Genomic DNA, 51,361 nt, shown 5'->3' on the forward strand with positions numbered 1-51,361 from the left:
TCCCTCGCTAGCCGCTCTAGCACCGACAGCCTTCTTCCCCATAAATCAAGCCCCCCAAAACCCCACCTTCCAAACTCCACCATGGTCGAACGCGAACCGCGCAGGATCCATATGAGTCGCGATTGGAGCAATCTCCCCAGTGACGTCCTCGACCTCTGTTGTTCGTGTATGGATATGTTGAGCGTCCTGCGGCTGGCTGCATGCTCGAGGGGCATGCACACGGCCATCATCGAAGCGAGGCCAAAGCTTTTCAAGACACCCTGTTTGCTGCTATCTGGTCTTGCGAGATTGGCTCACCATGATACAGAGGCGTACATGATGCCCCTCGACTTCAATCTGATCTCCATTAGCCAAAACTTCTTTGCAGGTATGTAGTGGGCCGTCGTACATCATTTCCCTCGACTTCGATCCGATCACCATCGCCCGAAACTTCTTGGCAGGTATGTACTGGGTCGGCATGAACTCCCACTGGATGGCCGCCTTCAGAGAAGACGGTAAAAAGTTGGTGCTCGTGAACTTCCAGACCTCCCATGAGATTATCCTTCCTCCGTTGGATTGTATAGAGTTTTACCATCGCGGTCCTAGTCATCTAGATTACCATGTCAGTTGGACGGACCTTGTTTCGCAGAAGATTGTAATCTGCCAAGTGCCCACACGACATGCAAATTACACAGACTTCAAGTTAATTGCCTTGTTCGACCGCGGACTCGCATATATTTACGCCGATGCCTTCTTTAGCTAGAGACAACTCAGCTCGCAGTGGATCATCGTCAAAGCTGATACACACTTCTGTGATGCTATTGAACACAATGGCATCATCTACGTGATCGACAAAGCAGATGACACCACGTATTGCTGGGACGGCGTGTGTAAGTTGTTTCCTTCTCATGTTAATGATGACGCCATGACACTGTTTGAACTTTTTGTGATGATTGGCATAGCCCTGTTTGAGCAGAATTTGAGTAGAACTATGGCAATGTATTAGAGACGCCGTAAATCAGCTATATTTGGAATGAGTTAATTCATGCGATTGTGATCATGTCATTACAGCCAATCTGTACCCCTGAATAATCAAACGGTTAGGAATATATGGATATTCTCCTTATTTTACAGTAATCTATATACTACTACTAAATATGAGTGTGTATCAATGGCCATGTTAGTTTACTCATTTTCATGATGTAGAAACATTCACCACACTGTTGGTTTCATCTAACCATACATTAGGGAAGTAAATGTGCATATGGAGAACTCTATATTTGGAAGTAGTGAAATCCTGTAATGCTTACCATGTGTACATACCTATATTCGCCCTTCAGCAGTCAATGGCTAGAATAATATCCTCACAAAAAAATTGCCCACAGAACACGAGTATATAACAATGCATGGTCTGTTAGTTACCTTGAAGAATTCGTTTGTGAGGACAGAACATGATTCCATAACATGCATGACATGGTAGTTTCCTGTGAAGAATCGATTGCGAGATAACATGAGTATAACCATGCATGGCACTTCTATATTTTCGAAACCAGTATACATTTCCCTGTATTTTCCTCCGAGTTCCAACAGGGACATATCAATGCTGATCTTACATTAACAATGATGTTTCTTGCATTATCCTACTCATACTCTGAACAATGCTGGTCTTACATTAACAATGCCTGTCCATTTTGATATGATGCAGTGTCCCTATAGTTACTGCCCTTTGTAATCACACCACCTTTGCCAAAAACAGGGAAGCACAACTGGTTCCTCGCTCGATCAGACGATGGAAAAAGACTGATGATCATTCGGACACATGAGCCGGAAAAGTTATATTGCAAAAAACCTGTATACAAGCACCGTGAAATACATGAGTATCTGGACAGTGGCTGTTACGTCTATGAGCAGGATACCAGCTTGTTGGGGCCTTCAGGATTTTTTAGTTGGAGGCGGGTAAACAGCCTTGGTTCACACTCTCTGTTTCTCGGACTCAATTATCCGATTAACCAGGAGATCACCGTTGGCAAGGACCTTGATGGCAGAGAGGCTCTGTTTGCTATGGAAAATTGTGTCTACATGGCGAGCCCTAGGAGTTCGGGAGCAAACTCCCCTGATTGTCAATGATACAGCCTGTAGCCAAAAGAAGGTGAGAATGACAAAGGCATCCGGATTAACTTTGATCCTTGGATGTCTCAATTACGACAGGCAGTGATGTGGTTCAAGCCTTCATGTTGATAGGTAATTGGGCTATTGCGTCGAAAGGGTGGAGTACTGGTGTCTTCGGATCATTGGTCACTGAAGCGGGGCTGCAAATTATGATGGTGTTGGATCATCTCTTTGAATGACTTTGTTGTCTTTGCTGCTTGTTCTGGATGGGTAGTTCTTTCTTTTGTTATGCATATTCCTTGTCATTTGGTCATCCTCGTCTATGTCACTCTTGCTATGTAATAGTTGGCTCTGTTTAGAATGTCATTCTCATCTGGATCACGAGAGTCTGAGCGCTGCAGATGGGTGCGTTTTGGTGGTGTAGCAAGACTTCTTATGAACTATCATGTCTTGTTGTTTATGTCAGTAGTAGTCACTAGTCAGTGTTTAAATGTTGTATATATCGTTGTTTCGAACTGTTTATTGTCTCAAACTACTGGTGGGATAAATGAGGGCATCACCATTCTCCAGTGTTCAGAGTGTATCTCCTTTTTTCAAGTTATATAATTTGAGCTCAGTGTCTTTTCGATGATGTACACTTGTTTGGGCCAGTGAGGTGCCGTTGAATATGGGTCGAGTAGTAACGCAATGCCAAACAGGTCAATTATGACTCTCAGGCCGGGCTCTCAAAAGATCCTCAAAAAAAGGCCGGGCTCTCCAAAAAAGAAAGAATAAGGACTCCTAGGCCGAAATGTGGGCGCCACCGGTGTTTTCATGCGCTTGCGCGCCGAGAGCATATTGGCGCGTGTTCAAAATTCAAGCTACCTTTTCATCCCCAATCTCCCGCCCCTCCCCCACCTCTGCAATCTCGATTCCTAATCTACTTCCCCCAAATCCCCCTCCTGTACTCCCTGTACTCAAGCTCACTATCATGCCGCCGGTCAACGTGGATCTCCGAGTCAGAGATCCTGAGGTCCGTTCTGCCTTCGGTCGTTGCGTGCTGTCGCTCAATAGTGGCATGGCGGCGCTTGACGACTAGTTTGCCAGCAAAGTGCTGATGGTAACCATCAACGGCGACCGGTCTCCCGTCTTGCCGGACGACCTTGTGAAAGCTCTTGGCATTACGCATGGCATCTAAATAAGTGACTTGCTCGTCGAAGTCTGTCCGCCATCGGCTGATTTCTTCGTCAGGTTCTGGACAACTTTCGACTGCAGTCGTGTGTTCAAATCTTCCCGGCGTTTGTTCTGCGATGGCGCGTTGGTGAGCTTTGATTGGTGGCACCCAGGATGGGGCTCGATGCCCTCTGATCTTGAGTTTTTAACAAAACTTACCTTCCAAGGCATGCCTTGACGTGCTTGGAACAACAATTCCATGAATGAGCTTATCAACGACCTTGGAGGCGAGCTCGTAAGTATGTTTGTTCGTCCAGACAGCCGGGCTCTGACGGTTATGGCATGGATGAAGAAGTCGTTCACCATACCGAAGGTGATTGGTGTTGAGATATCGGTGTAGGAACCGGGGTTGTACTATTCGTCGCCACCAAGGCCGTCGCAGACCACGTTAGGGATGTACCTATATCGAGTGTTTGTGCATGTCGAAGAAGTGGTCAATCCATCAATCGAAGTCCTGCCGCCGCCACTGGTGCCAGGGTCCGTCGACGACGTCCATTACAGGAGTCAACGTCAGACTTTCCTCGTGTTGCTCGGAACGATAGATGGCACAGGGCCTACTCCATCGCGCGGCGGAGGCCACTGCTTCTTTGGGAGAAGAGGCAGGGCTGGCTGCCTGGATGTGCTCTAATTTGAGGTAACAACTGAATTTTGTCAGATACTAGTTAAATCCGAGCTATGGGTGTGAAGCACTGATGTGCCAGTACATTTGATTGTGACCTGTTCTAATTTTGTACCTGAACTTTTTTTAGAAAGGGTTGTACGTCAACTTAATGTGCTAGCAGAACTTATTGTGTTGTCTGTCTGTTTTCTTTGCACAGCATTCAAGATATTTTCCTGTCATTGATAAAGACGATGAACCGTTATGTACGAGTTCGTTGGTTTCAACATAGCCCTACCCGTATCGATCCACTACTTCCATCCTGATTGTGCCGCCTGCGTGAAATTTTTGTATGCAAGTTCAGTGTGCCATGATGTTCTATATGATTGTGTCAACTATATAAGTTTTTACTGAGCATCGGCAATGCATATGGCTGAAAGATGTATTTACGAGCATCGTCCGATGGGTCTCTCTCTCTCTCTCTCACACACACACACACACACACACATGCACAAGTGGGACCCGTTGAATTATTTCTTTGCTCGTGATAGCTTTTAATTAGGTTCCACTGTAATCTAACTTTTTTCTTAAGTTATTACTTGAGCTCAATGACTTCAAAAAGTTGTGCATAAGCCTTGTTTGGGCCTTTCCGGCGTCGCTGAATGCGGGCTGCATAGCCATGTTAGGTTGTACTGTACTACACAGGCCTTTTTTTCAACATCAGCAATGCAACTGGGCCGACAGTTGTACACAATATCCGGGTCAACTTTTTATTCTCAGCCCCGCTGGGTTGCAAACTTTCCTAGGAGGTATGCATTAGGCTTAACAAGAAAATGGACTTTAAGAAATAATAAATGGGATGTAATTATAATAACTAGGCAGTAACTATAAAAAAATGCACCAAACGCGTAATTAGTTTAAAAAATATTATTTTCAGAATTTGAAAATTTTAATTTCATTACTTATTGCGCGCGCAATATTTTGTTGGATTTTAACGTAATATAACTTTATTTTGATATTATATTTAATCTAACTAGAAATTTCGGATAAAAATATTTCGGATCCCATAAAAATGTGGGATTTTTTTTGAATTCTGTTTTGAGCGGTTGGTTGAAATTATTAATCGTTGTCCTAGCTAGAAAATGGGTTGTACTTTTAACAAACTGTAAATGGGTTGTAGTAAATTCCATTAGAATAAAAAAATGGGTTGTACATTCTTACAAATCGCAAATGGGCTATATGTTCTCTACCACACACTTGTGGGTCTTCTAAGTTGACGTGTCCCTTAAAAAAACTATGTTGACGCGTATGTGAGGCTTTGTCAATAACACACGGTTCTGGCAGCTGTGCTCGTTGGATGTCCATCCAACGGATGTCGTGCTTCTTCTTCAATCTCAGATATTCTTGCTTCAGCCGCCCAAAAAATGATTCCTCCCCCTGACATCTGGGGCGCACATTTTTGAAGGCTAGCATGTGGGCCTACTAAGTTGATGCATACCAAGGGCTTTGTCAACTTAGTCAATATAAACGATTCTAGCTGCAGTGACCGTACGATGTCTATCCAACGGCCATAGTGCTTCTTCAACCTCTGGTGTTCTTGCTCCAGCCGCCCAAAGCAGCGTCGGTCGTGTCGCGTGCTCCTGCCTCCCGTGGCCGGTTGTGATGCGGCGGAGGCTTCACCGCCCCCTACTACTCCCACCGCTGGCCAGGCCATCTCTCTACTCACCCACACCCCTTGTTATTCCGCGGCAACGGCAGCATCACACCGCAGCCGAACCAGTGAACCCTCGTACTCCTCTCTGTGCGGGCTTCCACTTCCGTGTCTTCCCCGGCTCCGCATCGTCCCCTTCCTAGGCCTCACTGTCATCCACCGCCCTGGTGCTCTCGGCGCGGCGTGGTCAACGTGGTCAAGGAACGGCTTCCATCGGACGTGGACTGTATGTGGAGAGGCTGACAGCTGGGTCCACGATGGTAGCAAGGAAGTGCCTCCTTATTACGCGGAAAATAATGATTCCTCCACCTAACAACAGGGACCCACCGGACAGGCCACCGTATTTCACGAAAAAAATGTTCCCCCCTGACTGTTGGGACCCACCAGACGGGCCACCGTATTGCGTGAAAAAACGCCCCCCCCCATTGTCAGCTCGAACCCACCGGAAATGCCTCCTTATTACGCACAAAAAAATGAATACTCCCCTGCTGGTTGGGATCCACCTTGGTGGGAGGCTGACTTGTGGGCCTACTAAGTTGACGGGGATGGAGTGCTTTGTCAACTTAGTCAATATGAACGATTCTAGCTCCAGTGACCGTACGATGTCCACCCAACGGCCGTAGTGCTTCTTCAACCTCTGGTCTTGTTGCTCCAGCCGCCCAAAGCAGCGCCGATCGTGCTGCATGCTCCTGCCTCCCGTGGCCGCCTGTGCTGCCACGGAGGCCTAACCGCCCCTACTATTCCCACCGCTGGCCAGGCCATCCTCTACTCACCCACACCCCTTGTTATTCTGCGCCAGCCTCACACCGCAGTGAACCAGTGAACCCTCGTACTCCTCTACGCGTGCGCATCGTCCCCTTCCTAGGCCTCGCCGTCGTCCACCGCCCTGGTGCTCTCGGCGCGGCATGGTCAATGTGGTCAATGAACGGCTTCCATCGGACATGGACTGTACGTGGAGAGGCTGACAGCTGGGTCCACTGCCGCACCAAGGAAGTGCCTCCTTATTACGCGCAAAATAATTATTCCTCCACCTGACAGCGGGGACCCACCGGACGCGCCATCGTATTTTGCAAAAAAAAACGTTTCCCCCTGACTACTGGGACCCACCAGCTACATCTTCGCACGTAAGGAAGTGCGTCCGGGCAAAAACAAAAAAACGATTCACCCCCTCTGATTGCTGGGACCCACCAGCTACATCTTCGCACGCAAGGAAGTGCCTGACAGTCAGGACCCACCTGGTCGAAGCGTACGTAGCGTTGTCATTCTGGTCGCGAACGTGTACGTACATACTGGTCGATGTAGAGGCGCGCACGTAGCATGTACACGTACGTACAACGGCCATGGTGCAAGAAAGTAAATACGGCCATGTACGTACATACAGGCGGGGTCTCGAACGCCTACTCGCGCGTACATGCGGCCAGGTCTCGTGTACATGGCTGGGTCGGAACGGAGAAACAGTGTCGTCGTTGTGTTCATGGGAAGCCAATCGGCTGGGTCAGAACAGAATGCGTTGTCGTGTTCATCGGGAGGGCTTGGACGGAACAGCCGATGGAAACGAGGCCTGGCGTACCGCAGAACGAAGGAAACAGCCTTGTGTTCGACCGGGCACGTTCGAAACGGGATCCTGTTCATCGGGAGGGGTCTGGCGTACCGCAAAACGGATGAAACTGACCTCCTACGGTCGAGACGGGGGTCCTGTTGATCGGGAGGGGTGTGGCGTACCGCAAAACGGAGGAAATGGACTTGTGTTGGAGCGCTACGGTCGAAACAGGGGTCCTGTTCATCAGGAGGGGTGTGGCGTACCACAAAACGGGACTCCACGAGATACTGTTCCTCTCCACCATTGACCCCCTCCAGCCTCCATGGGCTACTGTTCATCCACCGCCGACCTCCTCCAGCCTCCACCTACGACTGTTCATCCACGGGCTCCTGTTCATCCAGCCTCCACCGCGTGCTACTCCACCGGCTACTATTCAACCAGCCCTCTCCACGGGCTCCTGTTCAACCACCCCTCCACGGGCTACTGTTCATCCAGCCCTCCACCGTCTACTATTCATCCGGCCCTCCACGGGGTGGTCCTGTTCATCCTGCCCGCCACGGGGTCCTGTTCATCCAGCCCCAACCGGCTCGATCGATCGGGGTCCTGTTCATCCAGAGGCAACACCACGGGGTCCTGTTCATCCACCCCCACCGGGAACTGTTCATCCAAACCCCCCCCAGCAATGCTCACTATTCATCCAGAGGCAGCATCGACCGGCTTCAGTTAGCAGCAGTAGCGAAGGAATCGCTCGATCGGGTTCAGTTAACAGCCATCGATTGATCGCTCGGGTTCAGTAATGCGTAGCCTGCAGTGCAATCGCTCGGGTTCAGTTAGAGCCCAACGCCTCGCTCGGGTTCAGTAGTGCGTAGCCTGTAGTGCAGTCGCCCGGGTTCAGTTAGAGCCCAACGCCTCGCTTGGGTTCAGTTAGAGCCCAACGCCTCGCACCCACGCGCGTGCGTGTATGAGAGAAACGTGCATCGCTTAGCCCCGACCACCCACCGTAACCGGGAACACCCCGACATTTTCCTCGCCCTTGCTTCTACCACGGTTTTTTCCATCATGGACGGCCCAAAGAATGTCATGCAGTTGCGTCTCCGCCCTGCCCAGGACGAAAAGCCCATTTTATGTCATGATTTTTTGTCATAGAAGTAGGACCCCACCACATCTATGATGATACAGGGTTTTGTCACAATTATCGTCATAGAAGTGTCATAGGTATGACAAAAAAAATCCGTTCGGCCCAAAATGTCATGGATGTGTCTTTTCTCGTAGTGGAGTGAAGGAAGAAGTAGTTTCTCCTCATGTGTACTGTCATGTATTAGCATCCTTATTTGAGACCTTGTTTGACTATAGTAGTAATGCAATCATAACCTTGTTTGAATTGTGTGTAATGCAATGATAAACATGTGACATGGTTGATGATTTTGTGATGGCAACAAAGAGAGTATTGACACTGCTATTAATCGGGTTGTTTACTGTCAGAACAGTATAATCACCACTTAAACCTATTCTACAGAAAAACAGAGGATGTTCTCGTCATTTTAGCATGTTTCAGCAACAGCTGCAGCTGCTACATCACAACCACCAAACGACTACACCTTAGCTCCAACCTTCCAGCTACAGCTAGCAGCTACAACTGCTCCTTCCAGCCGGAGCCGTTGCAGCTGCAGCCCAAACAAACACACCCTAAGTTTTTTTTGAGACAATTTACAAAGCTTTATTACATCGTCACCAGTTGAATTGGGACAAAAGAGAGGTTCCCTGGATGGACTAACTAAAAGTGCGTTATATCGACTAGAGAGGGGTGAATAGGCGATTTTTATGAAATTCTTCACTGAGGAATTTGCCGGTGAGGAAATTCCTTGGCGAATAACTACTAGCAGCGGAATAAGTACTCAAAAGTAAACATAACAGAACACACACATAGTCATCATGATGAAATGAAGATAGGCACAGAGTACAGGAAGCGTAAGCACATGATAACACAGGATGAAGACAAACAAACTGAAGAGATTGAACTGAGGAAATTGAGAAAATCTTCAGTCAAAGTCTTCAAGCACAGATATGAACAAGCACACAACACAGTTATGAGGAATTGAAAGAGTTGAGGAAATAGAACCAGTAAGCTTGGTGAAGACAATGATTTGGTAGACCAGGTCCAACTGTTGTCTCAGTTGTACGTCTGGTTGGAGCGGCTGAGTATTTAAACTCGAGGACACACAGTCCCGGACACCCAGTCCTGAACACGCAGCTCAGGACACCAAGTCCTCACCATATTCTCCTTGATCTAAGGTCACACAGACCTCACCCAATCACTCATGGTAAGTCTTCAGGCGACTTCCAAACCTTCACAAACTTGGTCACTCGGCAATTCACAATTCCTCTTGGATGCTCTAGACCATGATGCCTAACCGTCTGGAAGAAGCACGGTCTTCAAAGGTAACAAGCGTCGGATCCACACAGGATCAGTCTCTTCAGTGATGCTCAATCACTTGGGGTTTGTAGGTGTTTGGGTTTGGGTTTTTCCTCACTTGATGATTTTCGCTCAAAGTCCTCGGAGGATGGGTTGCTCTCAAATGACAAGTGTCAGTTTCTCTTGGAGCAGCCAACCAGCTAGTGGTTGTAGGGGGCGGCTATTTCTAGCCTAGGGAGCAGCCCGACATGATAAGACATAAATGCCCTTCAATGATATGACTGTTAGGTGGATAGATATTTTGGGACAGCTGGCACATAGCACAGCAATGGTCGGAATTTTGAGTAGCAAAATCCTCAGGGCTATCATGTTCCTCACTGTGTAGGCAATCCGCACTGGCGAATTCCTAACTCCTCAGTCAGAACAAATTCCTCAGAGACCAGAAGAACTTCGTCTCTGTCACTGAAGAATATGACTGGACTGTATGAGATTTCCAATGGCTTCATTCGAAGGGATTGGTAGGTGTAGGATTTTGAGTTGAGCGTCACATGGAAATTTTTCCTTAGTATTTCCTCGACCCCCTTTAACAGTACGGTGTTTCCTATGACTCAAGAAAGAGAAAATGAAACTACAAAAACAAAAGTGTTCACGCTTCATGTTCCTCGAATGAATACCAAGTCTTCAAGGTCACACCAATTTCTTCACTTTCAAAGTCTTCAGAAAGTCTTCAGAAATCCAAAGTCTTCAGTCGAAGAACTTCATTTTTAGGGGTCGACTTTCAAAGTCTTCAGTCTTCAGTCGAAGAACTTCAGTCGAAGAACTTTCAAAGTCTTCAGAAAGTCTTCAGAAATCCAAAGTCTTCAGTCGAAGTATCATTTCCTTAGACCATGAGATTGTGCAACTCCCGGATACCGTAGGAGTGCCTTGGGTGTGCCAAACGTCACAATGTAACTGGGTGACTATAAAGGTACATTACAGGTATCTCCGAAAGTGTCTGTTGGGTTGGCACGAATCAAGACTGGGATTTGTCACTCCGTATGACGGAGAGGTATCTCTGGGCCCACTCGGTAATGCATCATCATAATGAGCTCAATGTGACCAAGTGGTTGATCACGGGTCATGCATTACGATACGAGTAAAGTGACTTGCCGCTAACGAGACTGAACAAGGTATTGGGATACCGATGATCGAGTCTCGGGCAAGTAACGTACCGATTGACAAAGGGAATTGTATACGGATTGATTGAATCCTCGACATCGTGGTTCATCCGATGAGATCATCGTGGAGCTTGTGAGAGCCAACATGGGTATCAAGATCCCGCTGTTGGTTATTGACCAGAGAGGCTTCTCGGTCATGTCTGCATGTCTCCCGAACCCGTAGGGTCTACACACTTAAGGTTCGATGATGCTAGGGTTGTAGAGATATTAGCACATGGTAACCCAAAAGTTGTTCGGAGTACCAGATGAGATCCCGGACGTCACAAGGAGTTCCGGAATGGTCCGGAGGTAAAGATTTATATATAGGAAGTCCAGTTTCGGCCATCAGGAAGGTTTCGGGGTCACCGGTATTGTACCGGGACCACCGGAAGGGTCCCGGGGGTCCACCGGGTGGGGCCACCTATCCCGGAGGGCCCCATGGGCTGAAGTGGGAGGGGAACCAGCCCCTAGTGGGCTGGTGCGCCCCCCTTGGGCCTCCCCTTGCGCCTAGAGTTAGAAACCCTAGGGGTGGGGGCGCCACCCTTGCCTTGGGGGGCAAGGCCCCCCCTTGGCCGCCGCCCCCCCTAGGAGATTTGATCTCCTAGGGCCGGTGCCCCCCTAGGCACCCTATATATAGTGGGGGAGGGAGGGCTGCGCACCCAAGCCCCTGGCCTCTCCCTCTCCCTCCCATGACACTCCTCCGTCTCCCAGCGCTTGGCGAAGCCCTGCCGAGATCACCGTTGCTTCCAGCACCACGCCGTCATGCTGCTGGATCTTCATCAACCTCTCCTTCCCCCTTGCTGGATCAAGAAGGAGGAGACGTCTCCCAACCGCATGTGTGTTTAACGCGGAGGTGCCGTCCGTTCGGCACTAGGTCATCGGTGATTTGAATCACGTCGAGTATGACTCCATCAACCCCGTTCTCTTGAACGCTTCCGCTCGTGATCTACAAGGGTATGTAGATGCACTCCTCTCTCCCTCGTTGCTAGATGACTCCATAGATTGATCTTGGTGATGCGTAGAAAATTTTAATATTCTGCTACATTCCCCAACAGTGGCATCATGAGCTAGGTCTATGCGTAGTTACTATGCACGAGTAGAACACAAAGTAGTTGTGGGCGTCGATATTGTCAATTTGCTTGCCGTTACTAGTCTTATCTTGATTCGGCGGCATCATGGGATGAAGCGGCCTGGACCAACCTTACACGTACGCTTACGTGAGACCGGTTCCACCGACTGACATGCACTAGTTGCATAAGGTGGCTGGCGGGTGTCTGTCTCTCCCACTTTAGTCGGATCGGATTCGATGAACAGGGTCCTTATGAAGGGTAAATATAAATTGGCAATTCACGTTGTGGTTTTGGCATAGGTAAGAAACGTTCTTGCTAGAAACCTATAGCAGCCACGTAAAAACTTGCAACAACAATTAGAGGACGTCTAACTTGTTTTTGTAGCAAGTGTTTTGTGATGTGATATGGCCAAAGGTTGTGATGAATGATGAATGATATATGTGATGTATGAGATTGATCATGTTCTTGTAATAGGAATCACGACTTGCATGTCGATGAGTATGACAACCGGCAGGAGCCATAGGAGTTGTCTTTATTTATTTATGACCTGCGTGTCAACATAAACATCATGTAATTACTTTACTTTATTGCTAAAGCGTTAGCCATAGTAGTAGAAGTAATAGATGACGAGACAACTTCAAGAAGACACGATGATGGAGATCATGATGATGGAGATCATGGTGTCATGCCAGTGACAACGATGATCATGGAGCCCCGAAGATGGAGATCAAAGGAGCAAATGATATTGGCCATATCATGTCACTATTTGATTGCATGTGATGTTTATCATGTTTTACATCTTATTTGCTTAGAACGACGGTAGCTTAAATAAGATGATCCCTCATAATAATTTCAAGAAAGTGTTCCCCCTAACTGTGCACCGTTGCGAAGGTTCGTTGTTTTGAAGCACCATGTGATGATCGGGTGTGATAGATTCTAACATTCGAATACAACGGGTGTAAGACAGATTTACACACGCAATACACTTAGGTTGACTTGACGAGCCTAGCATGTACAGACATGGCCTCGGAACACAGAAGACCGAAAGGTCGAGCATGAGTCGTATAGAAGATACGATCAACATGAAGATGTTCACCGATGTTGACTAGTCCGTCTCACGTGATGATCGGACATGGCCTAGTTAACTCGGATCATGTTATACACTGGAGGGATGTCTATCTGAGTGGGAGTTCATTTAATAATTTGATTAGATGAACTTAATTATCATGAACTTAGTCTAAAATCTTTACAATATGTCTTGTAGATCAAATGGCCCACGTTGTCCTCAACTTCAACGCGTTCCTAGAGAAAACCAAGCTGAAAGACGATAGCAGCAACTATACGGACTGGGTCCGGAACCTGAGGATCATCCTCATAGCTGCCAAGAAAGATTATGTCCTAGAAGCACCGCTAGGTGACGCACCCGTCCCACAGAACCAAGACGTTATGAACGCTTGGCAGACATGTGCTGATGATTACTCCCTCGTTTAGTGCGGCATGCTTTACAGCTTAGAACCGGGGCTCCAAAAGCATTTTGAGAGACACGGAGCATATGAGATGTTCGAAGAGCCGGAAATGGTTTTTCAAGCTCATGCCCGGGTCGAGAGATATGAAGTCTCCGACAAGTTCTTCAGCTGTAAGATGGAGGAAAATAGTTATGTCAGCGAGCACATACTCAAAATGTCTGGGTTGCATAACCGCTTGACTCAGCTGGGAGTTAATCTCCCGGATGACGCGGTCACTGACAGAATCCTTCAATCGCTTCCACCGAGCTACAAGAGCTTTGTGATGAACTTCAATATGCAGGGGATGGAAAAGACCATTACTGAAGTATTTGCAATGCTGAAATCAGCAGAGGTAGAAGTCAAAAAGGAACATCAAGTGTTGATGGTGAAGAAAACCACTAAGTTCAAGAAAGGCAAGGGTAAGAAGAACTTCAAGAAGGACGGCAAGGGAGTTGCCGTGCCCGGTAAGCAAGCTGCCGGGAAGAAGCCAAAGAATGGACCCAAGCCCGAGACTGAGTGTTTTTATTGCAAGGGAAGTGGTCACTGGAAGCGGAACTGCCCCAAATACTTAGCGGGCAAGAAGGCCGGCATCACAAAAGGTATCTGTGATATACATTTAATTGATGTGTACCTTACCAGTACTCGTAGTAGCTCCTGGGTATTTGATACCGGTGCGGTTCCTCACATTTGTAACTCAAAGCAGGAGTTGCGGGATAAGCGGAGACTCGCGAAGGACGAGGTGACGATGCGCGTCGGGAATGGTTCCAAGGTCGATGTGATTGCCGTCGGCACGCTACCTCTACATTTACCTACGGGATTAGTTTTAAACCTCAATAATTGTTATTTAGTGCCAGCTTTGAGCATGAACATTGTATCAGGATCTCGTTTAATTCGAGATGGCTACTCATTTAAATCCGAGAATAATGGTTGTTCTATTTATATGAGAGATATGTTTTATGGTCATGCTCCGATGGTGAATGGTTTATTCTTAATGAATCTCGAGCGTAATGCTACACATATTCATAGTGTGAATACCAAAAGATGTAAGGTTGATAATGATAGTCCCACATACTTGTGTCAGTGCCGCCTTGGTCACATAGGTGTCAAACGCATGAAGAAGCTCCATGCAGATGGACTTTTAGAGTCTCTTGATTACGAATCATTTGACACGTGCGAACCATGCCTCATGGGTACCAAGACTCCGTTCTCAGGAACAATGGAGCGAGCAACCAACTTATTGGAAATCATACATACTGATGTGTGCGGTCCAATGAGTGTTGAGGCTCGCGGTGGCTATCGTTATGTTCTCACCCTCACTGATGACTTGAGTAGATATGGGTATGTCTACTTAATGAAACACAAGTCTGAGACCTTTGAAAAGTTCAAGGAATTTCAGAGTGAGGTTGAGAATCAACGTGACAGGAAAATCAAGTTCTTGCGATCAGATCGTGGGGGAGAATACTTGAGTCACGAATTTGGCACACACTTATGAAAATGTGGAATAGTTTCACAACTAACGCCGCCTGGAACACCTCAGCATAATGGTGTGTCCGAACGTCGTAATCACACTCTATTAGATCTGGTGCGATCTATGATGTCTCTTACCGATTTACCGCTATCATTTTGGGGCTATGCTTTAGAGACTGCCGCATTCACTTTAAATAGGGCTCCATCGAAATCCGTTGAGACGACACCGTATGAATTATGGTTTGGGAAGAAACCTAAGCTGTCGTTTCTAAAAGTTTGGGGATGCGATGCTTATGTCAAGAAACTTCAACCTGAAAAGCTCGAACCCAAGTCGGAAAAATGCGTCTTCATAGGATACCCTAAAGAAACTGTTGGGTATACCTTCTACCTCAGATCCGAAGGCAAGATCTTTGTTGCCAAGAATGGGTCCTTTCTATAGAAAGAGTTTCTCTCGAAAGAAATAAGTGGGAGGAAGGTAGAACTTGATGAACTATTACCTCTTGAACCGGTAAGTGGCGCAGCTCAAGAAAATGTTCCTGAGGTGCCTGCACCGACTAGAGAGGAAGTTGATGATGATGATCATGAAACTTCAGATCAAGTTGCTACCGAACTTCGTAGGTCCACAAGGACACGTTCCGCACCAGAGTGGTACGGCAACCCTGTCTTGGGAATCATGTTGTTAGACAACGGTGAACCTTCGAACTATGAAGAAGTGATGGCGGGCCCGAATTCCGACAAATGGCTGGAAGCCATGAAATCCGAGTTAGGATCCATGTATGAAAACAAAGTATGGACTTTGACTGACTTGCCCGTTGATCGGTGAGCCATAGAAAATAAATGGATCTTTAAGAAGAAGAAGACAGACGCGGATGGTAATGTGACCATCTATAAAGCTTAGCTTGTCGCTAAGGGTTATCGACAAGTTCAAGGGGTTGACTACGATGAGACTTTCTCACCCGTAGCGAAGCTGAAGTCCGTCCGAATCATGTTAGCAATTGCCGCATTCTATGATTATGAGATATGGCAAATGGACGTCAAAACGGCATTCCTTAATGGTTTCCTTAAGGAAGAATTGTATATGATGCAGCTGGAAGGTTTTGTCGATCCTAAGAATGCTGACAAGGTGTGCAAGCTCCAACGCTCGATTTATGGGCTGGTGCAAGCATCTCGGAGTTGGAACATTCGCTTTGATGAGATGATCAAAGCGTTTGGGTTTATGCAGACTTATGGAGAAGCCTGCATTTACAAGAAAGTGAGTGGGAGCTCTGTAGCATTTCTCATATTGTATGTGGATGACATACTGTTGATGGGAAATGATATAATTTTTTTGGAAAGCATAAAGGCCTACTTGAACAAGTGTTTTTCAATGAAGGACCTTGGAGAAGCTTCTTATATATTAGGCATCAAGATCTATAGAGATAGATCGAGACGCCTCATTGGTCTTTCACAGAGTACGTACCTTGACAAGATATTGAAGAAGTTCAAAATGGATCAGTCAAAGAAGGGGTTCTTGCCTGTATTGCAAGGTATGAGATTGAGCACGGCTCAATGCCCGACCACGACAGAAGATAGAGAAAAGATGAGTGTCGTCCCCTATGCCTCGGCCATAGGGTCTATCATGTATGCTATGCTGTGTACCAGACCTGATGTAAACCTTGTTGTAAGTTTGGTAGGAAGGTACCAAAGTAATCCCGACATGGAACACTGGACAGCGGTCAAGAATATCCTAAAGTACCTAAAAAGGACTAAGGAAATGTTTCTCGTTTATGGAGGTGATGAAGAGCTCATCGTAAAGGGTTACATCGATGCTAGCTTCGACACAGATCTGGATGACTCTAAGTCACAAACCGGATACGTGTATATTTTGAATGGTGGGGCAGTAAGCTGGTGCAGTTGCAAGCAAAGCGTTGTGGCGGGATCTACATGTGAAGCGGAGTACATGGCAGCCTCGGAGGCAGCACAAGAAGCAGTCTGGGTGAAGGAGTTCATTACCGACCTAGGAGTCATACCCAATGCGCCGGGCCCGATGACTCGCTTTTGTGACAACACTGGAGCTATTGCCCTTGCCAAGGAGCCCAGGTTTCATAGGAAGACCAGGCATATCAAGCGTCGCTTCAACTCCATTCGTGAAAGTGTTCAAAATGGAGACATAGGGATTTGTAAAGTACATACGGACCTGAATGTAGCAGATCCGTTGACTAAACCTCTCCCTAGAGAAAAACATGATCAACACCAGAACTGCACGGGTGTTCGATTCATCACAATGTAACTAGAATATTGACTCTAGTGCAAGTGGGAGACTGTTGGAAATATGCCCTAGAGGCAATAATAAAATGGTTATTATTATATTTCTTTGTTCATGATAATTGTCTATTGTTCATGCTATAATTGTGTTATCCGGAAATCGTAATACATGTGTGAATACATAGACCACAACACGTCCCTAGTGAGCCTCTAGTTGACTAGCTCGTTGATCAAAGGATAGTCATGGTTTCCTGACTATGGACATTAGATGTCATTGATAACGGGATCACATCATTAGGAGAATGATGTGATGGACAAGACCCAATCCTAAGCTTAGTTCAAAGATCGTGTAGTTCGTTTGCTGTAGCTTTTCTGAATGTCAAGTATCATTTCCTTAGACCATGAGATTGTGCAACTCCCGGATACCGTAGGAGTGCCTTGGGTGTGCCAAACGTCACAACGTAACTGGCTGACTATAAAGGTACATTACAGGTATCTCCGAAAGTGTCTGTTGGGTTGGCACGAATCGAGACTGGGATTTGTCACTCCGTATGACGGAGAGGTATCTCTGGGCCCACTCGGTAATGCATCATCATAATGAGCTCAAAGTGATCAAGTGATTGATCACGGGATCATGCATTACGGTACGAGTCAAGTGACTTGCCGGTAACGAGACTGAACAAGGTATTGGGATACCGACGATCGAGTCTCGGGCAAGTAACGTACCGATTGACAAAGGGAATTGTATACGGATTGATTGAATCCTCGACATCGTGGTTCATCCGATGAGATCATCGTGGAGCTTGTGGGAGCCAACATGGGTATCCAGATCCCGCTGTTGGTTATTGACCAGAGAGGCTTCTCAGTCATGTCTGCATGTCTCCCAAACCCGTAGGGTCTACACACTTAAGGTTCGATGACGCTAGGGTTGTAGAGATATTAGCACACGGTAACCCGAAAGTTGGTCGGAGTCCCGGATGAGATCCCGGACGTCACGAGGAGTTCCGGAATGGTCCGGAGGTAAAGATTCATATATAGGAAGTCCAGTTTCGGCCATCGGGAAGGTTTCGGGGTCACCGGTATTGTACCGGGACCACCGAAAGGGTCCCGGGGGTCCACCGGGTGGGGCCACCTATCCCGGAGGGCCCCATGGGCTGAAGTGGGAGGGGAACCAGCCCCTAGTGGGCTGGTGCGCCCCCCCTTGGGCCTCCCCCTATGCCTAGGGTTAGAAACCCTAGGGGTGGGGGCGCCACCCTTGCCTTGGGGGGCAAGGCACCCCCTTGGCCGCCCTCCCCTAGGAGATTGGATCTCCTAGGGCCGTCGCCCCCCTAGGCACCCTATATATAGTGGGGGGAGGGAGGGGTGCGCACCCAAGCCCCTGGCCTCTCCCTCTCCCTCCCGTGACACTCCTCCGTCTCCCAGCGCTTGGCGAAGCCCTGCCGAGATCACCGTTGCTTCCACCACCATGCCGTCGTGCTGCTGGATCTTCATCAACCTCTCCTTCCCCCTTGTTGGATCAACAAGGAGGAGACATCTCCCAACCGTACGTGTGTTGAACGCGGGGGTGCCGTCCGTTCAGCACTAGGTCATCGGTGATTTGAATCACGTCGAGTACGACTCCATCAACCCCGTTCTCTTGAACGCTTCCGCTCGTGATATACAAGGGTATGTAGATGCACTCCTCTCTCCCTCGTTGCTAGATGACTCCATAGATTGATCTTGGTGATGCTTAGAAAATTTTAAAATTCTGCTACGTTCCCCAACAGTCACCCGGTGTCCCTTTCTACCTCTTTTCGTGTACAGGTGTTAAACATTTTCGGATTGGACCGAGACTTGTCATGCGGCCTTGGTTTACTACCAGTAGACCGTCTGTCAAGTTTTGTGCCATTTGGACTTTGTTTGATACTCCAACGGTTAACCGAGGGACCGTAAAGGCCTCGTGTGTGTTTCAGCCCAACACCCCTCCAATTTGGCCCAAAACCCACCTAAACTCTGTCCATCATATCGGTCATTCGATCACGATCGCGTGGCCGAAAACCGCACCTCATTTGGACTCTCCTAGCTCCCTCTACCTATAAATATGCCCTCCCCGTCCATTTTTCGCGGACGAAACCCTAGATCTACTCCTCACCGCGCCGCTGGACATGTCCGCCGCCGTCCGGACATGTCCAGCCGCCGCGTCGGACCAACGGCGTCGCGCCACCTATCCCGCCGGCCCTCTCTCTCCTTGCACCATGCCCGGCCCGGGGAACCCGAATCAGGCCCCCGAGAGCCCATCGCCGCCCCGCAGTGCCCGAGCGCGCCCGCCGCCTTCCGCGCCGGCCACGGCCTCCGTCCGGCTCCGCCGCCCCGCCGCCTTGAGCTCACCGGCCGGTGCCGCCTCGCCTCTCCTTCGACTCCAGCGACCCGAGCTCCTCCGGTGAACAGGAACTCCGGCCATCCTCGTAATCCGCACCAATCCAGATCTGGATCCACTTCGACGGTTGACTTTCTTCCCGTAACCCTAATTATTTTGCATTTTTCATCACATCATAATTCTGCATCGTGCGTGTAGCATATCAAAATGTTCGTCTCGACGATTACATAATTTCATCTCATTGCATCATTTTCATTTGAGCTCATCTTGATGCCCGAAATGTTGTTGGAAGAGGGCTATGTGATGAATATGTCAGATCTGTTTCAGCAAATGGCCTTTTGTCATTTTTGTCATGATTAATGTGTGCATGCTATGATCCTGAGCTCTACATGTGTTTTGTAGAATGCCATGCCATCTTTACAGAGGTGCTTGCCATGTATTTTTTTTATCTATGTGGTGACTAGCACAAGCATGCAAAGTAGCTTACTCAATGATGCTGATTTCAGGGACTTAGAATTTCACCAAGTCTTTGTCCTGTTATTATTTTTATGCCATATGTTCATGTTGTTTCCTAGTGATCCGTGCCTCTTTTGAGGATGATCAGTAAGGATGTTTTGTAGATATTGTGGTGCTCTATCCATCCATGTCTTTGTTTGCATTTATGAAGGACCCTAGCTTGAGTCAATCGAGCTCTACTTCTGCTATAAAATGTTCCTGGAAGATTGTTGACATGTTTAGCAATTTTGCCGAGCTTATTGTTGTTTATCCGTGCATGCTATGTTGTTGTTCTTGCCATGTATAGCTTCTATGCCATGTCTATTTGCTGGGTGTATGCTTAGTTTGTCATGCCATGCTTTGTAGTGAGTGCATCGAGCTCGTAAACATGCCTACTTGTTAATCTGTTTTGCATGCTCCAGTTTTTCACTAAGTCTGAATCTGTTTATGTTTTTGCTATGTTCACATTCTTGCAATTGAATTCTCTGGTCCCTTTTGGCTCATGATCACTAAGGGACTTTTGTTACATGCTTTGAGTAGCTTCATGCCATGCCTTACTTTGCCAGCATGTAGTTTTCATGCTCTAAAGATTGCTTCCTGATGATAAATTCCAGACTTGTGTTAATTTCACTAAGTCTGAAACCTGTTATCATTTGCACTTTTGCCATGCTTGTTTGAACCTGTTAATGGATGAATTAGCCGTAGCTCAGTGTTCATCTTTTGTCAAGCATCATGATTGGATCCCTATCATGTATTTTGTTGCCATGTTTGAGTGCAGTAGCTTATTTATCTTGATGCATTTAGGAGGCTACTTCCTATTTATCGCAGACCGGTGCCATATTTGTTTTGCTTGCCATTTCCAAACCGTGCATCCGATTCCGGTGATCTTTATATTGATTTCGACCGAAATCAACTCCTCTTTCCAGTGGAACTCTTGGATTTCCATGTTGAGGCCAGGTTCAATCATTCATGTCCAAATCATGCATATGCATCGCATACCGCATCCCGCATATCATACCATGTTCGTGTGTTGGTTGTTTACTATGTTGTGTGCTTCTTTCCGGTGTTGCTTCTTCGGGTTGGTTCCGATAACGTCGCGTTTGTGAGGACCCATTCGACTACGTCCGTTTGTCTTCTTCATGGACTCGTTCTTCTTCCTTGCGGGATTTCAGGCAAGATGACCATACCCTCAAAATCACTTCTATCTTTGCTTGCTAGTTGCTCGCTCTTTTGCTATGCCTATGCTGCGATACCTACCACTTGCTTATCATGCCTCCCATATTGTTAAACCAAGCCTCTAACCACCTTGTCCTAGCAAACCGTTGTTTGGCTATGTTACCGCTTTGCTCAGCCCCTCTTATAGCATTGTTAGTTGCAGGTGAAGATTGGAGTTTGTTCCATGTTTGGAACATGGATATTTTGTTGGGATATCACAGTATCTCTTCTTTAATTAATGCATCTATATACTTGTTAAAGGGTGGAAGGCTCGGCCTTATGCCTGGTGTTTTGTTCCACTCTTGCCGCCCTAGTTTCCGTCATATCGGTGTTATGTTCCCGGATTTTGCGTTCCTTACACGGTTGGGTTATAATGGGAACCCCTTGATAGTTCGCCTTGAATAAAACTCCTCCAGCAAGGCCCACCATTGGTTTTACCATTTGCCACCTAGCCTTTTCTTTCCCTTGGGTCGGCCAGCCCAAGGGCCATCTTTATTTAAACCCCCGGACCAGTGCTTCTCTAAGTGTTGGTCCAACCCAGAGCACCGTGCAGGGCCGTCCCTTGGCAACTTGGGTTACGTTGGCTCTCGTACGCTTAGCTTATCCGGTGTGCCCTCAGAACGAGATATGAGCAGCTCCTATCGGGATTTGTCGGCATAGCGGGTGGTCTTGCTGGACTTGTTTTACCATTGTCGAGGATGTCTTGTAACCGGGGTGCCGAGTCTGATCGGATTGTCTTGGGAGAAGGAATATCCTTCGTTGACCATGAGATCTTGTGATGGGCTAAGTTGGGACACCCCTGCAGGGATTTGAACTTTCGAAAGGCGTGCCCGCGGTTATAGGCAAATGGGAATTTGTTAATATCCGGTTGTACAAAACCTAAAGTTGATCTTAATTAAAATGCATCAACCGCGTGTGTAACCGTGATCGTCTCTTCTCGGCGGAGTCCGAGAAGTGAACACGGTGTTGGAGTTATGCTTGACGTAGGTTGTTCTAGGATCACTTCTTGATCATAGTTGTTCGACCGTGCTTTTGCCTTCTCTTCTCGCTCTCATTTGCGTATGTTAGCCACCAAATATGTTAGTCGCTTGCTGCAGCTCCACTTCATACCTTTACCTTACCCATAAGCTTAAATAGACTTGATCGCAAGGGTGTGAGATTGTTGAGTCCCCGTGACTCACAGATACTTCCAGAACCAGTTTGCAGGTGCCGATGTTACCGAGCAGGTGAAGCAACCAAGCTCAAGGACGAACTCGACGAAGATCTTGTCCTTTGTGTTGTTCCATTTCCAGTTGATCAGTAGTGGAGCCCAGTTGGGACGATCGGGGATCTGTGTAGCATTTGGGGTAGTCTTCTTTTATTTTGGTTCCGTAGTCGGAACTTGATTGTATCTGGTTGATGTAATGCTTTGTTCATGTAATTGTGTGAAGTGGTGATTGTAAGCCAGCTATGTATCTCTTTCCCTTATGTATTACATGGGTTGTGTGAATATTACCTCACTTGCGACATTGCTTTCAATGCGGTTATGCCTCTAAGTCGTGCTACGACACGTGGGAGATATAGCCGCATCAAGGGCGTTACAAATCGCTAATATTTCTTATACAGAGTGGTATACTAAGAACTGCCTCCGCATCGATAGGTAAAAAGACAGACCGGACAAGTGCTTCATTTCATGTGGCAGTTGTTGTAGAGATCAGTTCAGACACCATGATCGGCGACGATGGGATCCTCGAGGAAATAGGCCTCATCATGCCATGTCTTGGTAACCAGTTATGGCTCCATATGCATGTAGATTGCCCATTACCAATTCTACGGATTATCCCCAATCTTAGCATATCCCGGCCGTCCAGGACCGCCCTCCAGATCTAAGACGGCCTCCCACCAAGTTCGGCATTCAGCAATGTGGTTTCCGGGAAGTAAGCCGCTTTCAGAATTCTCGCACTAAGAGAAGCAGGCTCAGTAAGTACTCTCCAGGCTTGTCTGGCAAGCAAAGCAAGGTTGAAAATCTCCATATCACGGAATCCCAGACTGCCCAAGTGTTTTGGTCTCATCATGATATCCCAGGCCACCCAGCTAGGTTTCCTCTTGCCCGCTTTGCTTCCCCACCAGAACTGGCAAAAAATAGATGTGATGTTCTCACATAGACCACGGGGAAGCCTAAAACAAGCCATAGAGTAGACCGGCAAAGCTTGGGCCGCCGCCTTTATGAGTACCTCCTTGCCCGCGGCTGATAACAAATTTTCCATCCAGCCTTTCACCTTCTCCCAGACTCTGTCTCGAAGATATCTGAAAGTACCCATCTTTGACTGCCCCACATCCGTTGGCATCCCCAAATATCGGTCACTCAAGGATTCATTCTGTACGTTGAGAGTGTTCTTGATATTATCCCTTAGAGGTTGCGGGCACCCCTTGCTGAAAAAGATAGAGGATTTGTCGTGATTTACCCTTTGTCCAGAAGCATTGCAATACAAATCCAGCAGGTTTGATACAGCTACCGCCCCCTCCACACTTAACTTGAACAACAACAGGCTATCATCGGCGAAGAGAAGGTGGTTAACAGCCGGAGCTGTGGGTGCCACCTTGATTCCACTGAGTGTTGATGATCAAGAACTAGATTTTAAAAGGCACGAAAGGCCCTCTGCTACGATTAAGAAGAGGTAGGGGGAGATCCGATCTCCCTGTCGGATGCCACGAGAAGGCAAAAAATTCTCAAGTCTCTCACCATTAAACTGATTTGAGAATGAAACAGAGCTGATCATCCCCATCACTATATCCACCCACTGTTGGTTGAAACCGAGCATGATCATAATTGCTTGGAGATAAGACCACTCCAACCTGTCGTATGCTTTCATCATGTCCAGCTTCAACGCACAACGGCTATTCGTCTTTGCCTTGCTTCGCTTCATAAAATGTAAACACACATATGCACATATGATGTTATCAGTTATGAGTCTACCTGGAACGAACGTAGATTGCTCCTTAGAAATAATGTCTGGTAGCACCCCTTTCAACCTGTTTGCAACCACCTTGGAGGCTATTTTGTAAATGACATTACACAAGCTAATAGGGCGGAACTGGGTTAGAAGAGTTGGATTGATCACCTTCGGAATGAGAACCAAGACCGTGTCATTCACACATGCTGCACTCTCCTCCCCTCGAACAATTCTCAATACCGCTTTAGTGACCTCCTCCCCACATAGATCCCAGTGCCATTGATAAAAGTGAGCGGGAAATCCATCCGGCCCTGGTGCCTTGGTGGGAAACATCTGGAAAAGCATTGTTTTCACTTCTTCATTTGTGTATGGTTGAAAGCACAAGTGCTCCCTAGGTGGTTTTGGTAATTAATGACAACATATCTCTTGTTGGACTAACACTTTTACCTAGTATGTTTCAGATAAGTTCAACAATGAAGTGGCATGGACTAGAGGATGTGGAACCCCTTCAAAATGCTAAGGACAAAGGATTGGCTCAAGCTCCAAGCTCAAGACTCCACATTTTCTATTTTAGCGATCCAAGATCACATCGAGTCTATAGGAAAGCCAATACTATTAAGAAGGGATGAGGTTTTGCTTAATGGCTTGCTTGCTCAAAGTGCTTAGTGATATGATCCAAAGCCCTCAACCACTTTCTCACTTCTAAATATGTCCTAAACCAAAAGTCAAACTCAGCCCCACCGATTCTTTCTATCCGGAGTCACCGAGTTCAGTTGACATAGCCACTGCCAGAAACCCTAATCAGTTCGGTCTCACCGATGGGATCTCGGTCTCACCGAGATGGGCTTGCAAACTCTCTGTTACCTGTTGCAATATTTTCGGTCCCACCGAGATATGCAATCGGCCCCACCGAGTTTGATTGGCCAACTCTCTGTTTCGCTTATTACCCAAATCGGTCCCACCAAGTTTGAGTAATCGGTCAAACCGAGTTTTGGTTTTACCCTAACCCTAGCACATCGGTTCCACCGAGTTGATCTAGTCGGTCCCATCAAAAACCCTAACGGTCACTAGGTTTGCTAAATCGGTCCGACCGAGTTTCTCAATTCGATCTCACCGAGATTGGTAAATTGTGTGTACTGGTTAGATTTTGTGTGGAGGCTATATATACCCCTCCACCCGCTCCTCATTCGTGGAGAGATCCATCAGAACATACCTACACTTCCAATACACATTTTCTGAGAGAGAACCACCTACTCATGTGTTGAGGCCAAGATATTCCATTCCCACCATATGAATCTTGATCTCTAGCCTTCCCCAAGTTGCTTTCCACTCAAATCTTCTTTCCACCAAATCCATATCCTGTGAGAGAGAGTTGAGTGTTGAGGAGACTATCATTTGAAGCACAAGAGCAAGGAGTTCATCATCAACACACCATTTGTTACTTCTTGGAGAGTGGTGTCTCCTAGATTAGCTAGGTGTCACTTGGGAGCCTCCGACAAAGATTGTGGAGTTGAACCAAGGAGTTTGTAAGGGCAAGGAGATTGCCTACTTCATGAAGATCTACCGCTAGTGAGGCAAGTCCTTCGTGGGCGATGGCCATGATGGGATAGACAAGGTTGCTTCTTCGTGGACCCTTCGTGGGTGGAGCCCTCCGTGGACTCGCGCAACCGTTACCCTTCGTGGGTGAAGTCTCCATCAACATGGATGTACGATAGCACCACCTATCGGAACCACAACAAAAACATCCGTGTCTCCAATTACGTTTGAATTATCCAAACCCTTCCCCTTACATTCTTGCAAGTTGCATGCTTTACTTTCCGCTGCTCATATACTCTTTGCATGCTTGCTTGATATGTATTGTGTTTGTTAAACTTGTGCCAGAACTCCACTTCAACTTAAAGAAGTTAAAAACTGCAACTTTTAGCACTTAGTGTCTAATCACCCCCCTCTAGACACCTCTTCTCGATCCTTTCAATTGGTATCAGAGCTTTGGTCTCCATTGCCTTGGTTTAAACACCATTGGAGGAAGATGGATGAGTCTACTTTGGGGAGTCTTAGACGTAGAGTGCCTATTCTTGATGGAGAATATTTTCATGAGTGGAAAAATGAAATGCTTGAGATTTTCAATGAATATCACTTGAACAAGTATATTGCTAGCCCTTGTGCACCTCATGTTGATCCCATGCATCCTACCCTTGATGAGTCAATTGACATGATTCGCAATCTTAGAACTGTTAATCTTATCACTAGAGGCTTGCCTAGAAACTTGATTGGATGTTTGCCGACTCTTAAGTGTGCCTACACCATATGGAAATTTCTTGAGGAACTCTTTCCAAATTATTCCTTGAAAGATCTAGATGAAATTCTCCATAAGTCTATTGCCTTGATTAAGATGAGTTCCAATGATCCCAAATTTGGTGACTGCTTATTTGAGCTTACTAATCTTACGAGTGCCAAAGGAGACGTTGGAATCATTAGCAATATCATTTCCAGAGCTATTAGAATTCATAAAGATAACTATAGAAATGATCATTTATCTAATGAATTACCCTCTCTAGGAATTGATCAACCACAAGATGATGTTGAACATGGATACTCTGATGAGGATGATGATGATAGTGACTATGATCTCGGTGATGCGATGAGACACTTTGGTCTTATGGCAAATCTTCGTGGCTACATGGCTGGAGGAAAGGAATGGGTCCTTGATAGTGGATGTACTGATCATATGACCGGAGATAAAGACATGTTCCGTGAGCTTGCTGAAAACGACGGCCCTCGAAAGTATGTCACTTTTGGTGATAATTCAAAGGGTAAGGTGGTTGGCCTTGGTAAGGTGGCCATCTCACATGATAGCTCCATACAAAATGTCATGCTCGTTGAATCTCTTGGCTACAACTTACTTTCAGTATCTAGACTTGCTGATTTCAGTTTCAATGTCCTATTTACTGAAGTAGACTGCCAAGTGTTTCGTAGAGATAATCATAAAATGGTCTTTACCGGTATACGTAGAGGAGATCTTTACATTGTTGATTTCACTAAAAAGGCTCAACCTAAAACTTGCTTAATTGCTAAACCTTCTAAAGGCTGGTTGTGGCATAGAAGGCTACACCATGTGGGCATGCGAAACCTTGACAAACTCATTAAAGGAAATCATATCCTTGGCGTTAACGATGTCATATTTGACAAGGATGGACTTTGTAGTGCTTGTCAAGCAGGGAAACAAGTTGGAGGAAGTCATCGCGCTAAGAACATCATGACCACAAGAAGACCACTAGAGCTACTTCACATGGATCTTTTTGGTCCAAATGCCTACAAGAGTCTCGGTGGTAACTCATTTGGTCTAGTCATAGTTGATGATTTTTCAAGATTTACGTGGGTGTTCTTTCTTGATGACAAATCGCAGGTCCAAAAGATCTTCAAAAACTTTGCTAGGAAGGCCCAAAATCAATTTGACGTGAAGATCAAGAAGGTTCAGAGCGACAACGGAATGGAGTTCAAGAACGCAAATGTGGACACCTTTCTTGATGAAGAAGGGGTCGCACATGAGTTCTCGGCTACGTACACACCTCAACAAAATGGAGTTGTTGAGAGGAAGAACCGGACTCTTATCGAGATGGCAAGAACGATGCTTGATGAGTACAAGACGCCAAAACACTTTTGGGCGGAAGCGGTAGAGACAGCTTGTCATGCAACAAATCGCTTGTATCTTCACAAGCTACTCGACAATACGGCATACGAGCTCCTCACCGGTAACAAACCCCAAGTTGGATACTTTCGAGTACTCAGCTCAAAGTGCTACATTCTTAATAAGCATCGTCGTTCTAAATTTGCTCCTAAGTCTCATGAAGGTTTCCTACTTGGTTATGGCTCAAACTCTCACACATACTGTGTCTACAACAATTTCACCCGAAAGGTTGAAGAAACGGTAGATGTGAAGTTTGATGAATCTAACGGCTCGCAAGTGGAGCAATTGCCAATTGATGTAGGAGACAAAGAACCCTCGAAAGCAATCCAAGACTTGTCTATTGGCAAGATTCGTCCAATGGAGATAAAGGAGAGTACCTCGTCCGTCCAAGTGGAAGCTTCTACCTCACGACAAGGTGAACCAAGAATTGTTATGGAAGCATCCACGAGTGGGACACACCAAGATGAAGAAAACGAGGAAGTGCACCAAGACAAACGTCAACAACCTCCTTCTCCACCACGACAAGAGAACGACAACGCTAACAATGAAGAAGGCCAAGAAGAAGAACAAGATGAAGAAGATGTTCAACAAAGACCCAAGCAAAAGCTTTCACGAGTTCGAGCAAGAATTGCTAAAGATCATCCCATGGAGCAAATCTACAATGATATCCAAACTGGGAGAATCACTCGCTCAAAAACTCATTTAGCTAACTTTTGTGAACAGTATTCATTCATCTCTCGCATTAAACCTATGAAGGTTGAAGAAGCATTGGAAGATCCGGATTGGATAAACGTATGCATGAAGAGCTACGCAACTTTGAGAGAAATCAAGTGTGGACATTGGTCGAGAAGCCCGACAACAACCACAACATCATCGGTACCAAATGGGTATTTCGCAACAAGCAAGATGAAGATGGACAAGTGGTTCGCAACAAAGCACGTCTCGTCGCCCAAGGCTACACACAAGTTGAAGGTATGGACTATGGTGAGACATATGCTCCCGTTGCTAGACTTGAGTCCATTCGCATCTTACTTGCTTATGCTAATCACCATGATACCACTTTGTACCAAATGGACATTAAAAGTGCTTTTCTAAATGGTGAAATTGAGGAGGAAGTTTATGTTAAGCAACCTCTCGGCTTTGTCAATCCTAAGAAACTTAATCATGTCTACAAACTTCACAAAGCCCTTTATGGTTTTAAACAAGCTCCTAGAGCATGGTATAAATGCTTGACCAAGTTCCTTATTGAAAACGGCTTTGAAATTGGAAAAATAGATTCTACTCTTTTTACTAAAAGGGTTAATGGAGAACTATTTGTATGCCAAATTTATGTTGATGATATTATATTTGGATCAACTAACCCTCATTTTAGTGAAAAGTTTGGGAAGCTAATGTCGGAGAAGTTTGAGATGTCTATGATGAGTGAACTCAAATTCTTTCTTTGTTTGCAAATCAAGCAAATTAAGGAAGGCACCTTTGTCTCTCAAATGAAGTACACCAAGGACTTATTCAAGAAGTTCAATATCCAAGAATGCAAAGGTATGACTACACACATGCCTACTAGTGGACATCTTGATTTGACCAAAGATGGTGAACCGGTTGGTCAAAAAGTTTACCGCTCTATGATTGGTTCATTATTATATCTATGTGCTTCATGTCCCGATATCATGTTAAGTGTGTGCATGTGTGCACGATATCAAGCTGCTCCTAAGGAATGTCATCTTAAGGCCGTGAAGAGGATAGTGAGATACTTAATACATACACCAAATTTTGGCATTTGGTATCCAAAGAGAGCTTCGTTTGATCTTGTTGGCTACTCCGACTCGGACTATGTCGGTGACAAGGTTGATAGGAAGTCCACTTCGGGTACTTGTCAATTCCTTGGTAGATCTCTTGTGTCTTGGTCTTCCAAGAAACAAATCTCGGTATCCTTATCCACCGCTGAAGCGGAATACATTGCCGCTGGTTCATGTTGTGCTCAATTACTCTGGATGACCCAGACTCTTAAAGATTATGGGATATATGTGAAACATGTTCCATTAATTTGTGACAATGAAAGTGCTATCAAGATTGCTCACAATCCCGTGCAACACTCTCGAACTAAGCATATTGTAGTTCATCATCATTTCATTCGAGATCACGTTGTTAAGGGTGACATAAACCTTAAGCATGTTCGCACCGATAAGCAATTAGCGGATATATTCACTAAACCACTTGATGAGAAAGTGTTTTGCAGGTTAAGAGGTGAATTGAACATCATTGATGCTTCAAACTTGGAGTAGGAACTCCATTGGATACACGCAAGACTTGAGCTTACAACTAATCACTTGATATTTTGATGATTATCTTATGTCTTGAAAATTTGCATCTTGCATGTTATCTAACCCTTGTAGGTACTTGGACGAATCTAATTCTATGAGATTGCAACTCACTCACATCTTGAGCAATCTCTACATCACCAAGTCTCTATACAATGGTGGTTGATGACAAGGAAGCACGAAACCTTTCAAACATATCCTTTGACAAATTCTATGTTGAGTTTCATGATTGTCATGTTGGATACACAAGTGCTCTTCCTTGCGAAAACTAACCCATGTAGGTAGATGAACTCAAAATCCAAAGGGTGCTCCCAACTCTTGATGGGCTACATCAACCTTGAGCAACCCACACAAGTTCAACTACATGATCAAGATCAACACCGCCACCCAAGGTATGTTATTCCATCTTAGAGTAGCTTTACTCCAAGTCATGAGTCAAAGCAACTCGACAAGATGTGAATACATCAAGATACTTAAACGAAAAATGGTAACCCCATTTTGAGCTGAAACGATGAGTACGACCTATGATCAAGTGATCTCACTTGACTCCTAAGTCAATGTACTCTAACATAGGTGACTTTGTCACCGCCCAACTCTAGATGAAGTTCTCTTGTGTTCTTTTCTGTGTTCTTGCACTTGTCTCATGCATATTTGTTTCTCCTTTCAAACTTCATCTAGACCTTTTAGTTTCTTTTATTTGTTCTTTGTTCTGCATTTTCTGCATCCAATTCATTGCAAATCTTTGTGAGATCTTATTTGTCTAGTGAGCTGAGGTGACAAGTGTTTCTCTCTGTGATGAACTCGGTTCCACCGGTTTCATGATTCCGGTCTAGCCGAAGATTTTCGGGCCAACCGAAGCATCCAACTCGGTGACACCGATTTCACTACAGGAAAAACATTTTGCCACTTATTCCTGCTTTATTCTTGATCCAGCTCCACTCAATGAATCTTGTCCTCTGCAAGCATCACATTTACCTTAATGCTCTGTACTGTGATTCAAGGACCAAACCCATTCACAACAAATTCCAGAAGACCCTTCTTGGAAATTGATGTCAAAGGGGGAGAGAGAGATCACATCAAAGCTTAATCATATCTCTAGGGGGAGAGATCTCTAGGGGAGGGAATACTCTAGGAAAGAGTAATCTTCAAGGATCCCAGATGCTTGATGTTCAAGAGGAGAGATGCCACATGTCTTCTTGGGGGAAAGACATGTTCATATGTGCTTATTTGCATTAGCTTTGTTCATTTGTTTCTTTGAGCTCTGTTTTTCTGTTCCCTATCTTCTTCCAGCATCCCATTCTAGATTCAGGGGGGAGCAAGACATCCGAGGGAAAGAAATTCATTAAATTCATTGCATATCTTTCTCTTTGGGGACATGTCAATATCTATCGTGGTACTCTGTACTCACTCTACATGTCATCCCAGTCTTGGTACTCTTGTGGTTTCTTTTGTTTGCTCTAGCTAGTAGGTGCATCTGTGTTATCTAACCTTGTTTACGCAGGTTCATCCCATCCTAGCCAACTCAAGACCACAAGGTAAGTATATGCATCATGGTCATGTGTATGAGAAATTCTTGCTGATGTACATACTATTTGCAAGAAGGACTCGTGGGCATGAAGGTACATTTCTCATATTTTCATCACTTGCTCTGATGCATATAGCCAAGATACATGTAACACATTGCTACTTTGTCATGGTTATGCTCTCACATGCTTCTATATACCATATTCACATGATTGCATACATGAAGGGGGAGCCTATGCTTGTTACATGTCTTTCCAAAGCTTTACTTGCTACTCTCTATATCTTTATCTAAAGCTTTGATGTATGTTGCCATCAATTACCAAAAAGGGGGAGATTGAAAGCACAAGTGCTCCCTAGGTGGTTTTGGTAATTAATGACAACATATCTCTTGTTGGACTAACACTTTTACCTAGTATGTTTCAGATAAGTTCAACAATGGAGTGGCATGGACTAGAGGATGTGGAACCCCTTAAAAATGCTAAGGACAAAGGATTGGCTCAAGATCCAAGCTCAAGACTCCACATTTTCTATTTTAGTGATCCAAGATCACATTGAGTCTATAGGAAAGCCAATACTATTAAGAAGGGATGAGGTGTTGCTTAATGGCTTGCTTGCTCAAAGTGCTTAGTGATATGCTCCAAATCCCTCAACCACTTTCTCACTTCCAAATATGTCCTAAACCAAAAGTCAAACTCGGCCCCACCGATTCTTTCTATCCGGAGCCACCAAGTTCAGTTGACATAGCCACTGCCAGAAACCCTAATCAGTTCGATCTCACCGATGGGATCTCGGTCTCACCGAGATGGGCTTGCAAACTCTCTGTTACCTGTTGCAATATTTTCGGTCCCACCGAGATATGCAATCGGCCCCATCGAGTTTGCCTGGCCAACTCTCTGTTTCGCTTATTACCCAAATCGGTCCCACCGAGTTTGAGTAATCGGTCAAACCGAGTTTTGGTTTTACCCTAACCCTAGCACATCGGTTCCACCGAGTTGATCTAGTCGGTCCCACCAAAAACCCTAACGGTCACTAGGTTTGCTAAATTGGTCCGACCGAGTTTCTCAATTCGGTCTCACCGAGATTGGTAAATTGTGTGTAACGGTTAGATTTTGTGTGGAGGCTATATATACCCCTCCACCCACTCCTCATTCATGGAGAGAGCCATCAGAACATACCTACACTTCCAATACACATTTTCTGAGAGAGAACCACCTACTCATGTGTTGAGGCCAAGATATTCCATTCCCACCATATGAATCTTGATCTCTAGCCTTCCCCAAGTTGCTTTCCACTCAAATCTTCTTTCCACCAAATCCATATCCTGTGAGAGAGAGTTGAGTGTTGGGGAGACTATCATTTGAAGCACAAGGGCAAGGAGTTCATCATCAACACACCATTTGTTACTTCTTGGAGAGTGGTATCTCCTAGATTGGCTAGGTGTCACTTGGGAGCCTCCGACAAAGATTGTGGAGTTGAACCAAGGAGTTTGTAAGGGCAAGGAGATCGCCTACTTCGTGAAGATCTACCACTAGTGAGGCAAGTCCTTCGTGCGCGATGGCCATGATGGGATAGACAAGGTTGCTTCTTTGTGGACCCTTCGTGGGTGGAGCCCTCCATGGACTCGCGCAACCGTTACCCTTCGTGGGTTGAAGTCTCCATCAACGTGGATGTACGATAGCACCACCTATCGGAACCACGACAAAAACATCCGTGTCTTCAATTGCGTTTGAATTCTCCAAACCCTTCCCCTTAAATTCTTATAAGTTGCATGCTTTACTTTCCGTTGATCATATACTCTTTGCATGCTTGCTTGATATGTATTGTGTTTGTTAAACTTGTGCCGAAACTCCACTTCAACTTAATAAAGAAGTTAAAAACTGCAACTTTTAGCACTTAGTGTCTAATCACCCCCCTCTAGACACCTCTTCTCGATCCTTTCAATGGTGCAGTGAGCTGTTCATTCATAACATCGGTGACCTTGACGGGGACATGTTGTAACACTTGGTCAATGTCCGTGATGCCCTCGGAAGAGTAAAGATTCTGATAGAAATCAGACACCATACCTTTTAGGACTGCTTGGTCATCAATCATGGCTCCCAAGGAGTTAGCTAGCGCTTTGATCATGTTCTTCTTCCTCCGCATGCTAGATCTCATGTGGAAGAACCTCGTATTCTTGTCTCCCGCCGCTAGCCACTCTATGCGTGATCGTTGCCTCCACATAATCTCCTCCTGATGATATAGCTCAACAAGCCTTTCATTAATTTTTAGCTCAGCATGTGACGGCCCCACCCTGGTTGGCTCCCCTCTCAAACGGTGCAGCTTAGAGCAAAGGTGCTTTATCTCCTTCCAGACGCATCCAAAAGTCTCCCTGTTCCATCGACCCAAACTGCTTGAAATTGTTTTTAACTTCTCCCCGAGTCCCTCCATGGTTAATGAAACTTGCCCCTGGCTCCATTGTTGGGTGATAGTATCACGCCATGAATCGTGTGATTCCCACATAACCTCGTATCTGAATGGAGGTTTTGCCGGCGGGCGCCCCTGCTCGTCTGTTAGGCTGAATAGGATCGGACAGTGGTCAGAGCTGGCTGCTGTTAAGTGTTTTAGGTTTGCCTCCGGGTAATGTGCACTAAGCTCGGCTGACACCAGAGCCCGGTCTAGTCTAACCCTTGTATAGCTTCCACTAGTCACTTTTTTCTCAAAGGTCCAAAAATTGCCCTCATAGCCCACATCCATCAACATGCAAACATCAACAACTTCACGAAAACCCTGAATTTGAGCATTGCTTCGCTCTCCTATGCCTTCTTGCTCATCTGGACGTAGCACTTCATTAAAATCGCCCATGCACACCCATGGGAGCTCACTCAAACTTGCTATTCCCTTCACGGTGTCCCATGTCTGGTGCCTCAAGTGTGTGCGTGCCTCCCCATAGAAACAAGATGCGCGTCAATTATCGTGACCTTGTTCATCTATGGAGCATAGAATATGATACACCGAGTACCCCAAAATCTCAACTTTTATTGGATTGTTCCAGAAAATGCCAAGGCCTCCACTCCGGCCCTGACTACTAACATCAAACGAATTATCAAAACCAAGAGTACTAGCTAAATTTTCTACCCGAACTCTATCTAGCTGAGTTTCGACAATACAAAGTAGGGTAGGGACAAACTTCTTCGCTAAATCACGAAGTTCTCGGACTGTCGCGGCTTTGCCCGCGCCGCGGTAGTTCCAGCTCAAGATACTCATTGTACCCGGTGGTACTCCTCTCAGGAGTCCGCCGATGATGCTTCTGCTTCGATGCCTGATCTCTTGATGCTACTATGGAGTTGGTTCCCCTTGTCCTCCGCTGTCTCCTGCCGAGCACGCTTAGGGTCTTGCTTTGGGAGCAGGCTCAATGGGACATGTGGTGAAGGGAGGGCAAGGATCTCACCTCCCTTCAGTTTAAACTTGTATCCGCCCTGTATATTGGCTATTGCATCTGAAACTTGTGTGTGTTTTCTGTTTCCTTCTGCATCGACCATCTGTTCACCCGCATCAGAACTGTTTCGTGCCTACTGTCCCCCAGATTTGGCTTTCTCCTTGCTACCGTTCCTTGCTCCACCAGGTCCTGGTCCCGCGCCTCTGAACCAGCCTTCAGGTTCTTGAAGACCAACGCCGACGATGGATGCACACCGTCTCCATGTTCCTTATACAAATGACCAAGTCTCACGCAAACGGCACACCAGTTCGGAAGACGCTCATATTTCACACGGAAAATCATCCTTCTATCGCCCACCTTGAGTGAAACAACATTCTTCAGTGGCTTACCCACATCGATCTTGACCTGGACCCTATAAAAATTGCCTTCAAAGTCATGTGAAGCTGGTTCGGCATAGATGAGTTCCCCTAGTTTCGAGGCCAGCGATGGGATCTGGGATACATATCCCTCTGGGAAGTCATGTATCTGAGCCCAAATTTCTAACCTGTCGAGCTTGATCGAAGACAGCTTTGAGAAACCATCATACGGTGCCAGAACCACAGCATCCCCTCAGAATACTCATGGACCGCCCCCCATTACTCGCTCCCAGTCCCCCAAGCATGCGAATTGGAGGGTGTACAGATTGTCCTCCAGAGGGCGGATGTTGACTTTCTGCGCAAGGTTCCAGGCTGCATGCATATTTTTATAGAACCAAAACTGACTATACTACTTCTCTGTATTTACCCTGGCCACCGCCATCCAGCGGGTCGCTTCGGGCGACACATATTGCTGATCCACCACCACATCATCCAGATCTTCCTCAAAGAGACCCAATTCCTTCATCATCGCTGCCAGATCATCCAGATCGCCCAATCCAGAAGCTTCAGTCGCCATGTTCTTGTTCCCTTGCCCGAAGACGAGTTCTACCGGGCTGTGACCTAACCCTAACCAACAAGTCATCGCTAGTTCATCTCCCAGAACGGGGAGTGAAACCAAAACGTCGCACCCGTCGTTAGACGGAGAGGACTCAACGATTAGAGGTAGGGAAAGAGATCTCTACATGCGGCGATGATCGCCGCCGAGAGGACATGAAACCCTAATGAGAGGGGACTACGCACCACCTGCTAGGTGCAGCGCTAAGAGCAACTCTAGCAGATCCCGCATCCGCTCCTGACCCGCAAAATAACTGCCAAAATGCGGGTGCGGGCCGGAAAGCCTGCCCGACCAGACCCCGATCCCGCCTCGGCCCGCAAAAAATTTTAGGGGCCGCGACAAATTTCTAGCCCCAGCCCAGGAAAACGCGGGTTTCCCCCTCGCGGCTGCGGTGCCCTGCATCACAGAGAAGTAGTTGGCGGGAGGGACATTTCAGCCCGCGCTCTTTTCCCCCCTCCTTCCGCCGCCGCCCACCCTTGCTTCCACCCGCCCGCCGCCGACGATTCCGGCCATATCTGCGGGTGGAATCGCTTCGCGGGGCCACCCCACACCCTCCCGTGCCGAGCCGCTGCACCGCCCCTCCGGATCCAGCGAGAAGAGCCGCCCCCAGCCGCCGCCGCCGCTGGGATCGACCACCGCCAAGTGCACCATCCTCGTCACCGCCCGGGATCACTCGCCATCGGTTAGTCCCCTTTTTATGATTTTCGTGAGCTATGAAGTAGATTGACGTGCCGGCGTGCATGTAGATGGAGTTGACCCTGTGCGAGAAGTTCTTGCTATCCGATTCGGACGACTCGGATGTGGAGACCATGCTTGCGACCTTTCAGCAGCAAACACTGGTCATGGCGCTTGCCGCGAAGGAGCATGAAGACGAGTACCGAAAGAGGAGGCGAGGATCTACTATCGGGCGTCTGTGCATTCTGCGGAATCGCCATCATGGAAATGAGATGTTGATGCAAGATTATTTTTCGGAGAATCCTACATATCCTGCACACCTCTTCCGCAAAAGGTATGGAATGCGCCGATCCCTTTTTGTGAAAATTGTTGAAGCTTGCAAGGCAAATTGTCAGTATTTCACTCAGAGAAGGAATGCCGCGGGCTTAAAGGGATTTAGTGCATATCAAAAAATCCCCGCAGCTATGCGGGTGATTGCATATGGCGTCCCGGCTGACTATGCCGATGAGTATCTTCGCATTGGTGAATATAGCACAATTGAGTCTGTGCGTAGATTTGCGAAAGTGATCGTCCGTGTCTTTGGTCCCGAGTATCTTCGGGCACCAAATGAAGATGACACAAAGAAATTGATGGCAGATAATGAGAGGAGAGGTTGGCCTGGGATGCTAGGTAGCATTGATTGTATGCATTGGAATTGGAAAAATTGCCCCAAGGCTTGGCAAGAAATGTATTGTGGCAAGTCTCGTGATGCAACAGTTGGGCTAGAGGCCGTAGCAGCCGAGGATTTATGGATTTGGCATTGCTTTTTTGCTATGCCCGGCACACTCAATGATATCAATGTGTTGCAACGCTCTCATTTGTTTGCTAGGCTTGCTAGTGGTGATGCTCCTGCTTGCAACTACACTATCAATGGGCATGAATACACAAATGGGTACTATCTTGCAGATGGTATATATCCTCCTTGGCGCACATTTGTCAAAAGTATCAAAGAACCCAAAACAAAAAAACAATGTGAATTGCAAGGGTGCAAGAGGCAGCCAGAAAAGACATTGAAAGAGTATTCGGTGTTTTACAATCTAGGTTTGCTATTGTCCGAGGTCCTGCTTGTTTTTGGGATAAGAAAACCCTGAAGAACATCATGGCTTGCTGTGTTATCCTGCACAATGTGATTCTTGAAGATAAGAGAGGAATGGACTTAGAATTCTTTTACGATAATGTGGATAGCCGTGTCAAACCAGCTAGAGACCCAAACCGCATTAGAGCTTTTCTTCAGACATACAAAGAGATTGAAAATGCAGACACACACTTTCAACTTCAGAAAGATTTCATTGAGCACAATTGGCAAAGGGCTGGACAGTGACTAAATTTTGTATTCATTTGTATTTGTATTCATGACAAGTTTTGTATTGCATTATTTTAAGTTTGCTACGGTGATTTGAATAATTATTTGTAATGCGGATGGTTATTGTTTTATGTTTGATTTGAATAATTCAGTTTGTTTTCGATTGTTGAATTATGTTGGATTTGAGATTTGCGGGTTGATAGTTTGCGGGGATGCAACGGCGCAAAGAGCAGAACCCGCATAGCCGACCCGTAAAAAAGCATATTCCACGAATATACTTTTTTACGAATTCGTTTGAAGGGTCTGCATCTGTGTCAGTCCGCGCCGGCCCGCAAAATCTGTTTTGCGCGAACTGCAAACGCGTTTTGCGAGGTCTGCTAGAATTGCTCTAACTGCTTGAGTTAATGAAGGCAACACCCTAAGTAGTCGAGCCCCTAGTGTGGGATAGCGTTGACCCATTCCGGCCCACGGTAGCGGGAGTTGGCGCGGCCCATGCGCCTGGGACGCGCGTTGGCACTGGTCACCGAGTCCTCCTGTCGTGGGAGCTGGCTGGTGGCCCCGGTATGTCAGGGAGGCTGACAAGCGCGGAGCCAGGGCCGTACTCATCAGTGAGCGCAAAGGGGAAAAGGGTCGGCCAAGGCGGCAATTTGGCTCCCCTTCCCGCTGAAGCTGTATAGGCGGCGCCAAGCGGGCCTCGTTCGCGGGAAAATTTCGCGAGCAAATCGGAGGTGCGAGGCCGATGGCGAAGAAGGGCGAGAGGGCGGAGCAAGTGGCGGCGGTGCGCGCGGTGCTCGGCGAGGAGACGCCGGAGATGGACATCATCCGCGCGCTCCACATGGCCGGCGACGACCCCACCAAGACCATCAACATCCTCCTCGACCTCCACCACAACCTGCCGCCGTCGCCGTCGCCGTCGCCGTCGCCCCCGCCCCAGCCCCCGCCGGTCCAACCCACCAAACCCTCCAGCAAATCGATCCCGCAGCCCAAAACCCCCGCGCAACCGAAGCCGGCGGCGGCGGCGGCGGCGGCCGGGAAACCTAGGCCCAAGTCCAACCCCGCGCCCACCGGCGGCGGCGAGCACTGGTGGCTGGTGGGGAGCGCCGAGATGGCCGGCCTGTCCACCTGCAAGGGCAGGCGCATCGCCGCCGGGGAACCGGTCACCTTCTCGTTCCCCAACTCCGCGACCGCGGCCGCCTCGGGCAAGGGCCGTCCTGGTCGCTTTGCCCTCGCTTCCTGCACCTCGGAGATCATGCGCTTCTCAACCCCGACCCACGGGGAGGTACATTACTGCATCACTAATGCTTCCCCCAACTCTCTGATGCACCCCAATGTATGGTGGTGTAACGCTTTCTTGTTTCTAGGTCGGCCGCATCCCCAACGAGTGGGCGCGGTGTCTGCTGCCCCTTCTCAAGGAGGGGAAGGTCAAAGTCGAGGCCCTGTGCAAATCCGCTCCTGAGGTTCTTAGCATCATGGACACCGTTCTCTTGTCTGCTAGGTATCTGAATTTTCGTCGATAAGGAACTCTCTACGGCACCCATTTATGCTGTTTCATGTACATTGCGTTTAGTGTGCTTGTGCATTTTGCAGTATATACATCAACAGCTCCATGTTCCGTGACCAAAAGCAGTCACCGCCCAAGGCAACGCGTGCTGCTACGGAGGACTCCACATTCCATCCACTCCCCGCACTTTTCAAAGTCATCGGGATTACCCCTTTTATGAAGGTGAGCGGTCTTCAGTTTGTTGCGTCCCTAAAGTATGTACTGATAAAAGATGAAAAAGTTATTCACAAGATCATGATTACAATAAATGCGTGCATGCTGGTATGATTGTTTGCAAGATGGTGTGATCTCTTGTTCATTCTAGCAGAAAAAGTATTGTAAAATGTCATCATTAGCACCTACCGGCTCTTGCTTTGATAAAAATATCATCAATGGATGATGAACAATAAAGTAGAACTGAGAAGTATGAAAGAGACCATGTAGTACATAATTGGAGAGATAAGGATGCAAATTGGGCAATTGTCTTACTTATGTGTTCTGCCCCAGAATCACATGCTCTAGTTCTGTTTTCATTTGCTTATATGTAAATAAACAACAGGCAGCATTTACTCCAGAAGATCTCTATTCCAGAAAGCGACCAATTGAAAGAAAGGTAAACTATTATTGGCTCATACTTTACACTACTGTTGTCATAATATATTGGGCTCACATCTGCCTGAACAGAGCAGTAACGGAGAGCCAGTCGCAAAGTTGACATCTGAGAAATTGAAATTATCTTCTAGCGGAAATGAAGATGATCATGCTGAAGGAACTGTTTCAGATTCGGATTTGGATGATATAATTGGAATCTCAGACAGTTCTGCATTGGAGGTAATTCAACAATCTTAGTTTTGTCATTTTCAGACATAAGTTGGTCTGTCCTGACTTCAGTAATGCTCCCTTTTATCCCTTATAAAGGAGAGGGATCCACCTGAGGCTCTGCAGTGTGATCTGCGCCCTTATCAGAAGCAGGCCCTTCATTGGATGCTGCAGCTTGAGAAAGGCAGTTGCTCCCAGGATGCAGCTACAACCCTTCACCCTTGTTGGGAGGCATATAAGCTTGATGACAAGTATGTCTGGCTTATATTTGCATCTTCTATTTCATTTTATTACGATTGTTCCAAATTTAATCAGCATTTGTAATCCTACTCATTTATTTCAGGAGGGAATTTGTTCTGTACTTGAATGTATTTTCCGGGGATGCCACCACTGAATTTCCTAGTACATTACAGCTTTCTAGAGGAGGGGTAAGGGTTATATAAAATACTTCACTGATATATCCTTGCCATGCCTGTCGAAAATCCTAATTGTGCTTTTAATTTGTGATAATTTTATTAACTGATTTAGTATATTGCAGATTCTGGCAGATGCAATGGGACTAGGGAAGACTATCATGACGATAAGTCTTCTTCTTTCTGATTCTAGCAAAGGGCGCGTCACAACTCAGCATAGTACTCAGATCTCTGGAGAAGCTAGTGGGCTGGGTGAAACTCCTATTCAGTCCCTTGATTCCGTGAAGAATCTAGCTAGCCCTTTTTCTTTTAGCAAGCTCAGGAAACCTAAGGCCCCACTGATTGGAGGTGGAAATCTAGTTATCTGCCCGATGACACTACTGAGTCAGTGGAAGGTATATTTGTAACAGTGGCACCACATACTATTTTCTATGTTGTACTATCTGTTTCAATTATGCAGATTTTTTTTGTGAAAACTTGAAAGATAAGCAGTGTTAGCATATTATATTTGTTTTGTTAGTTCATTTTTAGATGCAATGCTAGTACTAATGTTTTTAATACTGTAAACTGATATCTGAATTACAGGCAGAGATTGAAGCTCATACAAAACCGGATTCTTTGAATATATATGTTCATTATGGCCAAAGCAGACCAAAGGAAGCAAGCTTTATTGGTCAGAATGATATTGTCCTGACCACCTATGGAGTCGTGGCATCAGAATTTTCAACCGAGGTGACTCTGATAACTTGTAGGATACTTGTGTCTTTCAGCGCATTACTACTGCTCTTCGTTGTGAATTGCAAGATGGAGCCCGTCCATGTGGTAGACTGCTTGCTTGAATAATTGTCCCATTGTGGCTCCTTGCTGGAACTCGGCATCTATTGCTATTTAGTATTTATCACACATGTCCTGTTTTGTCAATAATACATGAACACTGACTAATATTGCCTCTCCTAAGTTCCTGCTGTGGACACTGACTGTAGGGTAAGTGGGTAACTGTACAGTTTTGGTTCTCATCTTGGTTTTGTTTTGTTTCTTTTTTGTCTTTTGCCTTGGTTTTGAGCTGTAAGACTGGCATCACGTGGATGTTTCTCTAGTACAAAATGACGTGCACTTATGTGCTTGTTTGAGGAAACACATGATCGAGTGCATATTGTTTAGTTGTTATGGCTTTGCGTTGTTAATGTTTAATGTGGCTTGGTAGAAGAATTGGTTATGAATAATGTGCAAACCACACGGATTAAATTGACATGCAAATGAGAGATATTTACTGCCGCCAGCTCATCTTTATTGTTGTTTTATCTTTTGTCTCATTGTGCAATCTATTCTTGACTGAACTACGGATACCTGCTTCTAGAGTTCTACAGAAAATGGTGGCCTCTACTCTGTTCACTGGTTTAGAATTGTGCTTGATGAGGCGCACATGATAAAGTCATCTAAAAGTTTAATATCCCAAGCTGCTGCTGCTCTTACTGCTGATCGGCGCTGGTGTCTTACTGGTACACCAATTCAGGTGAGCTTAGCTGCTTAGGTGAAGATCTAATGGTACATTGTTATTACTCATTGAATCGAACATGCTGGCCCTGCTAAAAAAGTATGTTTGGCGAGATAAATTTTTAAGGTCTCCATCCCTAGTTTCCTGCATGGATTTATACGGTTATGCTTTTAGTTTTATGTGATCTACTTTAACTGCAGAACAACTTGGAGGATCTATACAGCCTTTTTAGGTTTCTGAAGGTTGAACCATGGAGAAACTGGGCCCTGTAAGTTTTATTATCAATTTGCTTTCATTTGCCAGTCTTTGTTCTATTTGGTATACCTGTGCAGATCTGGTAAAATTTACTACTCCCTCTGTAAACAAATATAAGACGTTTTAGATCACTACTGATCTAAAATGTCTTATATTTGTTTACAGAGGGAGTACCATTTTAGAAACCATACAAAACTGAAAATCATGTGACCAAATAGAAGTTGATTGGACTGTTGTAGAATGGAAAAGTTGATTGGACTGTTGCAGAATGGAAATAAAGGCTTCTGTCATTTTTACAGTTCAGGTTCCCTGTTAATCACATCACATCAATTTATATGTTGTCTACATGATTAATTTGTTTCATAATGTCTTCATCCAAGTTTAGTTGTGAGAATGATATCTCTGCAAGATGCAACGCCACAGTATTTATATTTGTTACCGCCTCCACTCTCTTTTTTCTGTTGTTTCAATTGTTGATTCTGTCTTTCTAAAAATAAAACAGGACACACTGCCAAATGTGTGTTTTATCCATTTCTTCCTCTCATAACATCTTATTTAAGAATAGTTAAGAATATGTTGATACAGACACAATTAATCTTTTTTTCCAGGAAGCTATGGAAGTACTTGCGATGAAAAAATAATCAGAATGTCATTCCCATGTTGACAGATCGAAATAATTTTGTGCATATTACCGGTCATAGCTTTAGCAGTTTAACTGCATAAATATCAAAATTGACCTCTATTTAGGATGTAGGACTGGAGGTAGAAACATGGCTATGCACTTCACTATCGTTCCGCTCATCTGGGTCTCCTATATTTATATGGAAATAAAATATGTGAAACCATGATGTATCAGAGTTTACTATATTACCTTGCGGTGCAACAAATTCAAAAGGTTATTGCTATCCTCTATGCTAACTTTTGTTTCCCCTATGTTATTTAGGTGGAATAAACTTGTACAAAAACCATTTGAAGAAGGTGACGAAAGAGGCTTAAAGCTAGTGCAGACCATTTTAAAGCCAGTAATGTTGAGGAGAACTAAACATAGCACAGACAAGGAGGGCAGGTACACTCAAATTTTGGTATGGAGCATTCTAAGGCGCATTAACTTACACCCTTATTTTCTTGCAGACCAATCCTTACTCTACCCCCGGCGAATATTGAAGTGAAATATTGTGATCTATCAGAGTCTGAGAAGGACTTCTATGAAGCTCTGTTTCGACGATCTAAGGTAGTGTGCTGTCAGTTTAAGAAGGATCATGCACATGCAGTGAGGCAAATTCACAGCTTATGCTGGTAAAATTTGATCAAGAAACATGTTTGCGCAGGCGGACAAACTGATACAATGCGCTGTTTTTATAGGTGAAATTTGATCAGTTTGTGGAGCAAGGGAAGGTCCTGCACAATTATGCTTCAATTCTGGAGTTGCTTTTGCGCCTTAGGCAATGTTGTGACCATCCATTTCTTGTTATGAGGTTAGTTTTGAAACCATAACCCTGTTATTAATTTTTCTAGTTTGGCCTGACAAATTAGGACCCATCAGGTCCCACGTGCAGAGCAATAGTTTCATCTAACGTTCAGCATATGCATTCTCATTTTATTTATTTACCATTGGTCCTTTTTCATGACCGAGCTTTATTTTTATCAGTCGTGGAGATACACAGGAGTTTGCAGACCTCAATAAGCTTGCAAAGCGTTTCCTGCATGGTGGTAATAGTAATGTTAATGGGGATTCTTCTTCCCTTCCCTCTAAGGCTTACATTGAAGAGGTTGTCCAAGAACTGCAGAAAGGTGAGGGGGAATGCCCTATTTGCCTGGAAGCCTTTGAGGATGCTGTATTAACTCCCTGTGCTCATCGATTATGCCGAGAGTGTATTTTATCTAGTTGGCAGAGTCCAGCAGCAGGTCTTTGTCCTGTTTGTAGGTACTCTATTGTTGACTCTTCATTTGTCTCTCCAACATGTTTTATTTTCCTGTACATACATGCTTCCTATTTGTCATTCTTATCAATTTGATTTTACTGTTACAGAAAGTCGATGACCAAGCAAGATCTTATTACTGCTCCAACTAACAGTCGCTTCCAAGTTGATGTTGAGAAGAACTGGGTTGAATCTTCGAAGATATCTTTTCTTCTACAGGAATTAGAATCTCTTCGCAGTTCAGGCGCCAAGAGTATCGTGTTTAGTCAGTGGACTGCATTTCTAGATCTCCTGGAAATTCCACTTTCCAGGTAAGTTTTTTTTCTCAATTTTTCTTGTACTTGAACTTTCCATATTTTTAACACAAAAAGATACACATACCTTTTGCATGTTAAAAAAAGGAAATATTCAGTCATAACTCATAAGGAATTGGCTTGGTGTTATTGTTTACTACTCCCTCCGTCCGGAAATACTTGTCATCAAAATGAATAAAAGGGAATGTATCTAGATGTTTTTTTTTTGAACGGTCACCGGGGGGGAGAGGATCCCCACCTGAATATATTGCTTAAAAAGCTGCCAAAGCCAAGAGTCGCCCCTTAGGCTTTGGCTGATCCAGTTTATAAGGAAAACCGGATCGAAAACCTAAACAAGTTGACCCCGTTTATGAGGGAAACCGGGCCAAAAACCGTACATGTAACAAGGTTACAGAAGGAAAAAATTGACGCCCAGGAGAAGGCGTGACCTAGCTAGCAGGCAGAAAGACCAACACCACGAGAGACACAAGTAGATGTGGGGTGCCGTTGAGGGATCACAATACCAAGACTCTGCAAACAACCTAACGCACCACACCGGCGTGCGTATCGAGCCCCACGGCACAACAAAGGATCATCCATAATCAACGAGTGCCAAACCTTGACTGGGAAATCCGCCACGGGCGGTCGAGACGATTAGCAGGTTGGTGAGGCATCATTGCGTCGTCATTGAGCAAAAGTGAACCGAGACAACACCAAGAGCCCGAGGCTCGCCGCAGCACAACGGCAACCATGGGAGGGTCTTGAGCATGCATAGCAACAGGACGGAGACCACACGAAGGACAACCGAAGAGAAAACACATGAAGAAAAACACAACAGCATGGATGACGCACAAGAAGATGGTCAAAGGCGGATGGATGGTGGCGAAGGGCTCGACGAGGAAGCAACACAACGGCAGCCATTGGAGGGTCTTGAGCAGGCATGACAACAGGACGACGCACCACCGAAGGGCAGGGGTCAGATGGGTTGGAGGCGGGATGTCACGGAGTCATGAGCATGAAGCTCGCCGCACCACAACGGCAGCCATGGGGGACTTGAGCATGCAGAGCAATATGGACGACCCACCAGACATTGGGCAGGGGCAAATGGATCATGGCGAAGGGTGTGATGAAGATGCAATGTCGACGGCAGTACGGGATGGACAGGGCGGGGATGAGCGGATTGACGGATGGATTCTTGCGCGACGCCTTCAGGAAGGTTGAATGACGCCCACGGGCGCCATCATCGCAGGGCTTTCGCCCGAACCCATAGCTGCACTGGGGCTCCACAGCAGCGCCTCCAAGAAGGGAAGCGGCGCTGAGAATGCGTCGCCGTTGCTGCCGCTAGCAAGGAGCTAGCAAAAGGATTTCTCCTGGAGACAGAGCAGACCAAGGTCTTGCGCAGACACCACACCAAATCCATCACGCAACAGAGCCAATGGATGGGAGGGGTGGATGCATTTTTGGATTAGAGAATCTGGAACCTGGCGATGGCGCATCTGGGCATGCAAGAGCATGCCGCACAGGAGCCAGGTGACCAGCCAAGGGCCACCCCGGCGCGGAACAGGTCCAGCGCACAGCCAATGGAGGCCCGGCCGCGCCCGGAAGATGCAGATCCGCGGAGCTCCACGCAGAGCGGCGCCGTCGGTGCTCCCCGTGGAGCGAAGCGGAAGTCGGGGAAGCAGGTGGTGGAGGAGGGCGCAAGGGTTGTGGTCGTGGGCGAAGGGATGGGCAGATCCAGGCGATGACGCGGCCGTGGCGAGCGACTCGATCTGAGCGCGGGGAGTAGGCCCGACGGCGGCACCGAGGCTCGAAGCAGCAAGGGGGAGGTATGTGGGCCGTGCAGGTAGCCGAGTGCCCGTAGACTGAGCGGCCGGCGGCGGGAGGCCACCTGACGGCCACCACGAGCGAAGGCGGAGATGGGGTGGAGGGGCGCAGAAGCACACGCGAACGGACTTCGATTTGGACGGGAGATGCGCCACCTGCTTTGAGGAGCCGCCTTCGCCGCCGCCGGCAGCCGTCGCCGGCGGCGGCGGTGAGGTTGTGGTGGTGGGGATCTGTGGCGGCTAGGGTTGGGGCGCCCCGGTGTCGCCCTACGAGCGACACCATCTAGATGTATTTTAGTTGTAGATACATCCCTTTTTGTTCATTTTGATGACAATTATTTTCGGACGGAGGGAGTACTTTACTTGGAGATCCAACAGCACGGCGTTTGTCTGCTGATGTATATTATTTAAAGATCTTATTTCAATTATCTATCTGGGCTTGACAACCTAGTTTCGCTGTAGTTATGCACATTGCACTTTCCCGCTTTAAAGACTCATCTTAGTATGAACTATAACCATTTTTTGTACAAAATACTCTGCTTCTGTGCTGTTAGTGCACAATGTACAGAGCTATGGAATTTGGCCCTTAGATGTTGTAATTTGGATTACAAATTGTTGGGCTGGTGAGCGGTTTCAACCAAGTACAGGAAAGTGTCAGAGATTTGCCCGAACTAACCAATCATAGGCAGCAGTTGTATGGCATGTTTTTAAATTTTCCTTCCTGGTCTGCATTACAGTACTGCATGCAGTTGTGGAGTACTCAGCTATAGTCCTTTGGAAGAATTCATTGGTTAATGTGTTCAAGATTTGGGCAGTTTATTAATTTCCTTTTATTTGTACGATTTATTCATTAATTATCTTTGAGTTTTTTCATGGCAGGCATGGCATTTCATTTACCAGACTGGATGGGACCTTAAATCTTCAGCAGAGAGAGAAAGTAATCCGTGAGTTTTCTGAGGACAAACGAATTCTGGTATGTTTTTTTTTTGTTTCTTTATCTCACTCCTTTTTATTTAAGTTTATCTCCATGAATTGAAATGCCTGTTATATCAACAGAAAATGTTAAGGCATTGTGCATTTGATTTATGCAGGTTTTACTTATGTCTCTGAAGGCTGGTGGTGTTGGAATAAACCTCACAGCTGCCTCTAACGCGTTTGTCATGGTATATTTCATCAAAATTGTGTCTTAGGTTTATAGATGAAAATATTTCACTAGATGGCTTTGTTCAGTAGTTTTCTATGGCATCCTTCAGACCTTCACTAGTTCACTGGGAGGTTAAATCTTTGGATTTCCTTCAGGCTCTAATCGTCTCTATTTTTTGGACACCTATCCTCACTGTTGATATTTGTTAAGTGTTCTCCTTTGGAATGCCTTTTTTTTGTAGAAATTGATGAATCTTGAATGAAAGGCTGCCATTTATGATTAATGAGTATGGGAATATTTTGTGGAGCAATCACACTAATATGGAGTGTTAATTCTGTGTGATCTATTTTCTAGTGGGTCATAGGCTATCAGTGACTTACGAGGTTAATGCGGAATGTGCACTTCAAACAAATAAGGAAGCAAATAATAATACCATTGAAGCTTGCCAATCAATTCCTTTTTCTGTTTTCCACCTTAGCCACTGCTCTGGAAAAATGGTGTCACTTTTTTATTGAGACTCGGTACAGATTCATAGATGTTAGGATACACAGTCACTAATGTCAAGGAGTATTAATTCAGGTCTAGGTCTCTTTATGTAGTTCAGTAGTTATACTAGTCTAGATTTCCTTAACTGCATTCGAAACCTTTATGTATAAGAGAGATGAATGACTTTGTAAGTGCTGATATGACCAAGCTTACCCTCGATCAATGGATGGTCACGACTGAACACTCCTGGTGGTTGGGATAGTGTACTTACATTGAACTACTTTTCACTTAGTTAGCATAGGTAGAAATATGTCAATTATACTTCTCAGCAGTCAGGTTGTGAATCTCCTTAATTATATGGGTTTGCACATAGCCTGGGTGTGACCCTCATTACTGTTATTTTTGTGCTGCAGTGACTTGCTAATCTAGGTATTTTTGCCCTATTTCCTTTTGTGCCATCTGAATATGTCCTTTTTTCCTTTAGGACCCTTGGTGGAATCCTGCTGTTGAAGAACAAGCTGTCATGCGCATCCATCGAATTGGTCAAATGAAGAGTGTTTCTATCAAAAGATTCATTGTCAAGGTACAGGGCTTATTGGGAATACGAAGCCAGTTGGCAGCATAGCATGAAATCGTTGGTCATTCAAACTGTTACTGATTTTTCTGTCATGGCACAGGGTACTGTTGAGGAAAGAATGGAAGCTGTGCAGGCTCGTAAGCAGCGAATGATTTCCGGAGCGTTGACGGACCAGGAATTCCGCACAGCACGTCTAGAAGAACTGAAGATGCTCTTCTCTTGAGAAACACGGTGGTTGCTCATGAGCATTCGATCCTACAAGCCTCCTCCGCGTTTGCATCCGTAGCTAACAAACAACTCTCATACGGAGACAACTCGCCAGCAAGGGGTAAGAAATCCCCATATTGCCGCGCCTGTCGCTTCTTTCTTTGGGGTTTAATTGTTGTTGTAGGCATTTTTTTTGAGGGGTTGTTGTAGGCATACTTTTGTATATATTTGAACATGGACTTCAGAATTTTGAGAGTTGGCAGGAAGAAAATTCTACTCCCTCCGTCCCATAATATTAGGGCGGTTTTTACACTAGTGTAGTGTCAAAAATGGCCTTATATTATGGGACGGAGGAAGTACATCCTTGTTTATATAGGAACTATATAAAAGACCATACATAGCCTTTACGTTTTGCTCTCCTTGATGGTGTGAAAACTTTCTTTTCAATTATCCTGGTGGGCCCCACCTGTTAACCCATGTTTAAAATAATAGTATCATTGTAAAAGTGCTTGCGTAAAGAACTTACACCATATAGAGATTGCCTGCACGCAGGAAGTATTCCAAAGTGATCATGATAACCGGCAAATATAAGAAGATTGGTGTTGTGAGTGAAAATAGTGGTGCTGTGCGAGTGCGGGTTGTTTACAAATCAGTTTAATTATATTCAACCTACATTTGTACTGCCCTTGCTTTAACAATATATGATATAGCATCTTATGCTCTTTTTAACCTAGTTATCACAAACATACATTTAAGTTATCATAAGAATAAATACATAAGGTTCCTCCAAAAGAATAAATACATACTCCCTCTGTCTCATAATGTAAGACATTTTTTGACACTACATTAGTGTAAAAAAACGTCCTACATTATGGGACGGAGGGATTAACAATTATGTGGTTGCTTGACCATGTAAAAAGCATATTGGCAAAGAATAGTACTCCCTTTCTTCATAAATATAAGATGTTTTGGATATTTTAATATGAGCCACATACGGGTTGGAATGAGTGAACAAACACACTAAAATACATCTATGAACATACGGATCAAAAAAGGTTGGAACATCTTACAATAGTGAATGGAGGGACTAGATGATAAATCATCGAAAATTGCTCTTGGCTCAGTAATACAAATCACACTAACATTATGTATAAATGAATATTTACCATTAAAAGTAGTGACCTCCAACTTCAAGTCTTTTGCACCGGCATTTTTGCCTTCAACTTCGACTCTGGAATATGTTCACCTGCCATGCATGAGCATAGCATCTGCATCTGCTTGTTCATGATATTTTCCCTCCTGTAGTTCTTGCTCTTAGCTCTGCGGTTTTTGCGTGCGTCCTCTTCCTTTTCTGGTTCATTGTTCAGACTAGTTTGCTCAACCAGTTTGCATGGCTCAGGTTAAACTAAATGCCCTTGCAAGGACCGATGTCTGGTACCATGTTGAAAGTCTGAAATGTGTAGGCATTTTATTTAGGAAACATGTACTAGAATGTAACCGATGTTGCCAATTCCAATCACATGCACTCTGGAACAGAGACAAGCCCTTAACAAACAGATGTTCTGATATTTCCACACTGCAAAAAGACATCACACCATAATGAAACAACAATGAGAACACCTGCCAGGCTGCTAGCTGCTAAGCATCCCAAAAAAACGAAATCGTTGTCAAGCGACGAATTGGCTGCATCAGAGAAAGAGAAGTAACTGGCTAAGCAAAGCCCAGCCCTGAAACGATTAATCTTCGAGCGTTCTTCTTTATCAACACCACCTCTGGTTCGGGCACCGACACGGTCTCCACTCTCCAGACTTATATCCATAATACTAACCTTTTTTTTCTACATATATTGTGAGTTGTCAGCATCGCGCGTATCCTACGAGGGCGAGTGAAGAGGGAAAATATACGGCAAGAGGCAGTGAAACCGAGAGGTGAGGTACGCTTGCACTTTGCACGGCCCTTTGTCTCGACCCATCCGTGCCCTGATCTCGTGCACACATACGTTTTAGCAAGTACACCGTACGTGTGTGCGGCGTGCATTATCCTGGACGAAATGGTGGATGGTCGATGAGCCCAAGCGTCCCCATTCCTCACCATCCATCTAGAGAGAGAATGTGTACGTGTGTGATAGAGAGAGCAGAAAGTGGCAGAATTGGGAGAGAGGGATTGCACAAAGTGACAGAATTGGGAGATCGGGGGAGATGATAAGATGGCTGCAGGGGCAGGCCATGGGCTTGCCGATGACGGCGACAGAGGAAACATTTCGACTGTGCTCAATATATCTACTCCCACTGATGTCTCAACGTTGCGCACTGCTGCTTTTGCTTGTTTGGCTGATGTGGTTTGCAGGATACTACCACATCAGTAGATCTCCTGTAGGGTTTTTTGGTGCTTCTTTGACAGCAATTTGAATATA

At 45.9% G+C, this 51,361-nt stretch overlaps 1 protein-coding gene across 1 annotated transcript; it reads left to right on the forward strand.

The window, feature by feature from the left end:
* The first annotated feature begins 38,600 nt into the window (after positions 1 to 38,600).
* Positions 38,601 to 49,355, forward strand: LOC119315251 (DNA repair protein RAD5A-like). The gene is made up of 20 exons (XM_037589919.1): positions 38,601 to 39,256; positions 39,339 to 39,472; positions 39,565 to 39,700; positions 40,077 to 40,130; positions 40,202 to 40,348; positions 40,436 to 40,587; positions 40,680 to 40,764; positions 40,875 to 41,144; positions 41,335 to 41,481; positions 42,107 to 42,262; positions 42,445 to 42,512; positions 43,443 to 43,565; positions 43,631 to 43,730; positions 43,862 to 43,974; positions 44,148 to 44,423; positions 44,529 to 44,729; positions 47,414 to 47,507; positions 47,626 to 47,697; positions 48,649 to 48,747; positions 48,842 to 49,355. The coding sequence occupies exons 1-20, from the start codon at positions 38,717 to 38,719 to the stop codon at positions 48,962 to 48,964; spliced, it is 3,090 nt and encodes a 1,029-aa protein (XP_037445816.1). The 5' UTR covers positions 38,601 to 38,716; the 3' UTR covers positions 48,965 to 49,355.
* The last annotated feature ends 2,006 nt before the right edge of the window (positions 49,356 to 51,361 follow it).

Source organism: Triticum dicoccoides, chromosome 6A (genome assembly GCF_002162155.2).
Source record: "Triticum dicoccoides isolate Atlit2015 ecotype Zavitan chromosome 6A, WEW_v2.0, whole genome shotgun sequence".
In the NCBI taxonomy this organism is placed as follows: domain Eukaryota; kingdom Viridiplantae; phylum Streptophyta; class Magnoliopsida; order Poales; family Poaceae; genus Triticum; species Triticum dicoccoides.

Bases quoted from the DNA above. Each gene is read 5' to 3' on its own strand.
- LOC119315251 (XM_037589919.1), top strand. From the start codon at position 38,717: ATGGCGAAGAAGGGCGAGAGGGCGGAGCAAGTGGCGGCGGTGCGCGCG. The intron at 44,730-47,413 runs GTAAGTTTTTTT...TTTTCATGGCAG, and splicing joins CTGGAAATTCCACTTTCCAG to GCATGGCATTTCATTTACCA. The intron at 47,508-47,625 runs GTATGTTTTTTT...TGATTTATGCAG, and splicing joins CTGAGGACAAACGAATTCTG to GTTTTACTTATGTCTCTGAA.